The 72,089-nt window shown below is 36.6% G+C and overlaps 2 protein-coding genes, 1 long non-coding RNA gene and 1 other non-coding gene across 5 annotated transcripts; 2 read left to right on the forward strand and 2 right to left on the reverse strand.

Moving 5' to 3' along the window:
* Window positions 1-1,949: 1,949 nt before the first annotated feature.
* On the reverse strand, window positions 1,950-2,417 carry LOC140174381 (uncharacterized). The gene has a single exon (XM_072198827.1). The coding sequence runs from the start codon at window positions 2,415-2,417 to the stop codon at window positions 1,950-1,952; it is 468 nt and encodes a 155-aa protein (XP_072054928.1).
* A 6,306-nt stretch (window positions 2,418-8,723) lies between these two features.
* On the forward strand, window positions 8,724-10,759 carry LOC112703231 (uncharacterized). Its single transcript, XR_003154520.3, has 2 exons — window positions 8,724-9,179; window positions 10,525-10,759. It is a non-coding gene; the product is annotated as an uncharacterized lncRNA (long non-coding RNA).
* Window positions 10,760-21,537: 10,778 nt separating this feature from the next.
* Window positions 21,538-21,641, forward strand: LOC112704709 (small nucleolar RNA R71). Its single transcript, XR_003155320.1, has one exon. It is a non-coding gene; the product is annotated as a small nucleolar RNA R71 (small nucleolar RNA).
* Window positions 21,642-24,700: 3,059 nt separating this feature from the next.
* On the reverse strand, window positions 24,701-32,061 carry LOC112703232 (uncharacterized). Of its 2 annotated transcripts, XR_003154521.3 has the most exons (5): window positions 31,809-32,061; window positions 30,284-30,383; window positions 25,735-26,432; window positions 25,456-25,600; window positions 24,701-25,355 (listed from the first exon to the last, which is right to left on the reverse strand). XR_003154521.3 is itself a non-coding variant. In XM_072199513.1 (4 exons), the coding sequence occupies exons 2-4, from the start codon at window positions 30,310-30,312 to the stop codon at window positions 25,345-25,347; spliced, it is 738 nt and encodes a 245-aa protein (XP_072055614.1). In that variant the 5' UTR covers window positions 30,313-30,383; window positions 31,809-32,061; the 3' UTR covers window positions 24,701-25,344. The 2 variants fall into 2 exon arrangements, 1 of the variants encoding a protein (XP_072055614.1); XM_072199513.1 differs by lacking the exon at window positions 25,456-25,600.
* Between the last annotated feature and the right edge of the window lie 40,028 nt (window positions 32,062-72,089).

Consider the following 72,089-nt stretch of genomic DNA (forward strand, 5'->3'; position numbering starts at 1 on the left):
CATGTGATGTTGTTTCTTGTTTTACCGAAAAACCTTTTTGAAGGCTTTTTAGTGTATTGGGTTTTTTTTGTGGAAAACTCTTGTTGTTTCGAGTTTTATAAAGCTTTTTTGAAAAAACTTTTCATCAAATGAAAGAAAATTATCTGAGTTAGATAATTTTTCTACTGCCCATCGTAATTAGAAGAAAACTTTTCATCACGTAATCCTTTTGTTTTAGTAAGGTTTTTATGAAGAACCCTCACCCCTGGTCTTTTTAAGGGGTTTTCGTATCTCTTTGTTTTCCATTGGCTTAATCTCTTACGCTCAATTTTGTTTATTGAATCGGTACTGTAACTTAGGTTATTTTTGCGATGCATTTTGATCTGCTCGGGTTATCTAACTTATAAGTCATTAGCTATCTTATTTTCGAGCTATCATGATCGACTTTTATAACCTCTTTACCCTGACTTGTACCTCGTCACTTTATCTTGCCGACCATGTAGGTCGGTCAATGGATTTTCGCTCTTTTCTGAGCTTAAGTCAGTGCGTATCATAGTAATGATAAATAAAAATTTTAAAGAGAAAAGTAAAGAGATAGAGAAAAGAGATATTATTACTAACGAAATATGGTTTCATAAGGGTGCTTTAGCTACTGAGAGAACGACTTATGACTTTTCTGCCCCTAGCCCTCAGGAAAAAGAGTACATCAGGGAGCGAGGTTCACTTCTAGCTGTAATATCTCTTCATATTGCAGGTGTGCCATGACCTTGGAAGTTCGGATCCTCCTAGATAGGACACTTTATAGTATCCTTTTCCAAAGACCTCAACTATCTTGTAGGGTCCTTTCCAATTAGCAGCGAGTTTTTCTTCTCCCGACTTATTCGCTCTGATGTCATTTCTGTTGAGCACTAAGTCGTCTGAGGCGAAGCTTCTTCGAATTACCTTTTGGTTGTACCTATTCGTCATCTTTTGCTTCAACGCTACTTCTCTTATTTGGGCTTGTTCGCAGAATTCCGAGAGTAGCTCGAGTTCTTCTTTGTGAGCTTGAACATTACCGACCTCGTCGTAAAATCTCACCCTAGGACTTTGCTCGTTGACTTCAACAGGGATCATGGGTTTTATGCCATAAGCAAGTCGGAAGGGTGTCTCACCAGTAGTGGAATTAGGTGTAGTTTGGTAGGACCACAATACTTGAGGAAACTCTTCGACCCAAGATCCCTTTGCTTCTTGAAGTCTTTTCTTTAACCCTGCCAGTATGATTTTGTTGGCTGTGTCGACTTACCCATTTGCTTGGGGATGCTTTAGCGAAGTGAATTGGTGTTTTATTTTCATGCTGGCTACCAAATCCCTGAGTGTAGAGTCGGTAAACTGGGTACCATTATCCGTGGTGATGGAGTAAGGAACTCTAAACCTAGTATTAATATTCTTGTAAAGGAACTTCCGACTTCTCTGTGCTGTAATGGTGGCTAAAGGCTCTTTTTCCATCCATTTCGTGAAATAGTCTACTCCTACTATGAGATATTTAACTTGTCCAGGTGCTTGAGAAAAAGGTCTGTGTAAGTCCAATCTCCATTTTGCAAACGGCCATGGAGAAGTTATACTGATTAGTTCTTCAGGGGGAGCGACGTGTAAGTTTGCATGCATCTGGCATGGTTGACACTTCCTTACGAAATTGGTGCCATCTCTCTGCAAAGTCGGCTAGAAGAATCCTGCTCGGATAACTTTTCTAGCTAAAGATCTTGCCTCGAGATGGTTCCCGCATATGCCACTATGTACTTCATCTAGGACTTCTTCCGTCTTAGAGGTGGGGACATATTTCAATAATGGTGTAGATATTCTCCTTCTATAAAGGACATTTCTCACCAAATTATAATTATGTGCTTCCCTTCTAACTTTTTGAGCCTCCTTTTGTTCATTGGGAGGAATGTCGAATTTTAGATATTCGATTAGTGGTGTCATCCATCCGAGATCTAGGTCGGAGACTGGCAAGACTCCAGCCTGTGGTCCGTCTTTGTGATCGAGGGATCCTGGAGAGTTTCTTGTATCAGGCATCTATTATTTCCCCCAGGTTTGGTACTTGCTAACTTGGAGAGGGCGTCTGCTCTGCTGTTAAGTTTCCGAGTTATGTGTCCGACCTCGGTTTTGGGGAATCGCCTAAGATACTCCATAGTTTTCTCTAAGTACCTTTTCATGTTTGGGTCTTTAGCCTGATACTCTCCATTAATTTGAAAAGTCACGACTTGAGAGTCACTGAAGACTACTACTTTGGTTGCTCCGATTTCATTCGCTAGCTTTAGTCCGGCAATCATGGCTTCATATTCTGCCTGATTGTTGGAGGCTGGAAATCCAAACTTCAAGGAGACTTCTATTTGAGTTCCTTTCTCATTGACTAGTATTATGTCTACACTGCTTCCGATTTTGTTGGAGGAGCCATCCATGTATAATTCCTAGGTCGCGGAGGCCTCCTCTTGTTCTCCTGTGTATTCAACTACGAAGTCGGTAAGGCATTGGGCTTTGATAGCTGTCCGAGTTTTGTATTTCAAGTTGAACTCGGATAACTGTATAGACCATTGAACTATTCTGCCCGCAACATATGTTTTCTGAAGGATTTGCTTCATGGGCTGGTTCGTCCGAACTCTTATGGTGTGAGATTGAAAATAAGGCCGAAGCCTTCTAGATGCTACTATCAAGGCATATGCAAACTTTTCAAGTTTTTGATACTTTAGTTCAGGGCCTTGTAACGCCTTGCTTGTGAAATAGACAGGATGCTGTCTGACCTCATCTTCCCATATTAATGCTGACGCCACAACCTTCTCGGTGACAACTAAGTATAACACGAGTTCTTCCTCTGCTTTTGGCCGGGTAAGAATGGGAGGTTAGCTAGGTACCTTTTGAACTCTTGAAATGCCTATTCGCATTCAGGAGTCCATTCGAACTGACATCCTTTTTTCAGTAGAGAAAAAAGAGGTAGGGATCTTAACACTGATCCTGCCAAGAATTTGGATAGAGCTGCAAGTCGGCCATTCAGTTGATGGACTTCCTTTAAACAGGTCGGGCTATTCATTTTCAGGATCGCTCTACACTTATCGGGGTTAGCTTCAATTCCCATTTGTGTTAGCATGAATCCTAGAAATTTCCCAGCTTCCACTGCAAAGGTGCACTTATCAGGATTTAATCTCATCCCATGCAATCTTATGATGTTGAAGACTTACGAGAGATTGTTCAGGAGGTTGGAGTCATCTTTGGTTTTCACCAGCATGTTATCTACATATACCTCCATTAGTTCTCCCAAGTGAGGTGTGAACACCTTGTTCATCAGCCTTTGATATGTCGCCCCTGCATTTTTTAATCCAAATGGCATGACCACATAGCAATAGTTCGTTCTTGGCATGATAAATGATGTCTTTTCTTGGTCTGGCTTGTACATCGGGATTTGATTATATCCCGAGTAGGAATCCATGAATGACAAATATTGATATCCCGAGTTAGAATCTACTAGGGTATCAATATTGGGTAGAGGATATGGGTCTTTTAGACATGTCTTGTTGAGATCGGTGTAGTCAACACACATTCTCCATTTGCCATTCTGTTTTTCGACCAACACCACGTTTGCTAGCCAGGTCGGATACTTGACTTCTCTAATAAAGCCTGCCTATAGTAGGGCTTGCACTTGCTCTTTGACTACTTGAGCCCGTTCAGGTCCTAGCTTCCTTCTTCTTTGCTGGACAGGTCGGGATCCTGGATGAACAGCCAATCTATGTGACATGAGTTTGGGATCTATTCCAGGCATGTCGGAAGCATTCCAGGCAAAGAGATCGAAATTCTCTTGTAGGAGTTGTACCAGCTTTTGCTTTAGATCTTTTGCTAAATTGGCTCCTATATTGGTGTTCTTCCCAATCTCTTGTCCGATCTGTACCTCTTCGGCCTTTCCTCCAGGTTGTGGCCGTAGTTCTTCTTTAAGTTGGACTCCCCCGAGCTCAATGGTATTGACTTCTTTGCCTTTACCTCTCAGGTTCAAGCTTTCTGGTGGACGAAATTGTGATCCTCAAAATTAGTCTCTTTGTATTTGTGTGAAATCAAAAATACCCCAAAGAGATCGTGGTGTGATAAATTGGGATCTTAATAATCCCTGGTGTGATCATAACTCCGTTCAACTTAACCAGCAAGTGTACTGGGTCATCCAAGTAATATCTTACGTGAGTAAGGGTCGATCCCACAGAGATTGTTGGTATGAAGCAAGCTATGGTCACCTTGTAAATCTCAGTTAAATGGATTCATAGGGTCAAATGTAATTGGATTAGATAATTTAAAAGATAAAAAAGGGATAGAAATACTTATGTAAATCAATAGTGGGGACTTCAGATAGGCGAGTGGAGATGCTAGAATCCTTTCGAATCTCTACTTTCTTATTACATTCATCCAATCCTTCTTACTCATTCCCATGACAAGCTGTATGTAAGGCATCACCATCATCAATGGCTACTTTCAATCCTCTCGGGAAAATGGTCCTATGCGTTGTCACTGCACGGCTAATCGTCTGGAGGCATCACCCTTGACAATGGCTACATCCCATCCTCTCAGTGAAAATGGTCCAAATGCTCTGTCACAGCATGGCTAATCATCTGTCAGTTCTCAATCAGGTTGGAGTAGAATCCATTGATTCTTTTGCATTTGTCATCACGCCCAGCCTTCAGGAGTTTGAAGCTCGTCACAGTCATTCAATACCGGAATCCTACTCGGAATACCACAGACAAGGTTAGACTTTCCGGATTTCCGAGATCCTACTCGGAATACCACAGACAAGGTTAGACTTTCTGGATCCCCATGAATGCCGCCATCTATCTAGCTTATACCACGAAGATTCTGTTGGGGAATCTAAGAGATATGCGCCCGGCCTAGAGTAGAACGGAAGTAGTTGTCAATCACGCGCGTTCATAGGTGAGAATGATGATGAGTGTCACGGATCATCACATTCATCAAAGTGTTGTGCAACGTATATCTTGGAATAAGAATAAAAGAGAATTGAATAGAAAGTAATAGTAATTGTATTGAAATTTGAGGTACAGCAGAGCTCCACACCCTTAATCTATAGTGTGTAGAAACTCCACCGTTGAAAATACATAAGTGAAAGGTTCAGGCATGGCCGAATGGCCAGCCCCCTGAATGATCAAAAGACCGAATGGCCAAAAGATGACTAATACACTAGTAAAAAGTCTTATTTATACTAAACTAGCTACTAGGGTTTACATGAGTAAGTAATTGATGCATAAATCCACTTCCGGGGCCCACTTGGTGTATTTTTGGGCTGAGCTTGATCTATCCACGAGCTGAGGCTTTTCTTAGAGTTGAACGCCAAGTTATAACGTGTTTTGAGCGTTCAACTCCGGATCATGACGTGTTTCTGGCATTTAACTCCAGACAGCAGCATGTACTTGGCGTTCAACGCCAAGTTACGTCGTCAATTCCCGAATAAAGTATGGACTATTATATATTTCTGGAAAGCTCTGGATGTCTACTTTCCAACGCCGTTAAGAGCGCTCCATTTGAAGTTCTGTAGCTCCAGAAAATCCATTTCGAGTGCAGGGAGGTCAGATTCCAACAGCATCAGCAGTCCTTTTGTCAGCCTTTTTCAGAGTTTTGCTCAAGTCCCTCAATTTCAGCCAGAAATTACCTAAAATCACAGAAAAACACACAAACTCATAGTAAAGTCCAGAAATGTGAATTTAATATAAAAACTAATGAAAACATCCCTAAAAGTAGCTTGAACTTACTAAAAACTACCTAAAAACAATGCCAAAAAGCGTATAAATTATCCGCTCATCACTTTCATTGTAACATTTTATCGCCAGCTTCTGGTCTCCTCCAATGGTAGCAATCCCTTCTAGTGTTGGAAACTTCATGCAAAGATGGGGAGTAGAAGCCACTGTTCCAAGTCGATTTAGAGTTGTTCTGCTTATCAGGGTATTGTAGGCAGAAGCTACATCGACGAAAATAAAATATATGCTTAAGGTCTTGGATTTCATCCCCTTTCTCAAAAATTGTGTGTAGGAAAATGAAGCCTAGTGGCTTAATGGGAGTTTCCCCTAGTCCGAAGAGAGTGTCGAGGTAGTCCCTTAGCTCCTTCTCATCCAATCCCAACTTATCAAATGTTGGTTTGAACAAGATGTCAGCTGAGCTCCCTTGATCTACCAGAGTTCTATGCAGATGAGTGTTACTACCGGGTCGTTGTGCCTGGGCACAATACCTTGCCCGTCCTTCTTAGTGAAAGAAATAGTTGAGAGGTCAGACCATTCGTTTCTGACTTGGTAGACTTCCTTCAAATGCCTTTTTCGAGATGATTTGGTTAGCCCTCCTCCCTCAAATCCTCCTGATATCATGTGGATATGTCGTTCTGGAGTCTGTGGGGGCAGACTTCTTCATCCATGACCTTCATCATCTCTTTTTGTTTTTCCATGATTGTCTGACCTTTCCATGAGATATCTGTCTAGCCGACCTTCCCTGGCCAGCTTTTCTATCATATTTTTTAGGTCGTAGCAATCATTAGTAGAGTGTCCATACAATTTGTGATATTCACAGTATTCATTATGACTTCCCTTTTTTTTGTTCTTGATTGATCGTGGGGGAGGGAGCTTTTCAGTATGGCAAATTTTCCTGTAGATGTCGACTAGAGAAACTCGCAGGGGAGTGTAAGAGTGATATCTCCTAAGCCTTTCAGGCCTGTCTTCTTCCTTTTTCTTGGGTTCCCTTTCCTTTTCTTTTGATTAGTGGGGATACCCTAGCCACCAATTTGGTTCTCGTAACCTGGCATTTTTCTCCATATTGATATACTTCTCAGCTCGTTCTTGTACATCACTCAAAAAAGTCGGGTGTCTCTTTGAGATGGACTGGGAGAAGGGTCCTTCTCGGAGTCTATTAACTAGGTGCATTATCACTGCTTCTGTAGGCAAGTCCTAAATTTCCAAACACACTTTGTTGAACCTTTCCATGTAGTTTCTCAGGGTTCTCCGACCTCCTGTTTCACTCCTAGTAGGCTAGGTGCGTGCTTGACTTTGTCCTTTTGGATTGAAAATCGCGTGAGGAACTTACGCAAGAGGTCGTCGAAGCTAGTGACTGACCTGGGGGGTAGGCCATCAAGCCACTTCATGGCCGCCTTTGTTAAAGTCGTCGGAAAGGCCTTGCAGCGAGTAGCATCTGACGCGTCGGCTAAGTACATCCGACTTTTGAAATTGCTGAGGTGATGTTTCGGGTCAATCGTCTCGTCATAGAGATCCATGTCAGGGATTTTAAAGTTTCTGGGACGTTAACCCTCATGATATCTTCGATAAATGGGTCCTCTCACCCCAATGGGGTGTCTTCCCGATCTACGCGAGAATCCTTTTTTCAGAGATTGGATTCCAGCCTCGAGAGCTTTTCTTCATGTTTTCTTCGTCGCTCGATTTCTCTCCTTAGGTTTCTCTCCGCTTCGCGCTGTCGCTCAATTGCTCTCCTTAGGTTTCTCTTCACGATGAGGAAGACGCTATTGTGGTCTGCGGCGCTGCGAGGGCAGGGGTGTGGCGAGCTGGACATGGTCTCCCTTAGCGCCTCCATTCCTCTCTTGTCTTTCTCTCTCCTTCTGATCTCTCCTCTCTTGCCGTTAGTGTGAGGTGTGTGCTGAGGAAGAAAGGAGTAGCGGCGGCGGCGAGGAGCAGCGGCGGCAGCGAGGAGCAGCAGCGGCGAGGAGGAGCAGCGGCGGCGAGGAGTAGCGGCAGCAGCGTCGGCAGTGGCGAGGAGATTCCCCACCGTCCCTTTTCCCTTCCCCTTCTTCTTCCTTGGAAACACCCCCATAGCGCGACCCTCCCTTCCCCCTTTTCTCGTTTTCTTTTTTATATATTTTTTTAGTTAGTAGTAATTTGGTAATAAAAATAAAAAATTTAGTAAAAAGAGATGATTTTAAAATTAAGTTAAACTTTCGGGACTATTTTGTAGCGAAAAAAAAGTTGGAGACGAAATAAATTTTCGACTTCTACGTTAGAACCAAAAACATACTTAACCCTTTTTTAAACTTACTTTGTAATATATTCATTACATCCTTATGAGAAAGCCTCTTTGCCATTTTCTTTAAAATTTGAATAATTTGAGACTGACTACTCTTGGAAGATAAATTAGTTTTTTTTTTGCCTGAATAACTAAGTATTTTTATTTATGTTGGTTTTCATTAAATTTTTGCAGCAAAATCATAGAAACATTTTGCAAAACGAGTAGGGAGATCATTGGAGAGTTACTAAAAGGAATATCAATAAGCTTGGGCCAAGAGGAAAACTACATACACAAAGTGATCAATTATGAGTCTACTTCCACATTCAGATCATGGGCTTCTAACCTTATTGTTACAAAATGATCTTCAAGGGTTTCAAGTTCTTCATAGTTGCAGCGGAGGCCTAGACCAAGTGGCAATCATATTGCCTCTTACACAAGCTACACCAAGTTCGAATCCTAGCTGAGACTGGGATGAGGTTTGATAAAACTTTAAAGTGTGGGTGTGTGTGTTGTGATTAGGGGTATTCAAAACCGATATGGACCAAACTAAACCAACTAACTAAACCGAAAAAATCGAAAATCGAATAAACCGAAAATCGAAAAAACCGAAATAATATATTTTGCTATTTTTATTGCGGTTCGGTTCGGTTTTCGATTTTGACAATGAAAACCCTAACCGAACCGAACCGAATCGGTATTAAACCAAACCCTAAAAACCAAACCTCCTCACCCCCAATTAACGTAACCTAACCTAACCCCTCCCCCCCAAATGGAAACCTAGCCGCTTTCTACTCTCACTCTCTCAGTTTCGCTCTCTGCACTCACTCTCAGTCTCACCGAAGAAACCCAGGGTCGGCGGCGAACCCATCTTCTTGCAGCACCTCCTCAGCCGGCGAACCCCTTCCTCCCACCACCTCGTAGCACCGTCGAAGCCTTCCTCCCAGCGCCACCGGACCTTTCTTTCCAGCCCCAGCCAGCACCACGCTCGCAGTCGTAGACACTACACCACCCAGCAGGCCAGCACCATCCAGCGGCACCCCAGTGCCACCAACAGGACCAATCTGGCCACCCGCAGCACCGTTTGTGGCCACCCATAGCAGTACTACTACGTTTCTGGCCTGGCCACCCACAATACAGCAGCCACCGGTTGGCCCTCTTCCTCCTTCCTATCCACTTGACTTCAGGTTTGATTTTCTCTCCTTCTATGTATCTGAAGCAATTAGACATGTTGGGTTTATAATTATGAAATAGTTAGGGTTTGATTTTGTTAATTATAATTTCTATGATTTTGAGTTGCTGAATTTGTTTAGAATTTTGTTAATTTCTTGTTAATAACTCTCATTCTATGCTTCTGAGTTGCTGGGTTTAAATTTGCCTGTTTTGCTTAGTTCAAATTCTGTGATTCTCTGATTCTGTGATTCTGATTTTATGATTATGTGATTCTGAATTGATTTTTAGTTTTCTGCACTTATTTTGCTTGTTTTGAAATTTTGTTAATAATACTGATGAGTTACTGTGCTTGTTTACTGATTTTGTTAATTTGAGTTGTTTGTTTTGAGTTGATTTTGTGATTTAATTTATTAATAATTCTGATTCTGTGATTCTGAGCTGCTGGGTTTAATTTATTTTTGCTTGTTTTGAGTTAATTTTGTGATTTATTTGTATTCAATTTCTGTTCAATCTATTTGTTCATTGTTGTTGATTGTTGTTCATTGTTGTTCATTATTTGTTCATTGTTGCTGATTGTTGTTCATTGTTCACTGTTGCTGAATGCTAGTAATTTTATTTTGTTGTGTTTCTGCTTCTGTTTTTTTAATTATTTGTTCATTGTTGTTCATTGTTGTTCATTGTTCATTGTTGTTGATTCCTAGTATTTGTGAGAAGGTGCATTTCAATTGCAAGTTATGAATTTCTTTGTACTATGAAAGATGCCTTCAACATTCTAAATATACTGATATAATGGTATTAAAAATAGAAAGGAAGAATTTTATTGTTTGTAATATACCTTTAGATGTGTTATTTTCTTGCATAAATTCTGTTAGTCTTTTGTTATTTTGTGTCATTTAATAGAGTTAGTTCATTTGTTTTACTATAAGAAATAAGTGATGGATAGATTGTGTGGAGAATAGCATTCTACTCCAAGTTATATGTGTTGTTCAGTTAAATATATAAATCATATATCTTGTCGCTACAATAGATTGAAAATGCTGGACTTTATAAAAATTGGAACTCTTAACTCAACCCTTTTCATTTATTGTTAGAGTTTTTCTAATAATATATCTATTTTTTTAACCTGGTGATAAGCAAGCTTTCCATGAATCAGGTCATGTTGTAGGCTGGTTCTTAAAACATTTTACATAAGTGTGTGTTTTATACAGGATAAAAAGTCAATACAGATGTTAAGATTTACATTTATATATGAGAGATTTGATTCTTTATTTGTGTATGCCCTTAATGTGATCTTTGATTTACACCAGCAATGTCAACTTTGATTTATGTAGTTTATTATTAATTCTGACAATATTGCAGCTTCAGATGCTTGCGGATCTTAAGGAGGAAGGTCCCGACACAGTTCACAGAGTGAAGAAATAACTAATAAGCACCTTGATTTCATTGCCATGTCTTATGTATGTTAAGTAATTTTTTTTACAACAGCACTAGGTATTGAAGTTAAAGTAGAAGCCAAGTATATTTGTTCTACAATTGTCTGTGTACTAGCGTCGTTACTTTTAGAACAATCCCCTAATCCAGTCTTATTTTTTTATTTGGGGTCCTATCCTACTAATCGTTTTCCATTGAAGCAATGAAATTGGACCAACGCTGCAATGCATAGTTATATAATTTAAGGAAACTGGTAATTTTTTTTAATTGATTGAAAAACCGAACAAACTGAACCAAATCAAACCGAATTTAATTGGTTTGGTTTGGTTCAGATGGTCTCGGTAAAAAAATTAAATCAAACCGAACCGCAATTTAATTAAACGATTTGATCGAATGATTTTTTAAACGAATGATTTTTTTTTTAAAAATCGAACCAAACCGTATTGCAAACACCCCTAATTGTGATACCTAGAATTAGGAGTTGTTTAATCCACTTGACCCAAAAAAAAAAAAAGGTTCTTCATAGTTGCAAGTGGATCCCTATCCAACCTCCTTTCTCGTTAACACTGGGGATCACATGGAGGTAAAGCAATAGTCACTCAAGACCCAAATAAAAAGAGCTATATTCACTTTTTCATTCAATTTAATTAAAAAAAATATTATTTAAGTTAACCTTTATTCTTAATTTTTTCCCTGACATTTAAAGAAACATTCTAGTAGAATTATATTACGGTGGTTATAGTACTTTAAAAAATATTGCTAAAATTAAAATCACGCTATTTATTGTTTAACAACTCTTTAAAATAGTATTACTTCAAAAAAATATTATCAAAATATAAAAAAAGTATGACTTTAATTTTAATAATATTTACATAATCATTATAATTAGCATAACGTAGTCATATTAAAATCTACCATATTTAAAAATTAAAATATCTTATTTTTATTTTAAATTTTTTATTTCGTCTCATATTAGTTTTCTAATCAAAATTAATTTTTTTCTTCTTACTTTTATTATTAAGCTAGTTTTACTAGAATCACATTCCCGTAATCATTGTAATTATAATTTTTGCCGTTACTTAAAAGAAAATCATAATAAATAAATGCATATTTTAAAAAAAATTAAATTATAACTAAAAAAATTAAACTAAGATAAAATAAGATATTTGAATAAAAATAAAATATATAAAATATTAGAAATAAAATTAAAATTTAGTTTAAATGATAGAAGCTAAAATAGTATATATTTTATCCTTTAACTAATTTTTTTTATCTGTCTTATAACAGAATAATAAAAAGTTTTCACGTCATTAAACTTTTTCATGAACACTAAGACTTATTTTGATAAAACTTTTCGAAAAGGTGTTTGTGTTTTTTAAAAGCACAAGCTCCTCATTTTATATTTGGTAAATAAGAAATACCATGTACTTGTACTTGCAGCTTTTAAAAGATCGAATTACTTTTAAAAGTACCTAAGGTAGAGCTTTTTAAAGTTAGCTTGTACTTTTCAAAATTTAAAAGTCTAATATAACCTCATATATTAACTAATTTTTAAATTTAAGGCTTAAATTTATGTTTTTTGTAGTATTTTTTAATTTTAAAAATTATTTTATTAAACATAATTGTTTGTATTTATTAAAAGTCATTTTTAATTTAATTTATCAAATATAAATAGTGCACTTCTTAAAAAATCATCTTTTGAAAAATAACTTTTATAAACTATTTTTCAAAAATTAAAACTTTACCAACCTAAACCAAAGTACATCCATATACAGTGCTGTCTATATAGTTTGGTTGTTCAAAACTAACAAATATAAACTACTTTTCGCATCTAGTCCATGAAAATTATTTTAAAAGAGTAATGCTAGAGGGCTAGCAATTTTTGTGATTGTTAACCATCAACTAACCATCAATGATGATTTGATGGTGTGAGATTGGTGTGAAATTTCATCAAATGGCTCACCTTCCTCTGCTGGTTACATGCTGGCCAAAATTCAATAAAACTGCTGGCTCTCTAGACTTTTTCATTTTAAAATATATATAGTTGATTGTTTATGATGAATTATTTAATGCTCAGATACTAGATACTGACCAATGGAAAATACAAGAGCAACATACATCGTGCTATTGTGAATAATAAAGGTACAAGAATTACCATAGGTGCGGCACATGGGCCACCGCTTGACGACACTTTTGGCCCTGCAACTCAGCTTCTTGGGGAGCATGATCTCCCTTTATATCAACCCATTACATATAGAGATTATATGAATCTTCAGCAAAGTAATGAATTGGACAAGAAGAGTTGCTTAGATCATGTTCGCATTTAAATTGCATGTGTGTTTCGTGTCGTGCTGTTGTTTGTAATTTGTGATTGAATTGATTGTGGGAATGAAATTTAGACTTATTAGCTTGTCTAGTTGAAAAATAAATGGAGTTACTACCCCAGGAACGATAATTACTGTATTGTATTGAATTGAATAGAACAGTGAATCTTATATCTGTTTGTATCTATTTTGACTTGTATACAAGTAAATAAAGTTACTATGCATAACCAAAACAAAAAAAAAATGTTACTATGCAATTGCTTCAGTACTACGAAAACCATAGGATAATTACTATGAAAACTAGTGAATCTTATATCTGTTTTTATGGTCACCTTACCTAAAAACTGTGACCATAGCCTTATCTATAATCACAGTTTTGGTCGTGACCATAGCTCCTATGGTGACACCTCCTTAAACCGTGACCATAGCCTTATATATGGTCACGGTTTTCACCGTAGCCATAACTTATCTATGGTAATTAACCTGTTTTATTTTATGAATTTTTTTTAAAATATAATCACATTTCAAAATGATGATAATCACAAAATAAATCTAAGAATGAGAAATTTAATAAATGTAAATCATAAAAGTTTCATTAAAAAGTAGATATCCATTACAACGCTAATCAAAATAGGATGTAATTTATCCATTACATGTAATATCGAATAAAATCTCTTATCAAAATGTAAAGAACACATCAAAATAATACATTTAGATAACCAAAATCATTATAAGACCCATCCCATCTTATATTTGTATAGAACATATTTTCTTCACATCATGTCCTCATACTAGCAAAAGAAATAAAGAAGTTAGAACAGAACAAAAATGTTTTTGATGATGCATGCAGTGCAGTTGAGTAATGAATATGGAGCACAAGTTAAATAAGTCAATCAATATGAAAATTTCAACCACTAAATAACAAGGAGCATTTGCTAAGGTTTTAAGCCATTTGGTAATGTTTATATGTTTTTAATCTATCTTTGAGTGGAACTTTAACTCCCCTGTTGAAATCGCTTAAAACTAAAAAAAATTCAGCACAAAGAAACAACCACAACCAAAATAGAAGCTTAAAAAATAAGGTAATACCGAAATACTATTATTAGCTTCCAACCCATCAAACAAATTAAGTAATCAACACAAGTAAAACAGAAAAACAAGATCGAGTGTGAAATCAATAGACAAAGTCGAATTTAAAATAATAATAATGCTAATTGCTATATATTACTGAGTACTGAGTCAATGCTGATTACTACCCTTTCACTTTCATGTATTATTATTGCTTTATCTATTTTTCTATACATTTTGAAAGAAACAATGGTAGGTTATGCATCTTACTTCGTAATTAGTTTCTTACTCTTTTATTCAATACGTACTCATGGAGCCAATTAGCCAAATGTCTAATTTGATGACCATGTAATATCTTTTTAATTTGATAAATAGTGCAATTATTTTATATAGTGGTTGAAATTTTTAATTTGATAACGAACTAGATTCTATTGTAGATTTGCTTAAGGCCAATAAAATCAACAATAAAATTAACATCAACAGCAATCAGCCACTATTAAGCAATCAGCCACTATTAATTTAACTACTAATTTCGACAGTACTTACTTCCATATCTTTTGACACATGGTTCGATCCCAGTGAAGGAGGAATACTTCGCCTCGCATCATTTGGTGCACTACTTGCATCAGGCAGAGATTGTTGGACAGCTTCTATCATTACTTGCACTTGTTCCGTACTCATACTAGGATTAACTTATTGCAACAATATTTTGATCAAGCTCGTTAAACCATCCAACTTGGAAGTTAAGTTATTTTGATTTTTCTCCATAGTTAAAACCACTTCAGTATGTTGTTGTTGTTGTTGCATTTGTCGGATTTGCTTATCCTTTTTAAGAGAGGATTTTGTGACTGATCGACCATAGAAACGAACTATACCATGTCTCTTCTTTCCAAAAACCATTTGAAGCGCTTCATCATCACTGTATCCAACTTGCTTTAAATTTTGAAGATGATTCTATTACACAGAAGAAAAACTGAAATAAGTCCATGTACGCATATGCTGAAAATAAAAAATGATTTACACATTTCTTTTAGTGTACATTTCTACGAAACTAAACAACTCACAATCGTCTCTTGTGTTTTCGAATCAGTCTCTCCTTTCTTGTTAGAACGAGTTACAACAAACATCTCAAACTGTGATGGATCTTCATTGTCCTCTTTTTTTGCACGCTACAAAGAAACCACCAAGATTACTCGAAGTCAACACAGATGAAGTCAACACAGATGACATGAAAGATGTAAAGATACTTAAATACGAAGCACAAATATAATACCAATTCAGCATGTACTAATTCAAAACTAACTGGACCCATTCGATGATTCTATTTTTGTTTGGATCTATTTTCACGATTTTTGTCAGAAATAATTTACATACTGTTGCAATGTAAAAATACATAAAGTTAGTTAAATACACGATACCATTAATAAAGCCAAGAAAGTTGTGAAAATAACTTACTTTGATGATATTAAGACTCCAAAATTGAACTAATTTTCTAAAATGCAGTTTAGGTACAGTAATTGGACGATTTTTCATCATCTCTCTGAATGAGTTGTACGGTGTATAGTGGTATTTTTTTATACGTTTCTTAAATTGCTTCTATGACTCTCCAATGGTATCTATCACCCAAGGCTCAGCATCACTTGGAATGTTATATTTAAACTACGAATAAACAGTGAATTATGTTATTTTACCATACAATGCTAAGCCTAATTGTAAACAATTTAAAAAGGAGAATGGTCTAGTTACCTTTGCATAATCCAACATTGAAGTTTTAGTCTCACTTGACACAGCTTGCCAACTAGTATATAATAACGTGACCAAATTAGAGTTTCTTGCAAGTGTATCTAAGAATCGACTAAACAATTGAACCTGTGTCTTTGTTGGGCCGATAGGTGGTGGACGAAATTGTGATTTCTATCTTTTGAGCTTTAGCATATATTTACTCTTAGGGCACTGTTTATTCTCACAACTCCGTTCAACTAACCAGCAAGTGTACTGGGTCGTCCAAGTAATAAACCTTACGTGAGTAAGGGTCGAATCCACAGAGATTGTTGGTATGAATCAAGCTATGGTCACCTTGTAAATCTCAGTTAGGGAGATTAAAGGGGAATTGTAATTATTGGAATAAAGAAATAAAAAAAGAATAATAAAAGGGATAGAACACTTATGCAGATTCATTGGTAGGAATTTCAGATAAGCGGATGGAGATGCTGTAGAGCTCAGGGACGCCTGCTCTCCTACTGCTTCTATTCAATCCTTCTTACTCCTTTCCATGGCAAGCCTTGTATAGGGGTTCACCATCAACTGTGGCTACTTTCTTCCTCTCGGGGAAATATCCTGTGCGGCTGTCACTCGCACAGCTAACCAGTCTGGAGGCATCACCCATGGCTGATGGCTACATCCCATCCTCGCAGTGAAAACTAATGCTCACGCATTCTGTCACAGTACGGCTAATCACCGGTTGGTTCCCTCCCCTACTGGAATAGAATCCCTCTTTTGCGTCTGTCACTAACGCCCAGCAGGTTACAGGTTTGAAGCACGTCACAGTCATTCATTACCGGAATCCTACTCGGAATACCACAGACAAGGTGAGACTTTCCGGATTCCCAGGATCCTACTCGGAATACCACAGACAAGGTGAGACTTTCCGGATCCTCATAAATGCCTCCATCTATCTAGCTTATACCACGAAGATTCTGTTGGGGAATCTAAGAGATATACATTCAAGCTCTGTTGCATGTAGAACGGAAGTGGTTGTCAATCACTCACATTCATAAGTGAGAATAATAATGAGGGTAATCTGACCCATCACATTCATCATGTTCTTGGGTACGAATGAATATCTTGGAATAAGAATAAGAGAGATTTGAATAAAAGATAATAGAATTTCATTAATACTTGAGGTACAGCAGAGCTCCACACCCTTAATCTATGGTGTGCAGAAACTCCACCGTTGAAAATACATAAGCAAAGAGTTCAGGCATGGCCGAACGGCCAGCCCTCTCTAACGTGATCACCGGATTCAAAATACAATCCAGGATGTCTAATACAATAGATAAATATCCTATATATACTAGACTAGCTACTAGGGTTTACATGAGTAAGTAATTGATGCATAAATCCACTTCCGGGGCCCACTTGGTGTATGCTTGGGCTGAGCTTGATTAATCCACGTGTAGAGGCATTTATTGGCGTCAAACTTCAGGTTATGACGTGTTTTGGGCGTTCAACTCCGGATCATGACGTTTTTCTGGCGTTTAACTCCAGACAGCAGCGTGTACTTGGCGTTTAACGCCAAGTTACGTCGTCATTCTTCGAATAAAGTATGGACTATTATATATTGCTGGAAAGCCCTGGATGTCTACTTTCCAACGCCGTTGAGAGAGCGCCAATTGGAGTTCTATAGCTCCAGAAAATCCATTTCGAGTGCAGGGAGGTCAGATTCCAACAGCATCAGCAGTCCTTTTGTCAGCCTTCTTCAGAGTTTTGCTCAAATCCCTCAATTTCAGTCAGAATTTACCTGAAATCACAGAAAAACAGACAAACTCATAGTAAAGTCCAGAAATATGAATTTAACATAAAAACTAATGAAAACATCCCTAAAAGTAGCTCAAACTTATAAAAACTATATAAAAACAATGCCAAAAAGCGTATAAATTATCCGCTCATCACAACACCAAACTTAAATTGTTGCTTGTCCCCAAGCAACTGAAAATCAAATAGGATAAAAGAAGAGAATATACTACAAATTCCAGAATATCAATGAATATTAATTTAATTAGATGAGCGGGACTTGTAGCTTTTTGCTTCTGAACAGTTTTGGCATCTCACTTTTTCCTTTGTAGTTTAGAGAGATTGGCGTCTCTGGGAACTTAGAATTTCAGATAGTGTTATTGACTTTCCTAGTTAAGCATGTTGATTCTTGAACACAGCTACTTATGAGTCTTGGCCTTGGCCCTAAGCACTTTGTCTTCCAGTATTACCACCGGATACACAAATGCCACAGACACATAACTGGGTGAACCTTTTCAGATTGTGACTCAGCTTTGCTAAAGTCCCCAGTTAGTGGTGTCCAGAGCTCTTAAGCACACTCTTTTGCTTTGGATCACGACTTTAACCACTTAGTCTCAAGCTTTTCACTTGGACCTTCATGACACAAGCACATGGTTAGGGACAGCTTGATTTAGCCGCTTAGGCCTGGATTTTACTTCCTTGGGCCCTCCTATCCATTGATGCTCAAAGCCTTGGATCCTTGCTACCCTTGCCTTTTGGTTTTAAGGGCTATTGGCTTTTTCTGCTTGCTTTTTCTTTCTATTTTTTTTTCCGCCACTTTTTTTTTTCACTGCTTTTTCTTGCTTCAAGAATCAATTCATGAATTTTTCAGTTCATCAATAACATTTCTCTTTGTTCATCATTCTTTCAAGAGCCAACAATTTTAACACTCATAAACAACAAGATCAAAAATATGCACTGTTCAAGCATTCATTCAGAAAACAAAAATTATTGCCACCACATCAATATAATTAAATTAAATTCACTAATAATTTCGAAAATTATGTACTTCTTGTTCTTTTGAATTAAAACATTTTTCTTTTAAGAGAGGTGAATGATTCATGGAATTATTCATAATCTTTAAGGCATGGTTACATACTAATGATCATGAAGTAAAGACACAAAACATAAATAAACATAGTATTAAAAACCAAAAACAGAAAGAAAATAGAGAACAAGGAATGAATCCACCTGAGTGAGGGTGGCGCCTTTTTGAAGGTCCAATGGTGCTTTTTGAGCTCCTCTATGTCTCTTCCTTGTTTCTGTTGAATGATTCATAATAATTTTGGTTTTTCTACCCTTAGTTGCTTCCAATATTTGTGTGGAGGACAACTTATCCCCTGAGGTATCTCAGGGATCTCTTGATTTGCAGCCACATGTTATGCCACTGAGCTATGACGGCTTATATTTTTCCATCTCCCAAGACTCAGAGGTGGAAGCTTTTGTCTTCCCTTTGAGGTTTCTCTGGCCTTAGGTGCCATTAATGGTAATGGAAAAGCAAAAAAAGCTATGCTTTTATCACACCAAACTTAAAATATTGCTCGCCCTCGAGCAAGAAAAGAAAGAAGAGAAGAAGAAGAAGAAGATGGAGGTGAGTGAGGGGAGATGGATTCGGCTATATGGGTGGGATTGGGTGGGAAAGAGAAGTTGAATTGTAAAGGTAGGCGGGGTGTATGGGGAAGAGTGAATAGATGTAGGTGGTGAATGAAAAATAGAAGGGATGATCATGAATGGAAAGAGAGAGGGCGAGGTAGGTGGGGATCCTGTGAGGTCCACAGATCCTGAGGTGAAAAGAAATACCATTCCTTCACCATATAGGCATGTAAATTGCCTTGGCACACCATTCTGGCGTTCAAACGCCCATTGGTGCATGTTCTGGGCGTTCAACGCCCATGTGATGCATGTTTCTGGCGTTGAACGCCAGTTTCATGCTTGTTCCTGGCGTTCAGCGCCAGTTTTTCCTCTCTGTGCACCATCCTGGCGTTTAACGCCAGGATGTTGCTTGTTTTGGGCATTCAGCGCCAGAATGGTGCTCTGTTCTGGCGTTGAACGCCGGCCAGATGCACCTTCTGGGCGTTGAACGCCAGCCCGTGCGTCCTCCAGGGTGAAAAATTTTTTTCTTCTGTTTTTGACTCTGTTTTTAATTTTTTTGATTTTTTCGTGACTCCTCATGATCATGTACCTAATTAAACACAAAAATAACACTAAAACAAAATAAAATAAGATTAGATCAATAAAATTGGGTTGCCTCCCAACAAGCGCTTCTTTAATGTCAATAGCTTGACAGTGGCTCTCATGGAGCCACAAGATGATCAGGTCAATTTAGTGTGTTGTCTCCACACCAAACTTAGAGTTTGGATATGGAATTTGAACACCAAACTTAGAGTTTGGTTGTGACCTCACAACACCAAACTTAGAGTTTGACTGTGTGGGCTCTTCTTGACCTTGAACTGAGAGAAACTCTTCATGCTTACTCTCTTTTGTCACAGAGGGATAACCATGTGCTTGAAACACAAGGTATTCCCCATTCAATTGAAGGACTAACTCACCTCTGTTGACATCTATCACAGCTTCTGCTGTGGCAAGGAAAGGTCTTCCTAGGATGATGGATTCATCATCTTCCTTCCTAGTGTCTAGGATTATGAAATCAGCAGGGATGCAAAGGCCTTCAACCTTTACTAGCACGTCCTCTACTATTCCATAAGCTTGTCTCATTGACTTATCTGCCAATTGTAATGAGAACAAGGCAGGTTATACCTCAATGATTCTCAGCTTCTCCATTACAGAGAGTGGCATCAGATTTATCCCTGACCCAAGATCACATAGAGCTTTCTCAAAGCTCATGGTGCCAATGGTGCAAGGTATTAAGAACTTGCCAGGATCTTGTTTCTTTTGAGGCAGAGTTTTCTGAATCCAAGTATCCAGTTCACTAATGAGCAAGGGAGGTTCACTTTCCCAAGTCTCATTACCAAACAGCTTGGCATTCAGCTTCATGATAGCTCCTAAGTATTGAGCAACTTGCTCTCCAGTCACATCTTCATCCTCTTCAGAGGATGAATATTCTTCAGAGCTCATGAATGGCAGAAGGAGATTTAATGGAATCTCTATGGTCTCTGTATGAGCCTCAGATTCCTCAGGATCCTTAATTGGAAACTCCTTCTTGTTTGAGGGACATCCCAGGGGGTCTTCCTCACTAGGATTTTCGTCCTCCTCCTCCCCTATGCATTCGGCCACTTTGATTAAATCAATGGCCTTGCACTCTCCTTTTGGATTTTCTTCTGTATTGCTTGGGAGAGTACTGGGAGGAGTTTCAATGACTTTCTTACTCAGCTGGCCCACTTGTGCCTCCAAATTTCTAATGGAGGATCTTGTTTCATTCATGAAACTAAAAGTGGCCTTTGACAGATCAGAGACTATATTAGCTAAATTAGAATTATTTTGTTCAAAGTTCTCTGTCTGTTGCTGAGGAGATGATGGATATGGCTTACTATTGTTCAGCCTATTGCGTCCACCATTGTTAAAGCCTTGTTGAGGCTTTTGTTGATCCTTCCAGGAGAAATTTGGATGATTTCTCCATGATGAGTTATAGGTGTTTCCATAAGGTTCACCTAAGTAATTAACCTCTGCCATGGCAGGGTTCTTAGGATCATAAGCTTCTTCAGAAGCTACCTCTCTAGTACTGTTGGATGCATGTTGCAATCCATTCAGATTTTGAGAGATTATGTTGACCTGTTGAGTCAACATTTTGTTCTGAGCCAATATGGCATTCAGAGCATCAATTTCAAGAACTCCTTTCTTCTGAGGTACCCCATTATTCACGGAATTCCTCTCAGAGGTATACATGAACTGGTTGTTTGCAACCATGTCAATGAGTTCTTGAGCCTCTTCAGGCGTTTTCTTCAGGTGAATAGATCCACCTGCAGAATGATCCAATGACATTTTTGAAAATTCAGAGAGACCATAATAGAATATATCTAACATGGTCCATTATGAAAACATGTCAGATGGACATCTTTTGGTCAATTGCTTATATCTTTCCCAAGCTTCATAGAGGGATTCACCATCTTTTTGTTTGAAGGTTTGAACATCCACTCTCAGCTTGCTCAGCTTTTGAGGAGGAAAGAATTTATCCAAGAAGGCAGTGACCAGCTTATCCCAGGAGTCCAGGCTATCCTTAGGTTGTGAATCCAACCATATTCTAGCTCTGTCCCTTACAGCAAAAGGAAAAAGCATGAGTCTGTAGACTTCAGGATCAACTCCATTCGTCTTTACAGTCTCACAAATCTGCAAGAACTCAGTTAAAAACTGATAGGGATCTTCAGATGGAAGCCCATAAAACTTGCAGTTTTGTTGCATCAAAGCAACTAATTGAGGCTTAAGCTCAAAGTTATTGGCTCCAATGGCAGGAATGGAGATGCTTCTTCCATCAAACTTGGATGTTGGCTTTGTGAAGTCACCAAGCATTCTCCTTGCATTATTATTATTATTATTATTTTCGGCTGCCATATCCTTCTCTTGTTCGAAAATTTCTGAAAGGTTGTTTCTGGATTGTTGTAATTTAGCTTCTCTTAATTTTCTCTTCAGAGTCCTTTCAGGTTCGTGGATCTAATTCAACAAGAGTGCCTTTTTCCCTGTTCCTGCTCATATGAAAGAGAAGAAACAAGAAAAGAAAGAGGGATCCTCTATGTCACAGTATAGAGATTCCTTTCTGTTAGTAGAAGAAGATAGAGGTAGAAGAATGAAGAAGGAGGTTCGGATTTGTGGATGAAGAGAGGTGAAGAGAAGTGTTAGTAATTAATTAATTAAATAGAAGAAGAAAAGAGAGGAGAAATTTCGAAAATAATTTTTGAAAAAGAGGTTAGTAATTTTCGAAAATCAAAGACAAAATATAATTAAAATTAAAATTTAAAACAAAAAGAATTTTTGAAAAAGAGAGGGAGAATTTTCGAAAATTAGAGAGGGAAAAGTAGTTAGGTGGTTTTGAAAAAGATAAGAAACAAACAAAAAGTTAGTTAGTTGATTGAAAAAGATTTGAAATCAAAATTTGAAAAAGATAAGAAGATAAGAAGTTTAGATAAGATATTTTTGAAATCAAATTTTGAAAAAGATAAAATTTTTGAAAAAGATAAGATAAAAGATAAAAAGATATATTTGAAAAAAGATATTTTGAAAAAGATTTAATTTTTTAAATTGACTTAACTAACAAGAAATTACAAGATAAGATTCTAGAACTTAAAGATTGAACCTTTCTTAACAAGAAAGTAACAAACTTCAAATTTTTGAACCAATCACATTAATTGTTAGCTAATTTTCGAAAATTTGATATAAAGATAAGAAAAAGATTTTTGAAAATATTTTGAAAAATAATTTTGAAATTTTCAAAAATTATGTCAAAAATGAAAAAGATATGATTTTTGAAAAAGATTTTGAAAAGATAAGATTTTTAAAATTGAAATTTTGACTTGACTTGTAAGCAATAACTAATTTTAAAAATTTTTGACCAAGTCAACCCAAAATTTCGAAAATTTGGAGGAAAATAAGGAAAAGATATTTTTTTGATTTTTTGAATTTTTAATTATGAAAGAGAAAAACAACAAAAATATTCAATGCATGAAATTTTTAGATCAAAACAATGAATGCATGCAAGAATGCTATGAATGTCAAGATGAACACCAAGAACACTTTGAAGATCATGATGAACATCAAGAACATAATTTTGAAAGATTTTTGATGCAAAGAAAACATGCAAGACACCAAACTTAGAAATCTTTAATGCATGGAAAATATGAATGCAAAAATGCACATGAAAAACAAGAAAAGACACAAAACAAGAAATCATCAAGATCAAACAAGAAGACTTGTCAAGAACAACTTGAAGATCATGAAGAACACTATGAATGCATGAGATTTTCGAAACAAATGCAAGAAAAATTTTAAAAGCATGCAATTGACACCAAACTTAAAAATTAACACAAGACTCAAACAAGAACAAAATATTTTTGATTTTTATAATTTTCTAATTTTTTTGTATTTTTATTAATTTTTTTCGAAAAACATTTTTGGAAAAACGAAAAAGGAAAGAAAAATTTTTGAAAAAGTTTTTGAAAAGAAAATTACCTAATCTGAGCAACAAGATGAACCGTCAGTTGTCCATACTCGAACAATCCCCGGCAACGGCGCCAAAAACTTGGTGGACGAAATTGTGATTTCTATCTTTTGAGCTTTAGCATATATTTACTCTTAGGGCACTGTTTATTCTCACAACTCCGTTCAACTAACCAGCAAGTGTACTGGGTCGTCCAAGTAATAAACCTTACGTGAGTAAGGGTCGAATCCACAGAGATTGTTGGTATGAATCAAGCTATGGTCACCTTGTAAATCTCAGTTAGGGAGATTAAAGGGGAATTGTAATTATTGGAATAAAGAAATAAAAAAAGAATAATAAAAGGGATAGAACACTTATGCAGATTCATTGGTAGGAATTTCAGATAAGCGGATGGAGATGTTGTAGAGCTCAGGGACGCCTGCTCTCCTACTGCTTCTATTCAATCCTTCTTACTCCTTTCCATGGCAAGCCTTGTATAGGGGTTCACCATCAACTGTGGCTACTTTCTTCCTCTCGGGGAAATATCCTGTGCGGTTGTCACTCGCACAGCTAACCAGTCTGGAGGCATCACCCATGGCTGATGGCTACATCCCATCCTCGCAGTGAAAACTAATGCTCACGCACTCTGTCACAGTACGGCTAATCACCGGTTGGTTCCCTCCCCTACTGGAATAGAATCCCTCTTTTGCGTCTGTCACTAACGCCCAGCAGGTTACAGGTTTGAAGCACGTCACAGTCATTCATTACCGGAATCCTACTCGGAATACCACAGACAAGGTGAGACTTTCCGGATTCCCAGGATCCTACTCGGAATACCACAGACAAGGTGAGACTTTCCGGATCCTCATAAATGCCGCCATCTATCTAGCTTATACCACGAAGATTCTGTTGGGGAATCTAAGAGATATACATTCAAGCTCTGTTGCATGTAGAACGGAAGTGGTTGTCAATCACTCACATTCATAAGTGAGAATAATAATGAGGGTAATCTGACTCATCACATTCATCATGTTCTTGGGTACGAATGAATATCTTGGAATAAGAATAAGAGAGATTTGAATAAAAGATAATAGAATTTCATTAATACTTGAGGTACAGCAGAGCTCCACACCCTTAATCTATGGTGTGCAGAAACTCCACCGTTGAAAATACATAAGCAAAGAGTTCAGGCATGGCCGAACGGCCAGCCCTCTCTAACGTGATCACCGGATTCAAAATACAATCCAGGATGTCTAATACAATAGATAAATGTCCTATATATACTAGACTAGCTACTAGGGTTTACATGAGTAAGTAATTGATGCATAAATCCACTTCCGGGGCCCACTTGGTGTATGCTTGGGCTGAGCTTGATTAATCCACGTGTAGAGGCATTTCTTGGCGTCAAACTTCAGGTTATGACGTGTTTTGGGCGTTCAACTCCGGATCATGACGTTTTTCTGGCGTTTAACTCCAGACAGCAGCGTGTACTTGGCGTTTAACGCCAAGTTACGTCGTCATTCTTCGAATAAAGTATGGACTATTATATATTGCTGGAAAGCCCTGGATATCTACTTTCCAACGCCGTTGAGAGAGCGCCAATTGGAGTTCTGTAGCTCCAGAAAATCCATTTCGAGTGTAGGGAGGTCAGATTCCAACAGCATCAGCAGTCCTTTTGTCAGCCTTCTTCAGAGTTTTGCTCAAATCCCTCAATTTCAGTCAGAATTTACCTGAAATCACAGAAAAACACACAAACTCATAGTAAAGTCCAGAAATGTGAATTTAACATAAAAACTAATGAAAACATCCCTAAAAGTAGCTCAAACTTACTAAAAACTATATAAAAACAATGCCAAAAAGCGTATAAATTATCCGCTCATCAATAGGTCTGTCATTGCACCATGTTAACTCTATCTGTATCTCCATAGCATGAATATGCTTGAGTTGGGTGGAACCATGAACCTTTTTTTTGTACCTATTTCAATGTCATTACTAGAGAATATTAACAAGAATACTAATAAAGTAAATAAAAGAGTAATCAACTAAATACAAGCGTTAGGTTGATGTCTTTCACTATTTGCTATTGAAGAAAAAGGATAAAGGCATTACCGAGTTGACTGTCACTACTATCACCAACACTTGGATTGTGATCATCATAATCATATTCATATTTTTCATCATTTTCATTCAACGATATCCCATATTTTTCGAAGAATTCATCCAAAGTCATAGCTGGGATAAGAGACTCAATCTTATATTCTTCTTCGTTGGCATCTTCTTCATTCGATTTCTTCATCAACATCTTCTTATTGGTCGGCTTCTTGCTTTGACCATCAGCGTCATTGGTATTCATCTTAGTTTTATCATCTTCCACCTTTGATTTCTTCATTGGCACCTTCTTCCTAGACGGCTTCTTCCCACTTTGACCCTCATGTTCATTGGCTTTCATCTTGACTAGATTTTCTTCGTTGCAGTTCTTTGTTGGCATCTTGATTTGATCCTTACGGTCTTTCATGTTTGTTATCTTCTTGGTTGCCATTTTGTTTTGACCTTCATTGTCAACTCTTGTTATCTTCTTTTTCGACATCTTTCCCTTTTTCATTGTCTCATGTTTACTACTATCCCCAAATGAAGCTAAAACATGTTCCTTTTTTATTTGAAATTGTTTTAGCAATGCATAAGTACTCGTGAATTGAATTTTTCTTGAATTTTTTACTGGACTCCTCATCTTCAAGGGACTTCTTTGTGACTCTATTTGTGATAGGGTCCTTAACCTTTTTCTTTTGGGATTTCCTTCATTGTTCATCCTGTATAAAAGAAAAAGTCAAATAAAGCATCAACATAATTCAATTGCATGAAGAGAGAAAAATAAAACATCAAAACTAATAAAGAAATGGGCATATGCATAATCATACGGCAGCCACATAATAAAGTAAACAAACATTAAGATTTCATGAACAAATAAAGCTTGATGGACAAATAAATCATATAGCAGCCACATATTTTAAGAGGCTTATGGCAAACTACTGTCATATCAATTTTTGTACAAATAAATCATATGGCAGCCACATATAAAGCATGACGAACAAATAAAGCATCATAGACAATTTTTGTACTACCTCAATTTCAGCTTCACTGTCAAAATCATTAAACTCTATTTCTTTGTGGTTAGGTTTGATCTTGTTCGGTGTTACATCAACAATAATGGGTCGCACACCCTGTCTAACTAAGTCTACCTCGCCAATATCACTCAAGGGTATCGGACTATTCGCCGATTCATGTGGCTCTCTTATGTTAGGGTCAAAGTGTAATTGGACACCAATGTTAAACAAGTCCCTTGGAACCGTTTTCATCACATAATGCTTCTAGGGAATATATGGATCTTTCACATAAAAGCACTGGTGTGCTTGGCTTGCCAATACAAATGGTTCGTCTTGGTAACATCTTTTGTTGAAATGAACGTATGTCAGACCATAATCATCTTCCTCAGCCATAAACCACTCACACTTAAATAACACAACTTTAAATTGGCTATAATAGTCTAATCGATAATATCCATGATTCTACCATAATATCTTATATTGGCCTTGATTGTTTTTTCCTTAACACTCACAAAGCTTGTAGTTTCAGCTACCACAATGACACCACTGTTTTGCGTTTTTCGCATCACTTCTCGCCGCTTAGTATGAAATCTGTACCCATTGATGACATAAGCAGAAAATGATTTTGCAACTTTATTTGGACCTTTTGACAATTGTCATATACAACTGGGAACATCATCCTTCATGGCACGTCCTATAAACCAGTTTATAAAGTCTTCATTCTGATCTTTAACAATGTTCCACTTTCACTTCCGCTTGTCTTGCTTTTGTTTCTCACCATGTTCTCTACAAGGGATGTATATTATTATGTAATACTACCAAAATTAGTCTAAGGAATAGAACTAATGAGAAGTGCAAATTTACCTCATGTAAGGCTCCACGTTAACGCAATTGTTCAATACATATGCATTAGCTTGAAGGAGTGACTTCTCGTCCAAAATAATTAGTTGCCCTTTTTTTCCACCCAATGGACTTCCTTTGTTTGTGAACAAGTTTGAATCAGGCTCTTTGGTTGAAGTGCCTTCATCATTATTCTGAGATACTCTATTGAATCTTGTTTTCACTCCCTCATGCAAATATCTTGAACAAAAAGTTAAAAACTCTTCAGCCAAATAACCATCCGCTATTGATCTGTTTGGACGACTTCTATTACGTACATACCCTTTTAATGTGCACATGTATCTCTCAATCGAATACATCCATCGAAACTGGACGGGACCAACTAACCTTAATTCATTAGCTAAATGAAAAGGCAAATGAACCATTATATCAAAAAAGGTAGGGAAAAATCCTCTCCAACTGGCACAAAGTCTCTATAATCTCTGACTCCAAACCATTAATCTCTTCTAAAGAGATTTCCTTTTGACATAGCCAACGAAAAAAGGAACACAAGCGAACTAGAGGAATAGCAACATGATTTGGAAGAATGCTCTTGATTGGTATTTGCAACAGGTAATGCAACATGAAGTGAGCATCATGAGTCTTGTAGCCATAAAGCTTTCTCTCTTCTTGTTGTACACAACGAGAAATATTTGAAGCACTTCCATCAAGCAATTTTGTTTTCTTCAAAACACCGCAAAAAATGGATTTCTCGCCTTTGGTCATGGAAAAGCATGCTCTAGCAAGTTTAATTCTTTTGCCATCCTTTGTATTTATTGGGTGAAGATTCTTTCGAATGTCCATCTCTTTAAGATCATAACGAGCCTTTGCATGATCTTTTGTCTTTCCAGAAATATCCAATAAGGTACCAATTATACTGTCGACTATGTTTTTTCGATATGCATTACATCAAGGTTGTGCCTAAGCATACAATACTGCCAATATGGTAACTCAAAAAATATTGATCTTTTTTTATATTGGCCATTACTTTTGCTTTGCGTCTTCCCAAGGGCATTATCTATTGACTTTAGCATATCTAGAACCTCTTCACCTGTTAACATTCGTGGTGGATCCCTAAATTCTATTTTTCCATTAAAAGATCTCTTGTTAGACCTCCATGCATGATCAACTGGCAAAAATCTCCTATGGTCCATGTAAACTGTTTTTGGCTATGTTTCAAGTAACAAAAAGAAGTATCATGGTTACAACAAGGGTAAGCTAGCTTTCCTTTCGTACTCCAACCGGACAACATCGCATACGCAGGAAAATCATTGATTGTCCAAAGAAGCGCATCATGCATTGAAAGATTTCTCCCTTAAAAGAATCATATGTATCTATCCCTGACACCCATAGCTCCTTCAGCTCTTCCATCAATGGTTGTAAAAAAATATCAATATTTTTTCCTGGTGAACAAGGTCCAGGTATGAGTAAAGAGAGCATGCAGTATTCTGACTTCATGGACATCCAAGAGGGGAAATTGTACACCATTAAGACAACTGGCCATGTGCTATGTGACACGTTCATAGTTCGAAAAGGATTAAAACCATCACTTGCCAAACCAAGGCTCAAGTTGCGAAGTTCTTTTGAAAAGTTTAGGTACCAAGTGTCCAAGTTCTTCCATGCTTGGCCATCAGCAGGGTGCCTTATGCAACCATCTTTCAAACGCTACTTATCATGCCACCTCAATACCTCTGCTGTGTTTGGGCACATAAAAAGCCTTTTAAGCCTTGGTATTAAAGGAAAATATCTTAAGGTCTTCGCAGCAACCTTATGAACTTTATTCGGAAGCGCAAAGTCATCTTCGTTGCCTTCCATAGTAGGAGTCTGATTATATCAAGACTCTCCACAGATATGAAAAACTGAGTCATTTATGTACTCATTCCGATACAGCATGTAGTCATTAAGACATGCATCAATCTTTTCATAGTCAAGACCCAAGTCTTTAACCATATTCTTAGCTTTATTAGAAGAAGTGGGAATGTTCAAATCAGGTATAGCTTCTTTCAATAACTCCAAGAGGGAGGTAAAAGATGTGTTACTCCAACCATGCAGACACTTCAAGTGGTAAAGACGAATGATAAATGATAATCTCGAAAATCCAGTAGTACAATTCGGATATAATTCTAGACCTGCTTCATCTACCAGCTTATAAAATCTCTTTGCATCTTCATTCAACCCGTTGTTCCCCTCTTCAAGATTTGTCATATTTCTGAATGCATCACGTAACAACCCATCAATATCATCAACGCCCCCTCGATCATCCATGTCACTATCTACAACTGTTGGGATTACTGATTCCCCATGATTAATCCATCGTTTATAACCTTCGACAAACCCATAACAAATAAGATGCTCATATACGTCTTCTCGTTCACACCACTAAGTGTTTTCACACTTTGCACACGGACATTGGATTTCTTTTCCAACCGGTTTTTCAATTACGAAGGCAAACTCTAAAAAATTATTTACACCAACTATGTACTCGTTCTCAAATCTTGGTAAATCCATCCAATCTTTTGACAAAACATGATTAAACCTAAGAATGCAAATATCTGAACTTACTAAACATGATCTAATAGGTCAATTATAGTGACAATCTAGCTACCACATATCCGCTTACTACGCTAGTTAAATGTGCTATCAAATTATTATATATGGCAATTACGAGATAAACTTACTGCTTAGTTCCTTCATTTTGAGATGCCATATGAAGTTGTTATAAATGGTGTCGAGCAATTACTCAATTTTTGTTGTCTTTACTAGTACGAAAAAATTATCCTGTACACAAAACAAAGTCAACATAATCAAGTTCAGAAAGGGAATACCAAATAATGCCCAGTTTTAAGTTCCTATATTAATGTACATTTTTTTTGCACTTATTAAGTTAACTTTTTTTATTAACATGGATTTGCATCTAAAATAGGCAGAATAATTCCCATTAGTGTTCCATGATCTTAATATATACATAATATAGAGTAACAGTGCTAAGTGCTAACTAATAATGCAGTGTAATAATGGGGAATAAGGTTGAGCTTTAAATTACCGAGTCAATGTTACAAAACTGACGAGCTCAAAAGGACAGATTAGACTTCAGAAACCAAAAACATCGTCACTTTGTGGAGGTATAGTTGTATAGACTCATGAAATAGACATGTGAACAAGAATTTTCTATACATGATTTAAAAAATTTTCTATACAGTAGCATAACAAATCATCACCCCTAAATTAATTCAAACCAGCAGCATAACAAAATCGCTAATCACAAATCACAAATCACTTATCACAAATTCAAAATTCAAAACACTCAATGCCATAAGTCCATAACAAAACAACAACTTAATAAGTCACCAATCAACATTTTATTATTACTTTATTTATTTTGTGTAAACTAGCTATTAGAGTGTACTTTTGTACTATGGCTAAAACTCAATAAAACAAATAAAAATTTCACATAAATATAAACAACAGATAGAAGGAGTCGAACCATAATACTATGACATGAACAATTGAAAGCAGAAATTTATGTCCCTTTCTGTACATAAGAAAGAAAATTAAAGACCATAATCCTTATAAATCATTAGTTTGTTAAGTGTTAGGCTTAGTAGTTGAAGAAACATAATAACAACATACTAGTTATGGTCACATCAAGGCAAGTAAGCAACAATCCCACAAAACTGTTAAGTTAAAATCAGTATAATACCATGACCATAGTTCTACTTATTCTTCACTTCTATGATCTGACTATTTAAATAAGAAAACTCCATTCAAACAAGGTTTTGCAATTCACTTTTACCTACAGCCAAATCCATATCTCAAAATTAATCAACCTTTGGCACACTAATACACATTCAATTGAAGAATAACCTTATTCAAATACACAAAAATCACCTTATTGATTTAACACTTCATTAAGCACTCTGGTTGGCAGAATATTATAATACACAATTTGATAGAAGACTCAATATGGTTTACTAAAAATTAAATAAATGTTAAAAAAATCTAACCATCAACAGAAATTATCAACAATATCAGTGACTATAATACCAAAATTTTATTGAGCATGAATTCAAAGTTTTTGCAATGCAAAACCCCATAAACCTTAAAATTGAAGACGGAAAAGGAATAAAACCTAGAAAGAAACATACCATATGGTTATGGAAAATAAATTAAGAAAATCTAAAACGGAAAAGGGAAACGACGTACCAAGCAGCACCGAGAAATGAGACACCGATGGAGACGCCAAAGATGAAGATGATGTGCTGAGCTTTCTGGATTTTGCAAAACAGGGAAGAGGAAGAAGAGACCGCGCTGAGGAGCTTGGGACGGCAGCGGCAATAGAGGGCTAGGTTATGAATTGGGGAAAGAAAGAAGGCCGGGGGGAATTTCAATTTCCTTCAGTTCTTGTTCACCGTGTTACGAGTAGGTTAAGAAAATGAGTGTTTAATTTTTTTAAATTAAGATAATAAAATTGATATATTATATAAATTACAAATTTTGTAATAATGAGCCTTTTACTTTTATTTTTTACAGAATTATTTTATCCAACATACCAAGAATTAATTTATCCTACGCATTTAAATAAATGAACAAAATTAACCACTCAAATAATTTAAATTAATTACGATATGATGAATCTTTCATTTTAATATTCTACAATTATTTTAATAAGTTTTAAATCATTTTTAATTTAAAATTATCAATAGTATTCAACCTAGTTTTATATTTATAAAATTAGATTTAAAATTTTAATATTTAAAGTAAATTATATAAAATTATTGTTAGTTTTTAATTATTAAAATTTTTTAATTTTAAAAAGAAAAAATATTTAAAATAATAAAAAATACATAAAAATCTTAATTAATTAAAACTTAAATGATTAAAACTGTGACCATAGACCACTTTAGGTCACCCCCAAAATCGTAACCATAAACCATTTTAAGCCACCCTTCCGAAAAACCGTGACCATAGATCCTTTTTTGTCATTGTAAAAAACCGTGACCATAGACCCTTTTAGGCCATCCTTCCGAAAAAATCATGACCATAGACCCTTTTTTGTCACTGTAAAAAACTATGACCATAGACACCTTTAGGTCACCCTAAAAACCGTGACCATAGACGCTTTTAGGCCACCCCCAAAACCGTGACCATAGGCCCTTTTAGGTCACCCCCCAAAACTGTGACCATAGACACTTTTAGGTCACCCTTTTTAAAAAACCGTGACCATAACCCCTTTTTGGTTACTGTAAAAAACCGTGACCATAGACACCTTTAGGTCACCCCTAAAACCGTGACCATAGACCCTTTTAGACCATCCTTCCAAAAAATCGTGACCATAGACCCTTTTTGGTCACTGTAAAAAACTATGACCATAGACACCTTTAGGTCACCCCCAAAACCGTGACCATAGACGCTTTTAGGCCACCCCCAAAACCGTGACCATAGGCCCCTTTAGGTCACCCCCCAAAACTGTGACCATAGAACTTTAGGTCACCCTTTTTGAAAAACCGTGACCATAACCCCTTTTTGGTTACTGTAAAAAACCGTGACCATAGACACCTTTAGGCCATCCCCTAAAACCGTGACCATAGACCCAAGGCCACCCCTAAAATTGTGACCATAGACCCCTGATGAGCGGATAATTTGTACGCTTTTTGGCATTGTTTTAGTATGTTTTTAGTATGATCTAGTTAGTTTTTAGTATATTTTTATTAGATTTTAGTTAAAATTCACTTTTCTGGACTTTACTATGAGTTTGTGTGTTTTTCTGTGATTTCAGGTATTTTCTGGCTGAAATTGAGGGACCTGAGCAAAAATCTGATTCAGAGACTAAAAAGGACTGCAGATGCTGTTGGATTCTGACCTCCCAGCACTCGAAGTGGATTTTCTGGAGCTACAGAAACCCAATTGGCGCGCTCTCAACGGCATTGGAAAGTAGACATCCTGGGCTTTCCAGCAATATATGATAGTTTATACTTTGCCCAAGATTTGATGGCCCAAACCGGCGTTCAAAGTCACCCTCAGAGTTCCCAGCGTTAAACGCCGGAACTGGCACCAAAGTGGGAGTTAAACGCCCAAACTGGCACAAAAGCTGGCGTTTAACTCCAAGAAGAGTCTCTACACGAAAATGATTCAATCCTCAGCCCAAGCACACACCAAGTGGGCCCGGAAGTGGATTTTTATGTCATTTACGCATCTCTGTACACCCTAGGATACTAGTTCTCTATATATAGGACCTTTTACTATTGTATTTTGATCTTCTGATCTTTGGAATCTTTTGATCTTTAGATCTTTTGATCATTGGGAGGCTGGCCATTCGGCCATGCCTAGACCTTGTTCTTATGTATTTTCAACGGTGGAGTTTCTACACACCATAGATTAAGGTGTGGAGCTCTGCTATACCTCGAGTATTAATGCAATTACTATTGTTCTTCTATTCAATTCCGCTTGTTCTTGTTCCAAGATATCACTTGTTCTTCAACTTGATGAATGTGATGATCCGTGACACTCATCATCATTCTCACTTATGAACGCGTGCCTGACAACCACCTCCGTTCTACCTTAGATTGGGTAGATATCTCTTGGATTCTTTAACCGGAATCTTCGTGGTATAAGCTAGAATTGATGGCGGAATTCAAGAGAATCCGGAAGGTCTAAACCTTGTTTGTGGTATTCTGAGTAGGATTCAATGATTGAATGACTGTGACGAGCTTCAAACTCCTGAGGGCGGGGCGTTAGTGACAGACGCAAAAGAATCACTAGATTCTATTCCGGCCTGATTGAGAACCGACAGATGGATAGCCGTGCCGTGACAGGGTGCGTTGAACATTTCCACTGAGAGGATGGGAGGTAGCCACTGACAACGATGAAACCCTTGCATACAGCTTGCCATGGAAAGGAGTAAGAAGGATTGGATGAAGACAGTAGGAAAGCAGAGAGACGGAAGGGACCAAGCATCTTCATACGCTTATCTGAAATTCCTACCAATGAATTACATAAGTATCTCTATCTTTATCTTTATGTTTTATTCATCATTCATAACCATTTGATTTTGCCTGACTAAGATTTACAAGGTGACCATAGCTTGCTTCATACCAACAATCTCTGTGGGATCGACCCTTACTCGCGTAAGGTTTATTACTTGGACGACCCAGTACACTTGCTGGTTAGTTGTGCGAAATTGTGTTTAGGCCATGGTATTGAACACCAAGTTCTTGGATTCATAACCGGGGATTATTTAAGTTGTGAAAGGTATTGATCACAACTGACGGGGATTGTTTGAGTTTGGACAACTGACGGTTCATCTTGTTGCTTAGATTAGGTATTTTTCAGAATTTTTAAGAATGAATTCTAGTGTTTCAAGGTGATGTTCTTATCATCACCAAAGCTGATTGATCTTCATCAATTTAGCTCTTGAATGCAATGTCCTGCTGAAGCTTGGCTAGCTATGTCTAATTCCTTTAGACTGAAGCTTTAGACTAACATTGCATGATTCCTGGAATTCTCATTAAGAATTTTGATACCTTTATTTTCTTTTCCACTTAATTTTCGAAAAATCAAAAAAAATTTTTTTTTACAAAATCATAAAAACCAAAAATATTGCATGTTTCTTGATAAGTCTAGTGTCTCATTGTAAGTTTGGTGTCAATTGCATGTTTTTGTTCTTCTTGCACTCATGCATGTGTCTTCATTAATCTTCAAGTTGTTCTTGATGATTTCTTACTCTGATCTTTGAATTCTCTTGACTTGAGTGTTTATGTGTCTCATATGCATTCTCATTTTGTTAGTGTCAGTAGTATACAAACTGCTAGGTTTGGTGTTTTGCATGCATTGTTATTTGATTTTAGATGCGTTTTGATTATTCCTCATTATTAAAAATCCAAAAATATTTTCAATTTGCGTCTTTTCAAGTCAATAATACAGAGAATTGAAGATTCAGAACATACAGCAGAGGAATTGCACAGAAAAAGCTGGGCGTTCAAAACGCCCAGTGAAGAAGGCAAACTGGCGTTTAAACGCCAGCCAGGGTACCTGGCTGGGCGTTTAACGCCCAAAAGGGTAGTAGTTTAGGCGTTAAATGCCAGAATGTGCACCATTCTGGGCGTTTAACGCCAGGATGGCACAAGAGGGAAGATTCTGTTTTTAATGCAGATTTTTTTTTAAGTTTTCAAAATCTTTTCAAAATCAAATCTTTTTCAAATCAAATCTTTTCAATCAAATCTTTTTCAAAATCAATTTCTTTCCATTTTTAAAAATACTTGCTATCAATTAATGATTTGATTCAACATTTCAAGTATGTTGCCTTTTCTGTTGAGAAAGGTTTAATGTTTGAATCATATCTTTTCTTGATAGTCAAGTCATTATTTCTTAAAATCAAATCTTTTTAAAATGTTTTTCAAATCATATCTTCTCAATCACAACTTTTTAAAATCAATCATATCTTCTTAACCACATCTTTTTCAAAAATAGTTTTCAATCAAATCTTTTTGATTTCTAATTTCAAAATCTTTTTCAAAAATCACTTGATTTCTTTTCCACTCTTGGTTTTCGAAAATCAATTAGAGTTTTTCAAAATGTTTTCAAAATCTTTTACTTAATTTTCGAAAATTACTTCCCCTCTTCTCACATTCTTCTATTTATGGACTAACACTATTCCTTAATGCACAATTCGAACTCCATCTTCTTTGATAAGTTCGAATTTTCTACTTCTACCTTCTATTTTTCTTTTCCTCTGACACCTCAAGGAATCTCTATACTGTGACATAGAGGATTCCACATTTTCTTGTTCTCTTCTCTTTCATATGAGCAGGAGCAAAGACAAAAGCATTCTTGTTGAGGCTGATCCTGAACCTGAAAGGACCTTGAAGCGAAAGCTAAGAGAAGCTAAGGTACAATTCTCTGTAGAGAACCTAACAGAGATCTTCAAAGAAGAAGAACACATGGCAGCCGAAAACAACAACAATGCCAACAATGCAAGGAAGGTGCTGGGTGACCTTACTGCACCTACTCCCGACTTCTATGGGAGAAGCATCTCTATCCCTGCCATTGGAGCAAACAACTTTGAGCTTAAGCCTCAATTAGTTTCTCTAATGCAACAGAATTGCAAGTTCCATGGACTTCCATTGGAAGATCCTCATCAGTTCTTAGCTGAGTTCTTGCAAATCTGTGACACTGTCAAGACTAATGGGGTTGACCCTGAGGTCTACAGACTTATGCTATTCCCTTTTACTGTAAGAGACAGAGCTAGGACATGGTTGGACTCACAACCTAAAGAAAGCCTGAACTCTTGAGAAAAGCTAGTCAATGCCTTCTTGGCAAAGTTCTTTCCACCTCAAAAATTGAGTAAGCTTAGAGTGAAAGTCCAAACCTTCAGACAGAAGGAAGGAGAATCCCTGTATGAAGCTTGGGAAAGATACAAACAATTAATCAGAAAGTGTCCCTCTGACATGCTTTCTGAATGGAGCATCATAGGTATTTTCTATGATGGTCTGTCTGAACTGTCCAAGATGTCTTTGGATAGCTCTGCTGGAGGATCTCTTCATCTGAAGAAGACGCCTACAGAAGCTCAAGAGCTGATTGAAATGGTTGCAAATAACCAATTCATGTACACTTCTGAAAGGAATCCTGTAAATAATGGGACTAATCAGAAGAAAGGAGTTCTTGAGATTGATACTCTGAATGCCATATTGGCTCAGAATAAGATATTAACTCAGCAAGTCAATTTGATTTCTCAAAGTCTGTCTGGAATGTAAAATGCACCAGGTAGTACTAAGGAGGCTTCATCTGAAGAAGAAGCTTATGATCCTGAGAACCCTTCAATGGAAGAGGTGAATTACATGGGAGAACCCTATGGAAACACCTATAATCCTTCATGGAGAAATCATCCAAATCTCTCATGGAAGGATCAACAGAGACCTCAACAAGGTTTCAACAACAATAATGGTGGAAGAAACAGGTTTAGCAATATCAAGCCTTTTCCATCATCTTCTCAGCAACAGACAGAGAGTTCTAAGCAGAACACCTCTGACTTAGCAACCATGGTCTCTGATCTAATCAAAACCACTCAAAGTTTCATGACTGAAACAAGGTCCTCCATTAGAAACTTGGAGGGACAAGTGGGTCAGCTGAGTAAGAAAATTACTGAACTCCCTCCTAGTACTCTTCCAAGCAATACAGAAGAAAATCCAAAAGGAGAATGCAAAGCCATCAACATGGCCGAATTTAGAGAGGAGGAAGAGGCAGTGAACGCCACTGAGGAAGACCTCCATGGACGTCCACTGGCCTCCAATGAGTTCCCCAATGAGGAACCATGGGAATCTGAGGTTCAAAATGAGACCATAGAGATTCCATTGGACTTACTTCTGCCATTCATGAGTTCTGATGAGTATTCTTCCTCTGAAGAGGATGAGTATGTCACTGAAGAGAAAGTTGCTAAATACATTGGAGCAATCATGAAGCTAAATGACAAGTTATTTGGAAATGAGACTTGGGAGGATGAACCCCCTTTGCTCACCAAAGAACTGGATGACTTGTCTAGGCAGAAACTGCCTCAAAAGAGACAGGATCCTGGGAAGTTTTCAATACCTTGTACCATAGGCACCATGACCTTCAAGAAGGCCTTGTGTGACTTAGGGTCAAGTGTAAACCTCATGCCTCTCTCTGTAATGGAGAAGCTAGGGATCTTTGAGGTGCAAGCTGCAAAAATCTCACTAGAGATGGCAGACAATTCAAGAAAACAAGCTCATGGACTTGTAGAGGATGTTCTGGTAAAAGTTGAAGACCATTACATCCCTGCTGATTTCATAGTCCTAGAGACTGGGAAGTGCATGGATGAATCCATCATCCTTGGCAGACCCTTCCTAGCCACAGCAAAGGCTGTGATTGATGTTGACAGAGGAGAATTGATCATTCAAGTGAATGAAGAATCCCTTGTGTTTGAGGCTCAAGGATATCCCTCTGTCATCATAGAGAGGAAGCATGAAGAGCTTCTCTCAAAACAGAGCCAAACAGAGCCCCCACAGTCAAACTCTAAGTTTGGTGTTGGGAGGCCACAACCAACTTCTAAGTTTGGTGTTGGGAGGTTCCAACATTGCTCTGAGCATCTCTGAGGCTCCATGAGAGCCCACTGTCAAGCTACTGACATTAAAGAAGCGCTTGTTGGGAGGCAACCCAATGTTATATTTTATCTATTTTCCTTTGTTATTTTATGTTTTCTGTAGGTTGATGATCATGAGAAGTCACAAAATCAATTGAAAAAGGAAAAACAGAATGAAAAACAGAAAGAAAAACAGCACACCCTGGAGGAAGAACCTGCTGGCGTTTAAACGCCAGTAAGGCTAGCAGATGCGCGTTTAACGCCCAGTCTGGCACCATTCTGGGCGTTTAACGCCAGAAAGGGGCACCAGACTGGCGTTAAACGCCAGTAAAGGGCAAGAAGTTGGCGTTAGACGCCAGAAAGGGGCACCAGCCCGGCGTTTAACACCAGAAATGGCACAAAGAGCAATTTTGCTCGCCACTTGGTGCAGGGATGACTTTTCCTTGACACCTCAGGATCTGTGGACCCCACAGGATCCCCACCTACCCCACCACTCTCTCTCTTCTTCACCCATTCACCAATCACCTCAACACCTCTTCCCCAAAAACCCTTCCCCTATCAAATCCCATCTTTCTCTTCACCACTCACATCCATCCTTCATTACACCCCACCTACCTCACCATTCAAATTCAAAACACTTTCCCTCCCAAACCCACCCTCCCATAGCCGAACCGTAACCCTCCCCCCACCCCTATGTAAACCCATCTTCACTCCTTCATTTTCACACAACATAAACACTACTTCTCCCCTTTGGCCGAACCACAAAAGCCTCCTCCATCTCCTCTATTTCTTCTTTTTCTACTCTCTTCTTTCTTCTTTTGCTCGAGGACGAGCAAACCTTTTAAGTTTGGTGTGGTAAAAGCATTGCTTTTTGTTTTTCCATAACCATTTATGGCATCCAAGGCCGGAGAAACCTCTAGAAAGAGGAAAGGGAAGGCAAAAGCCTCCACCTCCGAGTCATGGGAGATGGAAAGATTCATCTCAAGGGTGCATCAAGACCACTTCTATCAAGTTGTGGCCTTGAAGAAGGTGATCCCCGAGGTCCCTTTCAAACTCAAAAAGAGTGAATATCCGGAGATCCGACATGAGATCCGAAGAAGAGGTTGGGAAGTTCTTACCAACCCCATTCAACAAGTCGGAATCTTAATGGTTCAAGAGTTCTATGCCAATGCATGGATCACCAAGAACCATGACCAAAGTGTGAACCCGGATCCAAAGAATTGGCTTACTATGGTTCGGGGGAAATACTTAGATTTTAGTCCAGAAAATGTAAGGTTGGCATTCAACTTGCCCATGATGCAAGGAGATGAACATCCCTACACTAGAAGGGTCAACTTTGATCAAAGGTTGGACCAAGTCCTCACAGTCATTTGTGAAGAGGGCGCCCAATGGAAGAGAGATTCAAGAGGAAAGCCGGTTCAATTGAGAAGGCATGACCTCAAACCCGTGGCTAGAGGATGGTTGGAGTTTATCCAACGCTCAATCATTCCCACTAGCAACCGGTCCGAAGTTACTATAGACCGGGCTATCATGATTCATAGCATCATGATTGGAGAAGAAATAGAAGTTCATGAGGTGATATCCCAAGAACTTTATAAGGTGGCGGACAAGTCCTCTACCTTGGCAAGGTTAGCCTTTCCTCATCTCATTTGTCACCTCTGTTATTCAGTTGGAATTGACATAGAGGGAGACATCCCCATTGATGAGGACAAGCCCATCACTAAGAAGAGGATGGAGCAAACAAGAGACCTCTCTCATCATCAAATCCCTGAGATACCTCAAGGGATGCACTTTCCTCCACAAAACTATTGGGAGCAACTAAACACCTCCCTAGGAGAATTGAGTTCCAACATGGGACAACTAAGGGTGGAGCACCAAGAACATTCCATCCTCCTCCATGAAATTAGAGAAGATCAAAGAATCATGAGAGAGGAGCAACAAAGACAAGGAAGAGACATTGAGGAGCTCAAGCACTCCATAGAATCTTCAAGAGGAAGAACAAGCGCCATCACTAAGGTGGACCCGTTCTTTAATTTCCTTGTTCTTTATTTTTCTGTTTTTTCGAATTTTAGTGCTTATGTTTATCTATGTTTGTGTCTTGTGATCATTAGTGTCTTAGTGTCTATGCCTTAAAGTTATGAATGTCCTATGAATCCATCACCTCTCTTGAATGAAAAATGTTCTTAATTGAAAAAGAGAAGAATTGCATGAATTTTGAATTTTATAACAGTTTAATTATTTTGATGTGGTGGCACTACTTTTGTTTTCTGAATGTATGCTTAAACAGTGCATATGTCTTTTGAATTTGTGGTTCATGAATGTTGGCTCTTGAAAGAATGATGAAAAAGGAGACATGTTACTGAGGATCTGAAAAATCATAAAAATGATTCTTGAAGCAAGAAAAAGTAGTGAATACAAAAAAAAAACGAAAAAAAAGAGAGAAAGAGAAAAAAAAGAGAAAAAGAAAATGAAAGAAAAAGAAAGAAATAAAGTTGTGATCCAAGGCAAAAAGAGTGTGCTTAAGAACCCTGGACACCTCTAATTGGGGACTCTAGCAAAGCTGAGTCACAATCTGAAAAGGTTCACCCAATTATGTGTCTGTGGCATGTATGTATCCGGTGGTAATACTGGAAGACAGAGTGCTTTGGGCCATGGCCAAGACTCAATAAGTAGCTGTGTTCAAGAATCATCATACTTAACTAGGAGAATCAATGACACTATCTGGATTCTGAGTTCCTAAAGAAGCCAATCATTCTGAATTTCAAAGGATAGAGTGAGATGCCAAAACTGTTCAGAGGCAAAAAGCTAAAAGTCCCGCTCATCTAATTAATACTGATCTTCATAGATGTTTTTGGAATTCATTGCATATTCTCTTCTTTTTATCTTTTTTGATTTTCAGTTGCTTGAGGACAAGCAACAATTTAAGTTTGGTGTTGTGATGAGCGGATAATTTGTACGCTTTTTGGCATTGTTTTTAGTATGTTTTTAGTATGATCTAGTTAGTTTTTAGTATATTTTTATTAGTTTTTAGTTAAAATTCACTTTTCTGGACTTTACTATGAGTTTGTGTGTTTTTCTGTGATTTCAGGTATTTTCTGGCTGAAATTGAGGGACCTGAGCAAAAATCTGATTCAGAGACTAAAAAGGACTGCAGATGCTGTTGGATTCTGACCTCCCTGCACTCAAAGTGGATTTTCTGGAGCTACAGAAGCCCAATTGGCGCGCTCTCAACGGCTTTGGAAAGTAGACATCCTGGGCTTTCCAGCAATATATAATAGTCCATACTTTGCCCAAGATTTGATGGCCCAAACCGGCGTTCAAAGTCACCCTCAGAGTTCCCAGCGTTAAACGCCGGAACTGGCACCAAAGTGGGAGTTAAACGCCCAAACTGGCACAAAAGCTGGCGTTTAACTCCAAGAAGAGTCTCTACACGAAAATGCTTCAATGCTCAGCCCAAGCACACACCAAGTGGGCCCGAAAGTGGATTTTTATGTCATTTACTCATCTCTGTACACCCTAGGCTACTAGTTCTCTATATATAGGACCTTTTACTATTGTATTTTGATCTTCTGATCTTTGGAATCTTTTGATCTTTAGATCTTTTGATCATTGGGAGGCTGGCCATTCGGCCATGCCTAGACCTTGTTCTTATGTATTTTCAACGGTGGAGTTTCTACACACCATAGATTAAGGTGTGGAGCTCTGCTGTACCTCGAGTATTAATGCAATTACTATTGTTCTTCTATTCAATTCCGCTTGTTCTTGTTCCAAGATATCACTTGTTCTTCAACTTGATGAATGTGATGATCCGTGACACTCATCATCATTCTTACTTATGAACGCGTGCCTGACAACCACCTCCGTTCTACCTTAGATTGGGTGGATATCTCTTGGATTCTTTAACCGGAATCTTCGCGGTATAAGCTAGAATTGATGGCGGAATTCAAGAGAATCCGGAAGGTCTAAACCTTGTCTGTGGTATTCTGAGTAGGATTCAATGATTGAATGACTGTGACGAGCTTCAAACTCCTGAGGGCGGGGCGTTAGTGACAGACGCAAAAGAATCACTGGATTCTATTCCGGCCTGATTGAGAACCGACAGATGGATAGCCGTGCCGTGACAGGGTGCGTTGAACATTTCCACTGAGAGGATGGGAGGTAGCCACTGACAACGGTGAAACCCTTGCATACAGCTTGCCATGGAAAGGAGTAAGAAGGATTGGATGAAGATAGTAGGAAAGCAGAGAGACGGAAGGGACCAAGCATCTTCATACGCTTATCTGAAATTCCTACCAATGAATTACATAAGTATCTCTATCTTTATCTTTATGTTTTATTCATCATTCATAACCATTTGATTTTGCCTGACTAAGATTTACAAGGTGACCATAGCTTGCTTCATACCAACAATCTCTGTGGGATCGACCCTTACTCGCGTAAGGTTTATTACTTGGACGACCCAGTACACTTGCTGGTTAGTTGTGCGAAATTGTGTTTAGGCCATGGTATTGAACACCAAGTTCTTGGATTCATCACCGGGGATTATTTAAGTTGTGAAAAGTATTGATCACAATTTCGTGCACCAACCCCTTTAGGTCACTCCCTAAAATCGTGACCATAGACCCTTTTATGTCACTCTTTTTTGAAAAACCGTGACCATAGCCTCTTTTTGGTCACTATAAAAAACTGTGACCATAGACCCTTTTAGGCCACCCCTAAAACCGTGACCATAGACCCCTTTAGGCCACCCCCCAAAACCGTGACCATAGACCCTTTTAGGTCATTCTTTTTTGAAAAGTCGTGACCATAGACCCCTTTAGGTCACCCCTCAAAACCGTGACCATAGATTCTTTTAGGCCACCCTTTTTTAAAAAACCGTGACCATAGGTACTCTATGGTTACCCTTTTCAAAAAAACCGTGACCAAAAAAACCGTGACCATAGACCCAAAATGTTGTAGTGTGAAATGTCTTGTGTATACAAATGAAAATGGAGAACTTGTCAAGAAATTCTGCTCAAATTTCCTGTGTAAGGATCAATAGTTTGAGTTTTTAATGTTTCTATATGTGTTCTTAATGAAATTCAGGTTTAAATTTTAGCCTTTCTTTTTGGAACTTATGTTGTTATTTATTCAGGTGACTTGAAACCAGGAGCTAAAGTAAAGATTACTGGACCTCTGGGAAAATAAATGTATAAGCCAAAAGATCCCAATGCTACTATCATCATGGTACATCATTATTTTAATTCAAAAATGCAGTGCTTGATGATCCCTTTATTTACACATCCTTGCTGTTGTTTTGAGTTTCATAATTGATTATGCAAATTTTTTCTATGCAGTTGGCAATTAGGACTGAAATTGCTCCATTTTGTTCGTTTTTATGAAAAATGTTCTTCGAGAAGCACGATGATTATAAGGTAAGTGAGCCACAAAAACAAATTAAAATTAAATCCGATGCCTAAACAGTGAAAATGACGATGTAAATATATTGTATGTATATGCTCAAAGTCTATGAAGCTGTCCAATTTTATTTCAACTAAATGGAAATGCTTAATTCTATCTTTGTGGATATTTTAAGAATTATCAACTATACTCAACTAGTAAGCATAGGAAAAATAAAGCATTTGTTGCTTTAGAAACACGAAAAATTTAATATGCTAAATATGTTTATATCTGCTGGTTTTATTTGATAGTACAATGTAGTCCCTTATTTACTAGTTTTATCTGCTGAAGACCATGTGCTAAGTTTCACCAGATGCATCATCCCCAATGATATGTGATTTTATGTGACAAGCACACTTGCACATGAAGTTTAAATTCTTTTAGTCATATAATAGTGGAAGAGCAGTGTTTTTCATTCTTTTTGCCTTCTAAACTTTCAGGATGATTTACTCAAGGGTTAGGAGTCGGACAAAGTAGATGTCACCTTACTCCCGGAAGAGCTGGAATCGCTGAGTAATGTCTTATCTACAAATTTTTTTTCTAATTTATTTTTTGGCTATGTTAACTTTGTTTTTCCAAAGTGGTAAAGTATGATTTATTACTTATGTTGGAACTATACAGGTATGAAGAAGCAAAGGAAGAAGAGAGGACATGTAATCAGCGTGAAGATTACAGTGACATGGTTGCAGAGGTATGTAACTTTCAGCCTTCAAAATTATTCTTATAGTGTTTCTCATTGAAATTTGACAATTTTTGTCTTTTTTTATTTATGATTCTTTCTCCATTTCTTTGGTACATACAAAACAATCCGATTATCTTCTCTTACTCAAGACTACCTCTTTCTCTGAACAATTCAATCCGCTAATAGAGTGTCATCTTTGGGGACCTCTTGCTACCTCAAATTTTATCCAATTCTTCTCAATAATACTATCTGGATATTCCACTTGTGACAAATTATCACTAGTTATAAATCACTTTTTTAGCTTTTTCACTAAATTAAACCTAATTTCGCTACTACCACAGTTTAGGTACCTATTACTTTGATCAGAAAAGGAATTAGCACAATTTTCACTACTACTATTCGCAACAGGTTAGGGGCTAGCTGGCTTATCAAAATCCATTGGTGAATATGTGTTCTTCAATTCATTTCTTAAACATGAATTCACCCACCTCAGGTATGCAAGCTCCTCAACCTCATTTAATATTCTCTATCTTTAGTTGTAAATTAGAATTGAATTAAATCATAGATGATAAATGATGAATTATTATTAAATTTATCCAAAATACTAAAAAATGAATTGTCCACTATGAAACACAAATACTTCATTTTTACTTTTGTGTGTGTGTTGTCTCTATGTATGCATTTCATATTTGTGCAACATAAATCATCCAAAATAGAGGATGGTTACCTTTGAAGATTTGGCAAGACAAGACAACTGATATTCAAGAGAAGAGAACCTACAATGAGACTTCTCTTCTGCATCTGCAGCTCCATATTGACCCTCCTCAACTCAACAACCTGGCCTTAAGCTCAAGATCCTGCATTGAACTATCATTTTTCTTTTTAACCACCAGTTCATCACTCTCAGAAGAGACACAGGTCAATGTAGCAAGTTGCTCAGAAAGGTCATGTTTCTCTTGTTCCAATAATGCTACCTTCTTCACAAGCTCATCAACCTTAGCATGATATTCATTTGAGTAATTAAGTTGCTATACCGGTTACAGTAAAACATGTTGTTTCTTCTCAACATAGACTTGTAGTATTTGTGTTGTTTAAATTTGTATTATACGTTATTACTTTTCAAGAAAATGTGTATAAATATTTTATTTTATAGTAATTAATTTTAGTATATTTATATTATGTACAATAATAATTATTATTGGTAAAAATAATTTAAAATTTAAAAAAAGAATAGATTGTTATTTCTAAAAGAATGAGTATAATTAAAAAAGTCTTAAGATTTTAACAGTAATAGTAATGACAACTAAAAGTGAATAACATTACAATTTTAGAATTATTTTTAGTGACTATATAAATTGCTGATAAAATAGGTTTTAGCGGTAATAGTAATAGCCACTAAAAGTGAATAACATTGCAATCTTAGAATTATTTTTTGGTGTTCATATAAATTGCTAAGAAAATGGCCGCTAAAAGTTATATATTTTTTGCGGCCATTAAAAAAGTATTTACCGGCAAATGTTATAATTGTCGCTAAAACCTTTTAGTGACAAAGCATAAGATGGCTAATGCCTAATTGCCGGTAAATGTATTGACGACTACTTTTATTGCTTCTAAAAGCAAAATAAATGGCCACTAATTTTTTTCCTAGTGAATTGGTACGATGAGAAGGTAGAACTTGTTTTGGAGGATACTCAGATGAGGAAAGCTTCCTTTGTTGGGCTATGTAGTGAGATAGGAAAGGTTGTTCTGTGAAATAGGAATAGGTATACAATTGAGTTGTTTGAGATTTTGGAGCTTGAATGTGGTGGTAGATATGCTGGTTCTAGTACTTATGATGCTTTGACGAATGTTTGTGTTGGTTTGAGATACATCAGAGGGGTTAAGAAGGTGTTTAATTTTATGATTAGTAGTGGGTTTGAGTTTGATTTGTATATGATGAATATGGTGTTGTATACGCATGTTAGATGTGGTTTGAAATGGGAATCGTCGAAGATGTTCAATAATATGCCAAAGAGAGATAAGGTCTCATGGAAAATGATGATTGGTGGGAGGAGTTTAATGATCGCAGTCCTCACACTTTGTTTACCACGGTCAAGGCAGTTGTCAAGTTAGCTCTTATTTATGTAGGAAGACAAATTTAAATTCATTCATGCGCTTTGAAGATGATAGTTTTGTGTCTTGTTTAATTAAGAGATTCATTTCATCTTATGTGGTATTGTAGTGCTAGCTATTGTTGTTATGTTTTGACTTTTGAGATCAATTCAACTAAGTATCCTTTAAATATGATATAATATTCAGCCTTTTATTACAATAATTTAAAAAAATAAAACAAACACATCTAAAAATTATGAATAGATTTAGTGTCTTTTTAAAATTAAATACATATTTAAAATACAAACTAAATGAAACAGAAATTTAAAGTTTAAATTTAAATTTCTATTTCAGATTTAATATATTTAATTATTAATATATTACAATTTAAATACACATACAAAAATAAAATTAATTAAAATTCAAAATTTCAGATTTTAAAATTCTAAAATAAACCTTAAATCATTTAATTATTAACTAAGCCTATACAAAATTCTGAAGGAATAAGAGAAGTCACATTCTAAAACCCAGATGCGCACATCGAAAACCCAGAGAAGTCATCCTCCGCCGTCGTTCATCCACGCCACCCTCCTCCTTGGCGCTCATCCTCGAGGTTGGCTTCCTCCTTGGTGCTCATCCACAATACCGCATTCCTTTTCGTCAATGCTTCAAACACACCCAACTATCATGCACTACACCACTGTCTATGCCCGCCACTCTATTTTGAAGCAAAGTATGGAGTATTATACATTGCTCGAAAGCTCTAGAAGTCAGCTTTCCATAGGTGTTAAGAACGCTCTATTTGGACTTCTGTAGCTCCAAAAAAGCTCTTTCGAGTGCAAGGAGGTCAGATGCAGACAGCATCTGTAGTGCTTTCTCTGTCTTTAAATCAGACTTTTGCTCCAGCTCCTCAATTTCAGCCAGAAAATACCTGAAATTGTACAAAAACTCATAGTAGAATCCAAAAATATGAATTTAACACTAAAACCTATGAAAACTTAATAAAATTTAAATAAAACTAGCTAAAAACTATATGAAAATGATACCAAAAAGCGTATAAAATATCCACTCATCATGAGCCAAATACTGCTGAGCTAACAAAAAGAGCAGAAGAGGTAGTATACAGGAGGGCCAATAGGAAAAACAAAAAAATATAACACTGTTCAAATATAATTAGCTATCAAAATGGACATAATTTTTGCTCTTTAATCTAGGATGTCATCTCTTTATTTTTCATGTTGTACTCAATTAGCCATATTTATTTTGCTATATTTATCTTTTTATTAATTGTTCATTCCTTGTGCATAAATTACACTTGGTTATAGTAGGTAAAATTTTTTGCAAATGCCAACTAGATTGACTTTCAACACATCCAAAATAATTTTTATTCTTCATCTCTTGCATAATATAAGAAATTGTGTACAGAATTTGAGTAGTATGTATGTACTTCAACACCATAAAAAGTTGCGTTCATAATATACTGGATGTTTGAAAACTAAAATGGGTAGAATTCAATTTACGAGATTTGAGATGAGTATAAAACTGAACTGGATTCAATTTAATACTGGTACAATTCAATTTACTTATTTTATTTTTTTTACTCATATTTGATTCTTAAAAATTATATATAAGAAAAAACCTTGAGACCTGCTATCATCTAAAGGACTTTTTACGTGACTTTTTTAGTTCTACAATTATTAGTCATTTAATTGAGGGAGAAAGAATTTTTGCAGTTTCATTCAAATATAATTAATTATCAAAATGGACATATTTTGCTCTTTAATCTAGGATGTCATCTCTTTATTTTTTATGTTGTTAGGATACTCAATTAATCTTAAATATTTTGCTATGTTTATCTTTTTGTTAATTGTTCATTCATTGTGCATAAATTACACTTGGTTATAGCAAGTAAAATTTTTTCCAAACGCTAACTAGATTGACTTGCAACACATCCAAAATAATATCCCATCTTTAAAAATGGTTCTTGCATACATCTAAAACTCATTCATTTGAACCAATGAACCTAGCCTTTACAACTATTAAGTAATATAACACAAGTAAGGTTCTCTATGTTAATTAAACAAATTGCTATTTAAAAAATGAGTAACATACTCTAGCTTTTTACGACACATCAAAAAGAATATTTTAGCTCTACAAAAAAGAAATAGAACACATCCAAAATTCATATGTACAAATGAAATTGTCAACAAATAGAAAATAAAAATCAGGATGCACCCAATATGAAATTGGAATTTGGAATATGTAAATGCCGGAGCTGCTATTGCATGTGTTATCCTATAGTCATTATTCCTATAAGAATGCGCCTACAAACAAATACAACAAACTAATATTAACAAAGAATGAATGAATACAACTTAATATACAAATAAAAAGTTCTCCGAGGAAAAAATCTTACATGAATAAAAGGGTTCTGGAATGAATTCAACAATGTTGTAAATCCAACTGAGCTTAGGGAATCCATTTGCGTATTTGTGGCATGATGAAAATGATCAGGGATACAAGAAAAGGTGTTGTCGGTAAAACAATCTTCTTCAATAGGAACAAAATCCTGCATCCATACGTGAACGATATTTAAATTACAGAATACAAAACTTATAACACACTCTCCAGAAATAAACACTAAAATAAACCTTAGGGTGTTTACTAGCAGTAATGCATCTCTTGGTGGCCTGATTTAAATATTTGTCTCCTTCAATAGCTGCAACTTCCTGTACATATGAAAATATCTTAAATTCAACAGGCTAAACACTTGAAAAATATAAACAGAGAAAGATAATTGTGTAAACCAAGGCCGTCATAACTAACCTTTGAATGTTTATTACTAGCTCGACATTTCTTAGTAGCATTCTTAATTTTCCAGTCCATATCCGCCTCGAGTCTCTTGAAGCTTGGATGCCCCCTAGATGCCACATGAGGAGGACTCCACAGAGTATTTAATCGATCAGGACACTCACTTGTGCGTACGCTTTCTGAATGTTTTGCCCAATGTTCGCTAAGTCCCACTTTAGCACTCGCAAAAGCGGAACGCAATATATCAGCCTCCTCCTTGTCATGCACAAAGTCCTGAGCCACATTGTAGAAGTCAACACACAGTCCCCTAAATATATTCATGCTTTCATCAGAGCACCGTGAGTCATGACTACTTCTAATATGGGTGTGTTTGCGATAAACATTCTTGCTCCACCAAGATAGTATATAGGACGAGTTCACCTTGTCAACCCTACAATGGGATAAAACCGATAGGACATGGAAATAGAGGATATCATATGATTCAAACATAAAGCAGTTGCACCTAACCTGGTGCAAAATAGGACAAAACACAACTTCATACTCGCTATAAACAGACATCCCCTTTACTATCTTCTATTGAATCACTTTATAGAAGTATTAGTTGTTCTTCACTACCCTTGGAGACAGGTTGCAGTCGCACTTTTTGATAAATTCGGCTAGAACATCGCGAAATATGAAGTTGGTGTACTCATATTGGAACTGCTTCTCAATAGGAGAGTTCGATACACATGGGATCAGGCCCCTATTGTCTGCTGCATCGCATTCCAACTCCTGTTGTTCCTTATCTTCAAGACTATTGCCATACTGGTACACAAATTGAATTAAGCTGCTCCTACACGTTAGGTAATTATCAAAGAAAGCATGCATACTTTCACTCTGTTATGTACTCCTCATGTTAGTCCAAAATTTGTGCTCTAGAAAAACAAGGACCCATATATTGCGAATATGATAAATATCTGCATTTTGAAACACATATTTGCTATTAAAATACTCACCTATGTTGTGACACTAAACATGTATGAAAGGATATTTATCATAAGTTCACTTCTTTCACAAAATCTGGTCAACAATTAAAACGACGAATAAACAGACCAATCAAGTTTTGAATGTGTATTCATACCATTGAGCCAGTTGTTGTCATGAAGGGTGTACTCTTCAATGAAGTCATACCATGAACTTTCAAATGATTCTCGCGAACGAGACTCCCAAATAATCCCGTTTATTGTAGCTCTAATTTCTTCATATGGGCTCAATCGTCAAAGTTTATGTGGTATCTTTTTCATGTTGTGCCAAATGCGCAATCTATGCCTGGTGTTTGGCATGAAATTTTGAATGGCTGTTGCCATGTCCCCGCACTGGTCAGTTAAGATGCCATCTGGTATTTTTTCCATAGATTTTACAAATATTTGCATGAGCCATTCAAAGGATTCAATATCTTCATTGCCCAATAGAGCACACTCGAAAAGACATGACCTTCTGTGGTGATTGACGCCCATAAACGCTGCAACTAGTATCTCAAACCTATAAAAAAACCAACACATGGGACAATCAGTGAGCTTGTAAGTTAATGAATCCTTAAAAAAATAAACCAAGAAAAATAAGTTACTTGTTGAGCTTGTATGTGGTGTCAAATGACACAACGTCACCAAAGTACTCGTAAGCAGCTCTTAATCGAGCATCCACCCAAAATACATGCTTGAGACTATTGTCACTATAGACATAAATATCATAAAAGAAATTTGAGTTCTACTCTTTCATCCTCGTAAAATAGTCCAGCATCTCTTGCGCATCAGTATCATCTCCATGGATTCGGAGTTTACCAGATATATAATTTCTAACATCATTCTCCAGAAATTTCAAATTAGAATGAACACCAGCTTCATCAGCAAGCACCTGAAAAGTCTTCGAAGGTTATATACCAGCCTGGTCGTTGCACTCAATGACATCCTTAACGTGCATAGAGAGTTTCCTATTTTTCTTAAACATCCATGACAAATTGGGATCACACCGGTACATGTGAGCTAATTCTACCTTCGACAGTCTCCATTGTCCAAGCTTTTTGTCAAGTTTCACATAGATGCGAGCTTTATAGTATACAAATGAGACTATGTTTGACCTTTGGATTGCCGGATTCTTCTTTGTTCGGTATCCATCTCTATTGCACTGTACGGATTGGTTAATAGGTGTCCTTCCATTCTTGTCGAAGTTAATGTTTCTTATATGAGGCTCGAATTCCACTTTATTGTCATAGTTGTAGTAAAATTGGCGTGCTTCTTCGAGGGCTCCAAATAGCATTCTCACTTTTGAAATCTTCTCGTTAGAAATAATGGGATAAATTATGACCTAAAAAAACAAAACATAATGACAAAGATTGTGGCACAAGAATAACAAAATAATACACGTATACATATATATTTATAGTGCCATTGCTCGGATATTTAGATGTGTTCATAGGAATATATTTAAAATATAATATATAATTATCATGCAAGTCAAAAAGTCAGCCATAAATATCAGAGAATAAATTATTACATTATCAAAAATTTCAAAAGAAAAAATGTCAACTATCTCAGTCGTGCACTCAGTCTCTGTAGAAGAACTGTTTGAACTATTACAAATATTTGTATCGTCCATATCAATATGGTTATCAAATGAGTCAATTTCTTCTGACGACAGCTGTGTGTTCAAGTCTATCACAAATGCCAGGTTGATGACTAATATTATAAATAAAATTATGGGCATCATAATATTAGAAAAAGAAAAAATTGTAATTGATTAAAATATATACAAATTAATAACTAGATGTTCATATTGGTTAAACATTTTGGATTAGTAAGACCAAAGAAAAAAAAACACATCTTGGATTAGTTCAGGACCGAAACCGATAGCAATAGTTAAAGGTTTTGTTTTTGTATGGAATGTAATAATTTAACTAATTTATCAATCCATTGGCATTAACAAGTAACAGTGTGGTATGGATAATAATAAATATTTGTCATAAAAACTAACCAAATAATTTAAAAAATTTGTATATCCTAAAATTCAAAACTTAAACAACCAAAATATATCTATCTATCTACATATTAATTATGATCTATTTAACAATCTATCTATTTACTTATACTTAATACAGTAAAACTATATTTATCTTTAAATTATTTTCTTGTGCTTATAGCATTTGAATAAGAAAGCATATAGGTGTGTTTTCACCGCACCGAACATATGCATGTTGCTACGTATTATGTCAACTAATAATAAAATGAGATACGACATTTTATTGTAGAATTTTATATTTATTTGATAAATTTTTGGATGTGTTCTAAAAATATTTTGAGTACGATTGTATTATTTTGTATGTGTAATAAACTTACGGAATAAACTAATTTTAACCATTACCTAAAATACCAAACAATAACATCAATAAAAAAAATTAAAATGAATAAATATTAATGCTCAAACAAGTAATAAATCTAACTAATACTATGATAATATATATTAGATATATTTTTATTCATAAAATCTAAAAAACTTAAATTAATTGTTGATTTTAATAATTTTGAAAATATTAATGTTCAAATAAGTAACGAAAAACATCTAACTAATAATTAAATAATAAATATTAGATGCATTTAATCGAATAAAAATTAAAAGATTAATTGTATTATTAACATTTATATTTAAATTCTAGAATTTTATGATTTAGATGTATTTTAAAAATATTTTGATTTTCTGTGCTTCTTTACTCAAACTAATTAAGTACAAATTACTTTATTTGTAACAACTCTATTATTAAAATCAAATAATATCAACCTTATTGTAATTAAATAAAGATAGATTATTATGTTTATTTTTAAATATAATTAAAGACGTTGAACATAATATTTCTTAACAAACTAGAATAAAATAAATAAAAATACAAAATAGATTATCACATAAACAATGGGACAAATAATAATAATAATAATAATAATAATAATAATAATAATAATAATAATAATAATAATAATAATAATAAGATGAAGAAGGTACTACCTGGCTTTACCGATGAAGACGTTCTGGTTGAGCTCCAAGACGAGAAGGTGCTTCCATGTTATCGCTGTTAAGAGTGTAACCTAAAAAAAACGAAGAAGGAACTGTGTTTCTTATATGAAGTAACGTAAAAGAAGGAAGAAAATAATAACTAACTATGAAGTGGATAGGGATATTTTCTTAGAGGTATAGTGCTCTGTTAGAGTTAAAAGTATTCTGTTAGAGTTTTCTCAAACGGAGCCTCTATGCCATCAAGGCTTATAGTGATCAAGGTGATTAGCTTTCCACTCTTTCCTTGTGAGCATCTGGTTAACCAAGTCTTTTCCACGAAACTCTGTATGCCAGAAACAAGAAAAACTAAAGACCAATATGGGGAATCAAGTGAAGAGGAATTAGAGGAGATTGTCTTTTTGGAGGAAGAAGATATATCAAAAGGTGTGAATGCTTGCACTAACAGTCTCTATAATAGAATTTTTGCTGCCAGAACATTCTTGATTGGAACCATGGAGAATGCACTAAAGGCAATATAGGGTAAACCAGAAGGATTCAAAGTCTACGATATGGGCGATAACAAATTCCAATTTTTGTTCTTTAATGAAGTGGATGTAATCCATATTAAACGTGGAGCACCGTAGCTATTCAAAGATTATGTGCTTCATGTCAAATGGTGGAATAAAGAGTATAGCCCTAATATGGAGAGTATAGCCCTAATGTGGAGATCATAACTAGTTTCTCAGTTTGAACACAATTTTGGGAATTTCCAGAGCTGTATAAAATGCTAGAAGTTGCCAGGAAGTTGGGGGAACGGATTGGCTCAGTGGTAGAGGTCGGACTCTTCCAAATGAGGGGTAAAGAGACAAGAATTCTCAAAGCGAAAGTCAGTATGGAGGCAAACCGAAAAGTTAAAGATAGCTTAAAAATTACTGGGCTGAATAGGAAGGAGATGGTGATTGGCATTTGATATGAGAGACTTGGGATATGATGTCCTTATTGTGCTCGCATGGGGCATGATGCAAAACACTGTCACAACCTGATAAGAGAGATGGAGGCTGAGAAAGTTACATAAGACAGAATAGGAGAATGAGTGAAAGCCAGTTAAATTGGTGTGCGTATATTGATAGAAGGGGAAAATAACCATAACCATTCCAATCTAACGCAGAACAGCAGCACACAAAAGAAGAAAAAGCCCGTTCTAAGTTGTCTTTTAGAGGAGTTTGCTGGGATGAACATGAAGGATATAGTGGAAGAAGAGAAAGCAAAGACACATTCTGCATTACCAGCATTTCCCTTACCCCAAAACCGTGAAGATGAGACTGAGAAGATGGAGGTTGTTGTAATTGCAGAACCATCTCCTATGGCTGCCCGGGACAAGTACCTGCAGAGTGACCCTAAACAGAGCCCAGAGATTGGAAACGGTAAGAAGTGGAAGAGCCTTGACAGACAAGGACCATACTCAACAGAAGCCCAGTTAGGAATAAAAAGACAACTGAAGAATGGGGGGACGGATGAGTCTCCAAAAAGGGCCAGATTCGAAGAAGAACAGCTAACATGTTTAATGGTGGAGGGTACTAGCCTTCAAATAGTACCCAAGGCACCATGAAAGTTTTAGTGTAGAATTGTCGGGGTTTGGAGAGACCCCTGACTATCAACAATCTTAAAGGAATAAGTAAGTCTCATTCTCCCGAGATTGGTTTCCTTAGTGAGACAAAGAATCAATCTTGACAAGTGGAAGCAAAACTTCGTTCATGTGGCTATAGTAATTGGAACATTGTGGACCCGATTGGGGTGGCTGGTGACTTAGTTTTGGGATGGAGGGACACTATCAATCTTCATATCTGAAATAGTGGTGATTACATTATAGCAGCAAAGGTTCATGACACAAGCAAGAACCAGATTTGGGGACTCATTGGAGTTCACCTAAATAGCTCGGACACTATTCGAGACTCTCAGTATAATGAGCTCTTCTCTATTATTCAGCAATTCCAAGGCAGAGTGGTTATTATAGGTTACTTTAATGCTATAGCCGAACAAAAAGAAAAATAGGATAGTAGTGAAAAATCAACAACCTCAATTCTAGCATTCAATAACTTCATTAATGTTAATGAGTTATTGAATATCGGAATGGTGGGTCATCCCTTCACATGGACAAATAGAAGGCAAGGTTCAGAATTAGTACAAGAGCGACTGGATCGCGGGTTAGTTGGATTGAGTTGGAAAACACAATACCCGCGTGCTATACTAAACAGGCTTTCAGAATCAGGCTCAGATCATGCCCCCTTCTCTTGGAAACTGATCCCCAAATCTGGCGCAGTAAATAAAGGTTTAAATTCCAAGAGCAGTGGTGTTATGAAAGAGAAGTCAGACAGATTGTGGCCGAGGCCTGGGGGTTGGAAGTAGAAGGCTCAGCAATGTATTCTTTGGCCCAAAAACTAAAGCATTGTAGACATAGGATAGTCCAATGGCAGATCCACCACAAAACTAACTCAAAATGAGAGATTGAAGAGTTATAATCAGCCATAGAGGAACTTCGGGCAGGGGGAGTTCATGGTGTTCACGAGCTGAATGGATTGGAAAAAAAGTTAGAACTGGCGTTCAATAAGGAAGAAAGCTATTGGAGAGAGAAATCTCGTGTCAAATGGCTCAAAGGGGACCAGAATACAAAATTCTTTCATCAGAAATTTCAGTCTCGGATGCGGAAGAATAGAATTTGGAGATTGATGGTCGAAATGGTGAAGTCGCATCCCAACCAGAACAAATAGCAAGAGTGGCAGAGGAGTACTTTCGAGATATATTCACATCCAACGATACGGCTGATCCAAACCGGTTCCTTAAGGATTTGGCACCCAGGGTTACAGCTTCCATGAACCAGAGGCTCCAAAGACCAGTTTCTATGGAGGAGATCAAACGTGCAACTTTCAGTGTCTATCCTAAAAGTGCTCGGGGTGATGACGGTTTCACTGCGAAATTCTTCCATTCCTTTTGGGATATTGTAGGGGGCAATGTGTTTAAAGCTGTCAGGAGTTTCTTCCATAATGGTCGGATCCTAAGAAGTTTTAACCATACTCATATCTGTTTTATCCCTAAAATTCCTGATGCCAGCACTATGAACCAGGTGAGACCTATTAGCTTATCTTCTGTTATATACAAAATTATTTCTAAGGTTATGGTGCATAGAATGCAGAGCATTATGAATAAAGTCATTAGTCCTAATCAGAGTGATTTTTTAAAGGGGAGACTTATTTCAGACAATATCCTTATTGCACATGAATGCATGCATTATTTGAAAAATAAAAGAAGTGGTCTGGACTCTAAATGGCTATTAAGCTTGATATGAGTAAGGCATATGATAGGATGGCAATTTCTGTGGTTTATTATGGAAAAGCTAGGCTTTGATTCAAAATGGATTAACTGGACAAGAGAACTAGTAACGACTGTTTCTTACTTTGTAGTTGTGGAAGGACAACCTTTTGGTTTTTTCAGACCAAATAGGAGTCTTCGCCAAGGCGATCCTCTATCTCCATATCTTTTTCTTTTCTGTGTAGAAGGGCTATCCTTCTTGCTACACAAGGCAGAGCAAAACAGGAAAATTCAAGGTGTTCAGATTAATCGGAGATGTCCATCAATTAATCACCTGCGTTTTGCGAATGACTTTATTTTATTTTGTAAGAGTTCAACTGAGACAACCCAGAAGATTTTGGACCTCTTAGACAATTATGAGAGTTTCAGTGGTCAAAAGGTGAACTTAGATAAGTCTGCGGTCTTCTTTAGTCATAACACCCCCTAAGGAACTAGACTTAACATTGCTCACAACCTCAATATTACTCATATCGGAGCCCAAGATAAACATTTGGGACTCCCCTATGTTGTTCAAAAATCGAAAGAAGCCACGTTCGGAGACATTAAAGATAAAATTTAAAAGAAGATACAGGGCTGGAAAAGAAGTTTGTTATCATCTGGTGGGAGGCATACTCTATTAAGGGTGGTTGGTGAAGCAATTCCCATCTACTCGTTGTCTTGTTTTAGACTCCCGAATACTTTACTCGATGAAATTCATAGAATGTTGTCTCAATTTTGGTGGGGCCAACGAGGCTCAAAAAGGAGGATCGTATGGATTAAGTGGGATACTATGACAAGACCCAAAAAGAAAAGTGGGCTCGGAATAAAAGATTTACGGGCACAGAGCCTAGTTCTACTTGAAAAACAGTACTGGCAAATTGCTAAATACCCTAATTCAAATATTTCCAGATTACTAAAGGGCAAATACTTTAGATATAGTGATATACTGAGAGCTGAGTTAGGTAATGTACCTTCTTGGAGCTGGCGCAGCATCTTAGAGGGCCAAAAAGTGGTTGAAAAGGGCTTGTCATGGAGAATAGGCTCTGAAACATCAGTTAGAATTACCCAAGATCCTTGGTTGCCTCCCCTGGTGCCATTCATTATTCCCTTATCAAGCTTCCAGCAGCAACCTAACCATTCTTTATTCTATGTCAGCGATCTAATGACTCCTGATCGAAGATGGAACCAAATGCTAATAGAGTCCACCTTCACTGCGGCTATTAGCTCGAGAATCCTACCAATAACACCAGCAAAAGGGAAAGATAAAATTAGTTGGATCTGGTCCAAATCAGGAACAAGCAAGGTAAATTCAGGTTATAAAATTGCTTATTCTTTCTACCATCCACCACTTTTTCAATTCCCCAATCTTTTTAGAATCACAAAGTATGGAATAGTCTATGGAAAATGAAGTTGCCGCACAAGATAAAGATTTTTCTGTGGAAATGCTTACATGAAAACTCCCGGTGATGAGCTTATTGCATAATAAATTCCCAGGCACTCCTGGTACTTGTCCTCGCTGCCTAGTCCAAAGAAGAAACCATCTGCCACTTTCTCTTTCAATGCACCCTTTCTGTAGCAATTTGGAGATCATCGTTGATTAATGATATATGTGGAGCGATTGCTTAGAGTCCTTCTTCCATTAGTGGCAAAAGGTTTGCATGCATGGGACTGGGAATTCGGATGGACGCCGACTAAACACACTTCTGGTAGTGCTCTGTTGGAATTGCTGGAAGGCAAAAAACCGGTACGTCTTTGACAAGAAAACGTGCTCGATCTGCAGATAAATTGGCTCAAGATTCTCACAAACTAACCAACGAGATTTTGGAAGCAAGTCTAACTTGATTTTTTTGGTTCCCGTACTTGAGTGCTTCACCATATACCTTTACTCTTTCGTTTCTTCTTATCTTTAATTTCTTTTGCTCTGACACCTATACTAATGTCATTTGGGAGGCCCTCATTTCTTGTATTATTTCCAATTTTGGATTTCTTGTTATTTTTTTTAAGTTTTAATAAATAATATATATTTTTGGAAAAAAAATTATGAAGTAGATAGAAAGTTAGAGAAATTTTAGTTTTTAAAATTTAAATTAAATTTAATTATAAATATGTATTAAAAAATAGAAATATATTTCAATAAAAAATAATTAAATAATATTAAATTGATCAAAGCCTGAATTTTGTTATACAAATAGTATTTTTCTTTTGAGATATCTGTTGCCGTGTATTGTGTTATTTGGTGAGTGAGTGTATGTTAGCTAATTCTGCTTGGTGGAGTTTTGTTTTTCATTTTTTTATACTTGTAATTAATGTGCTTATTCCGTATAGTGCGACTACAATTAGTGCTTTTGAACTATAAAAAAATGATATATATATATATATATATATATATATATATATATATAATAAAATAAAAATTTATAAATTTAATGGCTAAGAGCAACATTTTTTCCATACAAATTAAATAAAGAAAAAGAAAGAGGAAGAAAAATTAACACAGAATTTTTGTGTTATTATTTTTAAAATTATGTATTTTTTAAAAAAAATGTGTTTATTATCAAAAAAAATAAAATTAATACAAAAGTTTGCATTATTATATACAAAAGTAAATACTAAATAATTACACACACAAAATAAAAAAGTTCATAAATATTTAGTTATTGAACACAATAATTTTGTTACGTAATAAACATAAAAGGAGGAGGAGGTGGAGGTAGAGATGGAGGGGAGAAAAAAAATAATGCATAATTTTTGTGTTATTATTTATAATAAAGCTATCTTTTTTTTCTCAAAAATTTATGTGTTTTTTGCCAAGAAAAAATTAATAAAAAATACATAAAGTTTTGAATAAAACACGTAATTTTATAAATAATAACAAAAAAATTATGTATTATTAATATTTTGTTTTTTGTTTTTTTTAAATAAATACATAAATTTTTAAAAAATAATATATAACTATATAAGTAATAATACAAAAATTTTGTGTTATTTTTTTTCCTCTTCTTTTTCATTCTATTTTTTTCTTCTTCTTTTTTTTCTTTCTCTTCTTTGTTTATATAACGAAAAAAAAATGTTTGGCAATTAAAAATTATCAACTTTTTTATTTTGTATTATTTTTTTACATAATTATGCAGCTTTTTGTATCACTTGTTTTACAATAGACCCAAATTTTTAAAAAGAAACACATAACTTTATAAATAATAATAATACAAAAATATTGTGTTCCTCCTTCATCATATTTGACAATTTAAAATTTATAACCTTTTTTTTTTGGCTAAGATAGGTTGTTTTATTAAAATAATGAAAGGTCCAAATTTGGATAACAGACAAAAAGGAATTGGAATAGTTCCACCAGTGTCTACATAAAAATAGAGGCTATTACAATTTGGGGAAAAGGCAATTGGGGAATTAGGTCGTCCTCTTTCTCTCAGTTATCATTGTCTGTGCAAGCTCCATACTGAGAGATGGTGATCTTCGAACTCCTTCAAATACTAATTCATTTCTTGCTTTCCAAAACTGTCAGAGTAGATTGGCCACCAGTTCGAGCTTCTCGTTTGGCTCTGCATTGCTGTTCACCTTCTCCATGGTGCTGACCCACCATCGCCAGCTCTCATTCAAACTCTTCTGGAACTTGAACTTGAGCTTTCTGTCAGGCTTCCAGAGAATCGGGACAAGTCAGTAGACAGTGGTTAACTGATTCCTCTTCTTCCTCACACCTTGGGCATTTTGGATTTATGTTCGGAATCCTGGAGTGAAGCTTGCTCCGAACAGGTAGCCCTTCATGCATGAATTTCTATATGAAGTTTTTAACCTTTGGCTGATTTTTAAGCTTCCATATACTTAACCAAACATATTTATTTTTGTAAATTTCAAGAAGAAAGTCAATTGAAGGATGAAAAAATTGGAAGGCCAACCGGTATCCAGAAGCCACTGAATATCCACCATTTTTCTCCTTCATCCAAGTAACTGAATCATCTCCTTCATGGATTGTAGTGTTGAGAATTGATTCTGCGATGTCTGTGCTGAAAAATTGTCTAATTTTTGTTTGGTTTCACTGTCTAGTTGGTAGGATTAACTCTGAGACTCGAACTGGTGTATAATTTGAATCTGTATTAGTAATTGGAGAAATTGCTAGGAAGTCCTTAACCCATGAATCTTCTTTTATCTGGATCAGATGACCCCTTCCTACTCTCCAGAGAATACCTTTCTCCAGTACTTTTCTGCCATCCAACACACTTCTCCAACCCCAAGATGGGTTATTGCCTGCCTGCGCTTCTAGGAATGTTGAGAATCTGTAATATTTAGCCTTATAAACTTTGGCAATCAGAGAGTTTGGACGCGTTAAGAGTCGACAACCTTATTTGGCTAGCATTGCAAGGTTGAAGGCTTTGAGGTCCTTGAAATTTAGCCCTCCCTGACTCATTGGCCTACATGAAATCTGCCAACCAACCCAGTGCATCCGCTTTTCAGAGACTTTTTGACCCCACCAAAACTGTAGCATAGTCTTTTGTATTTCTTCCAAGAGTGATTCTGGGAGTTTAAAACAGCTTAGAGTGTAGATAGGAACCGCCAATGCCACTACTTTAATAAGGGTCTCTCTACCACTAGTGGATAGTAAACCCATTTTTCAATGTTGAAACTTTTTGTTAACCTTATCTTTTATGTAGTTGAAAGTCGTCCTTTTAGATCTCTGAATCACCGGTGGCAGGCCTAAGTACTTATTCTAATTACCCATATGAGGAACTTGAAGGATGTTGGCTAAGTGATCTCGTAGTGGAATAGGTGTGTTCTTGCTGAAAAACACTGACGATTTGTTTAGATTAACTATTTGGCCACTAACTTTTTCATATGTGTGTAAAATATGGATTAAACTCTGGCAATCTTCTTCTGAAGCTTTGCTGAAGAGAATCAAATCATCTGTAAAAAATAGGTGACTCACTCTAGGACATATGTGATTGAGTCTCAGCCTAGTAATTTTCTGCCTCTGTTCTCCTCTGTGGAACAGATGGGATAAACCCTCTACGCAAAATAAGAAAAGGTAGGGGAAAAGAGGGTCGCCTTGACGTAGCCCTCTACATGGTTTAAAAAATTCATGAGGTTGTCCATCCACAGTAACAGAATAAGAGACCGTCATCACACATTCTTTGATCCAAGTCAATCATTTGTCGCAAAACCCCAATTTATGCATCACAACCCACACAAAAGACCACTCCACTCTGTCGTAGGCCTTACTCATATCTAGTTTCAGGACAAAATCTCATTCTCCGTACGTTTTATTTTTCAGAAAATGCATAAATTCATGCGATGTTAAGACATTATCACTGATTAGTCTGCCTTTAACAAAAACACTCTGAGAATCGCTTATCACTCTATTCATGACCAGTTGCAATCTATGCACTAGTATCTTATATATGATTTTGTAGAAAACGCTACTAAGACTTATAGGACAAATTTGATTCATAGACCTAGCATTATCAATCTTTGGAATAAGACGAATATGAGTATGATTGAATACCTTTAGGATTTTACCTCCCGAGAAGAAGCTTCTTACTGCTAGCATCACATCCTTTTGTATAATCTCCCAGAAAAATTGAAAAAATTTTGTTGTGAATCCATCATCTCCCGGGACAGAGAACGGGTTGATAGAGAATGTAGCATTCTTGATTTCATCATCTGAGATAGGCCTGACAAGTGTTCTATTAGTGGCAGCAGTAATTTTTCCTGGGATACCCGCAATTTTTCCTGCTGGATCTCGTGGATTACTTGAGGTAAAGAGTTTAGTAAAATAGTGTTGAGCCATATTTGCAATTCCTTCTGCATCTTCTGCTATGTTGCCCTCTTCATCTTCCAAGTGGTGAATCTTATTTCTTTTATTCCTTGCTTTATATTTGGAATGAAAGAATTTTGTATTTTTATCTCCCACTTTAGCCACTGTACCCTCGATTTTTCTCTCCAAAACCGTTTTTCTCTTACTAACTCATCCTCCAGCTCTGCTTCTAATACTCGAACATCAATCGGGTCAGCCAGAATTTCTTTACTAGATTTTGCAGCAAGTCTAGTTTTATTCTTTGGATTCTGATTAGTGAATTCGACGAGGAATTTTTCTACCATTCTACTAACTTGTGACTGCAGTGCTTCAATTTTACAGCAAGCCTGAACATAGGGGAACCCTCCAATTCATGCTTCCAAGCTTGCTTGATTAGATTAACTACGTCTTTGTTCTCGCACCACCTTTCTTGAAATCTGAACCTCCTCTTATTTTTCCTCATTTGTCGTTCCTCACACAATAATAAAGGCCTGTGGTCTGAACCAAAATCTTCCAAATGAGTAACATATGCATTTGGAAATTCTTCTCTCCAGCTCCTACTAACCAACACCCGGTCCAACCTCTCCCTAATTAGGTTCCCTCCGAACTGCCTATTGCACCATGTAAATTTTTCTCCTTCATATCCCAAATCTATTAGATTTCCAGAACTAATGAAATCATTAAAGTCTTGGATAGATGTATTTGATTTGAATCTGTCGCCTTCCTTTTCATGGTGAGTTGTGATTGCATTGAAGTCCCCCATGATTGTCATTTTGTTGCTGCTTATACCAATTAATTGATTTATTTGATTGAACTGATCTCTTCTTTTTGCTTCATTCGTGTCCAAATACACACCAAAAACCTCCCTTATCGATTCTTGTTGCTGGCCTATGCACCTAAAATGGATATAGAAGTTATCCCAGTTTAGGATTTGCACCTCCACTTCTTCCTTCCATGCCACCACTAATCCACCTGACAATCCTATTGGTTCCACTATATAGAAAGAGGAAAATCCAATCTTCCTCAGAACTCCTTCAACTTTCGACATACTATTTTTTGTTTTACATAAAACTAGTACATTGGAGGAATGAGACCTAACGATCCCTTGTATGTTGTGAACTGTCAGGGGTTTTCCCAAACCCCGACAGTTCCACATCATCAGTTTCATACCTCCTGGGGTGCCATATGTTGGGTGGCACCCTCTCCCATTTCAGCTGGTGTACTGACTTCTTGGTACAACTTTTTACTACCTGCATTATTTTCCTCCTCCTCTAATCTTCTTTTAGACCCCAACACTGAACTGCCTATACCCTTTCTTGCCAGGTGTTTCAAGTTCTGTCTTCTTATTGTCTTCTTACCATTTGTATTATTATTTTTACTGCTCAAAACCCTGCATTCCTCTGTATTGAGCTGGATTGAGTTTTCTGCATCAATTGTACCTTCTTTACCTCTTTTTTCGAATCTTTCCATATTGTCCGCTCCATCCTCCTTTTCTCCTATTTCCCCCTCCTGAGTTTCTCCCCTTCTTGGAACACTCTTCCTCAAATTTGAGAGTTGCCGTCTGGAACCGATAGGCTAGCAAACCCTCTTATTAGGCTAATAGGAGTTGATTTTTTGGTCTTGTGCTTTTTCTCCTCTGGATTTGTAGCAGCGTTTGGGTTTTGGTTCTCCTTTTTCTTATCCACTCTCCACCCAGTCTGCTCAGCCCAAAGCCATGCCCCCCACATCTCCTCTCTATTTTCACCAGCTACTGAGGCTTCCAGGTAATCGCTGCATGTTCTAACTTCATGACCGATATATCCACAGTAATGACAAAAATTTTCGATCCTCTCGTACCGGAGCTTTAATTCAGTCACTTTATTATTGTTGCCCGCAATTTTGATACATCTTTTTAAGGGTTTTGTGATATCCAGCAAAACCTGAATCTTGAGAATTCTCTCGTCTTTCCCTCGTATCGTGAACAGATCTACATCTAAAACCCTTTCCAACGCCTCCCCCACCTTCTTTTCCAGATTTTTTGTTTTGCAATGCTCTGGGACTCTCCACAATTGTACCCAGATAGGTACGTGAATGAACTCTTCTTCCTTTATCTGCAGGTCTTCCTCCCATCTTTTCAGGTTCAAAATATAATTCTTAAAGAGCCAAGGTGCTCCCTTTTTGACTCTAATCAGATCTATCTCTTTATCAAAGAAGAATTGAAAAATATTGCATCCATGATTCAGAACTTTAAACCCATCTGGTTGTCTCCAAATGGCTGTAAGAGCTGCTTCTAGAGTTCCAGAAGTAAACCCTCTGTCTGCCAACAATCTGCCAACCAGACTTCTCAAACATTTCTCTACTCCTTCTTGTATGTCTTCGTTAACAAATCTCACTACCGTTTTCTCCTCACTCCCTGCCGAAACAGGATTAGACAGACCTGAAGGAAACGAGGCAGCAGGCGCTGCCATTGTTGTCCAAATGGACCTAGTGAATAACTCACAAAAGTAGAATTTCTCCTAAACCCTAGCAGAACACTCAACAAACCCTAGACTCAAGGCAAAAGTTAATGAACTAGTCTTTAATGTATATTCTGAGAATAAGTATTATGCAACTTTTTTTATATTATTTATAACATTTTTTTGAAGAAAACACATAACTTTATAAATAATAATACACAAATTTTGTGTTATCTCCCCTTTTTTTCTCTCCCTGCTCTTTCTTCATTATTTATTTGTGTAACAAAAATACTATGTTTGAAAATTAAAATTTTATGAAATTTTTTATTTTATATATATATATATATATATATATATATATATATATATATGTAATTATTTCATATTCATTCTTTTACATAATTATACAACTTTTGTATCAGCTTTTTTTTTTACAATAAACACATAAAAATTTAAAAGAAAACACATAATTTTATAAATAATAACATAAATATTCTTCACCCTCTTTTTTTCGAAATTGGCATGAACCTCTGTCACCAGGTTTGGCCAATGAGATAACATTATTCATTTTTGTGGTATCTAATGTGTCCAGACTTCATTTAATTTTGTTCTCTATTTTTTTATATATTTTGTTTTTTTTTTTACTTTTTCAGATTTCCCAGACGAGCATATTACTGCAAATCAACCGATAATGTTGCACTAGCTAGTAAATACTAAGTAGTATAACCACTACTTTAACAACTTAAATTATTCAATTAAAATAATAGAAACAAAAGTATCAAAGAAAGCAATAAGGCTAAAAATTAAAATGATGAGAAACTACACAAAAGGCAATGTATTTGGTGACAAAGGTATTTGGTAACTAACCGTAACATGCTGTTTCTTTTTGCCTTGTCTTTATTTTGCCCTTGTATATGAGAAACAGAAACTAAAAAAAAATTGTAATCCCAAATTGGATGAGGAGAGAATATATTTATAATTTTAAATTTTTAAAAGAGCAATCATCAAAACATGACACATTGGATAGGGTAACACTTGGATAGGGTAAGTTATCCCTCATTTATTAGCTTAGCATTCATCTAAAACTAATTTTTTTTCCAAAAGACAACTTTTATTGGCGTAATAAAATAAAAGGCCCATTTTAGGCTTACAGCAACAGAAAAATGGGAATTTCCCAACTAAGTAAAAGTATTAGATGTTATCTCCTGATTAAGACATGAAACGTTACTAAAAGGCGTGAAAAAGGGTAAAGTGAAAAAGGAAGGGTTTTTGGAGAAGGAACGTCGTTCTTGGAGCTTCATCAATGGAGGTGAGTTACTGCTTCCAAAGTTCCGGATCTTGCAATAGCTACTACTTCTTGAGGAGAAATGACTTTGGCTTCAAAAATTTTCAAGTTCCTCATCTTCCAAATCTGCCAGGTTAGTATTGCTGCCAAATGAGTTTCTTTTTGCATCTGCCTACGCTCTTTGAGTTGTTCTTGGAGCCATAACCACCATCTCCATGTTTCTGTTTCTTGGTTTGTCCAGGGGAGGCTTGCTATTTTCCAAGCATTCTCTGATTCCGGACACTGGGTGAGACAGTGGAGAATTGATTCTACTGTAGCATCACAACGATTACAGATTGGGTTCACCATTTGGATTCTAGAGTACAATCTTTCTTTAACTGGTAAGCCTTCATGCATTACTTTCCATAGAAAAATTTTAATTTTGGGCTGGCATTTTAACTTTCAAATTGAACTCCAGACTTCTCTTCTTCTGCATTGTTCCGGCAAAAATTCAACTGGTGCATGGTAGAACTGAAAGGCCAACGTATATCCAAAGGCAACCGAGTAGCATTCATTCTTCTCTTTACTCCAGGTAACGATATCTTCTGTTGTTCTGATGCTTGTGTTCATGATTGCCTGCGCTACTTTTTGTGTGAATGTTGAGGTGATTAGCTCTTGATTCCAATTTTGATCTGGTAGGAGTAGTTCAGAAACCCAAATCGGGTGATTGTGTGAATGGTTGAGAATTTGAATTTCATTTGGTTGAATTTGCTTTATCCAGTTGTCCTCTAAGATTTTAACTGAATGTCCCCATCCAATCTTCCAAAAAATGCCTTTCTCCAAAACTTTTCTCCCTTCCAGAACACTTTTCCAGCCCCAAGATGGATTATTACCTGTTTCTGCGCGTAGAAAGGTTGAAAATTTAAAATATCTGCTTTGATAGACCTTGTAAATTAGAGAGTGAGGTCGAGAGATCAGCCTCCAGCTCTGTTTTCCTAACATTGCCAAGTCAAAAGCCCTGAGATCCTTAAAATTCACACCACCTTGGTTCTTTGGTCTACAAGCAATCCGCCAATTAATCCACTGCATCTTCCTCTCTGCGTTCTTTTGGCCCTAGAAAAACTGCATTATTGACTTTTGGATGTCCTCTAATAGTGTCTCGGGGAGTTTAAAGCAGTTGCCACTGCTTTTATTAAAACCTCTCTGCCACTAGTTGACAGCACAGCTCGCTTCCAATGCTGTAGTTTTTGCAAAACCTTGTCTTTGACAAAGTTAAATGTCTCTTTTTTTGATCTATTTACCACTGCTGGAAGGCCTAAATACTTGTTCTGGCAGCCAACATGTGGTATAGACAACAGGGCAGCTAGCTGATCACGGACTGATAGAGGAGGGTTCTTGCTAAAGAAAACAGAAGACTTATCTAAATTTATCACCTGACCACTCACTTCTTCATAGTCTCTAAACAACTTTAGTAAACTTTCGCAATCTTTCATTGTCGCCTTACTGAACAAAATAGAATCATCTGCAAAGAATAAATGACTGACCTTAGGGCATCTGGGGTTCAGTCTCAAACCAGAAAACTCTAGCCTCCGTTCTCCTCTGTGGAGCAGACGGGAAAAACCCTCTGCACAGAACAAAAATAGATAAGGGGAGAGAGGATCACCCTGACGTAATCCTCTACATGGTTTAAAAAAACCATGAGGTTGACCTTCCACAGTAACAGAGTAAGAAACCGTTGTCACACACTCTTTGATCCAGTCCATCCACTTTTTACAAAATCCCATCTTGCTCATAATCTCCCACACAAAAGTCCACTCAACCCTGTCATAAGCCTTGCTCATATCAAGTTTTAGAGCCAATTCATAGTCTCCATAACTCTTATTCTTCAGAAAATGCATAAACTCATGCGCAATTAAAATATTATCGCTAATCAATCTTCCTCTAATAAAAGCACTCTGAGTATCACTTATCACTTGATTCATTACATGTTGTAGTCTGTGTACCAAAATCTTAGAAATGATTTTATAGAAAACACTACTAAGGCTGATTGGTCTAATGTGCTTCATAGTGTTAGCATTTCTAATTTCGGAATAAGGCAGATATTTATATGCTTGAAAGCTTTCAACAATTTAGCTCCTGAAAAGAAACTCTTGATTGCACTAATTACATCCTTCTGAATTAGCTCCCAATAAAATTGAAAAAACTTTCCTGTAAACCCATCATCTCCCGGAGCTGAAAATGGATTAATAGAAAACACTGCTGCTTTAATCTCACTGTACTGTTCTAGTGAGCATTCGGTTTGTGCGAGCATCTACCTTCGTAGGAATTTCTTCTAAAACTTCCGTAGGTTCCCTTGGATTGTCAGAAGTAAATAGATTAACAAAATATTCCTGAGCTACAGCCGCAATACCTTGTTGATCAGAGGCCAGATTACCACTGTCATCTACGAGTTCTTGGATTTTATTCCTCCGACACCTTGACTGAAATTTAGAGTGAAAGAACTTTGTATTTTTGTCACCCCAATTTAGCCATTGCACCCGAGATTTTTCCTTCCAAAATTGTTCTTCCTGCTCCAAGTTCTCTGCTAACTCAGCCTCCAATATCCTTATTACTGTGCCATCTGCAGCTGCTCCTTTTTCTTTTTCTTCTTCCAATTTCCCCTGCACTCTTCGGATCTACTGTTTTGAATTTGAATCTGCTGAATTTTGCCATTCAAACAGTTTATGCCTGCAATGTTTTAGTTTAGTAGCCAATTTGAACATGGGTGAGCCCACTACTTCCAAGTCCCAAGCATGTTTAACAATATTTGATACCTCTTCTTTATCGCACCAACGCTCTTGGAACCTGAATCTTCTTCTTGACCTTCTTTCTTCCTTTTTTGAATTAATGAGCAAGGGGCAGTGATCAGATCCTGTACCATCCAAATGAGACACGAAACCGTTTGGATATTTTGCTCTCCATTCCGTCGACACAAGTGCTCTGTGTAGTCTTTCTTGAATAAAATTGCCTCCGAACTGCCTATTACTCCATGTGAACTTCTTGCCTTCATATCCCATATCCACCAATTCAGCTTTATTAATAAAATCATTGAATTTCTAAATGGATGATGCTGATTTCATCCTCCCTCCCTCCTTCTCATGGTGGGCCTTTATAGCATTGAAGTCTCCTACCACCAATCGATGCTCTCCCGAAGTATCCATAATCTGAAGTAGCTGTCCGAACTGCGCTTCTCTAATTGTTTCATCTGTGTGGAGATGCACAGCAAAAACTTCCCATGTCTTTGCATTTTGACTATCCTCCCATTCAAAGTGCACTAGAAAAGATTCAAAAGCTTTGATTTGCACCTTCGTTTCCTCCTTCCAAGCAACCATTAACCCTCCTGCATGTCCAATCGGGTCCAAGCAAAACAAATTTGAGAAGCCAACATCCTTAATCACCCTCTCCACATGCGAGGTATTGTTTTTGGTTTCACAGAGAAACAATACCTCGGGGGAATGGGATTTAACAATCCCTTTAATGTTGTGAACTGTAAGGGGTTTCCCCAAACCCCGACAGTTCCACATTGTCATCTTCATGGATCCTTGGGTGCCAATTGTTGGGCGGCACCCTCCCCCTTCTCAGTTTGACTTGTTTCTATCGAACAATGCTTCTTACTTGCTGCCATATCCTCCTTTTCCCCTGTTCTCCTTTTAACCCCTGTTACCTTGTTGCCCATTTTACCTCTCCTTGCCATCTGTTTCCAACTCAACTTGTGTTTTTCTTTGATCTCAGGTGAATTGGCCGAAGCACTAAAAGAGATGATGCCATCTGAGGTATAATTCTGTTCTGAATTTTCTTCTCTATTCTCCATCTGTGCTACTTTTTCACTATTATATTGCTTTTCCTGAACTGGCTGATCAGCAAGGCCCAAAATCCTCCTCTTCTCTTTCTGTGTTCTACTTTCCACCTCATCATCCTCAACTCCTTTTCGCGTGTTAGCCTCATTAATTGAAAGACTTGCAAAGCTTTTAATCAGGTTTAACGGAGTTGGCTTTCTATCTCTTTGGTTTTTCTTCTCTGACTGTTGGTCAGAATGTGGGTTCTGGTTCTCTTTTTGGGAGCTAACCCTCCTTCCAAATTGTTTAGCTCTGACCCAAGGCCCCCATTTCTCTTCCTTAACCTTCCCTGCCGCTGAATCCTCAAGGAATTTGCTGCATCCGTGAGCCTCGTGTCCCAAGAATCCACAATAGTAACAAAATTTTCCTATTCTTTCATATTTGACTTGCAGTTCAATCACCTTCTTATCTCCCCCTGCAATCTTCATCGATCTTCGCAATGATTTTGTGACATCCAACCCAATCTGCACTTTAACTATTTGCTCCTCTTTTCCTCTTAAAATAAATAAGTCAACATCCATCACTTCCCCCATCACTCTCCCTAGCTTCCTACCTAATTCTTTCGTTTTACAATGTTCCGGTAAACCCCACAACTGAATCCATATAGGTACTTTTAGGAATTCAGTTTCCACAATTGAATCTTCTCCTTTCCATCTCTTTAGGTTGAGAATATAATTTTTAAATAGCCAAGGGGCTCCATTCTCAATCCTAATCATCTCAATCTCCTTTTCAAAGAAAAGTTGAAACACGTTGCCACCATGATCCAAAATTTTGAAGCCCACTGGCTGTCTCCAGATTGCAAGTAGAGCAGCCTCTAACGTACCAGCACTAAACTTACGATCAGCCATTAATCTCCCAACTAGACTTCTTGTACATTTCTCCAAACCTTCCTTTATATCCTCCTCCCCAAATTGAATAATTTGGTCTTCCTCCAGTACCTCCAATGCACCTTCTAACCCCTGAAATGCAACAGATGCTGCCATGATCAAATCGTATGAGACTTACTCACAGAAATTTAATAAAGATTAACCTCAAAACCTTAGCAGAGCACTTTTTTGAAAAACCCTACCAGGGCACTTTTTTGTGTAGTTTAGGAATTTACGGTTCGATTAGAACTCTAATTATAATGAAAAAATTAAGAATAAAGTGACAAAAGATTTACACTTTATCTAAAACTAATTATTGTACTTATTATTAATATTATTATTGTTATTATTATTATTCTTAAGGTTAACACAAATAATTTTCTTATAAAATTTTATCTAAAAATACAATAAATATATATATATATATATATATATATATATATATATATATATATATTAAATCAAGTTAACAAAAATAGAAAATTGTGATACTATTTCGATTAAAAAATTTATTTAGTTGAAATTATATTCTTGAATTTTTTTCTATTCAATTTTTATATTTATTAGTAAATTAAAAAATTTTGTATTACATCTATATTTTGATATTTAATTTTCAAATATAAATTAAATTAGAAGTCATTTAAAAATTAATTGAGAAAAATGTGATAAATATATTACATAAATAAAAAATGATTAGTTAAACATAAAAGAAAATTATATTTTTCATGATTAAATTACTTAAACATGAAAAGGTTGTGCAT

This window comes from Arachis hypogaea, chromosome 7, assembly GCF_003086295.3.
Source record: "Arachis hypogaea cultivar Tifrunner chromosome 7, arahy.Tifrunner.gnm2.J5K5, whole genome shotgun sequence".
Classification (NCBI taxonomy): Eukaryota; Viridiplantae; Streptophyta; class Magnoliopsida; order Fabales; family Fabaceae; genus Arachis; species Arachis hypogaea.

Bases quoted from the DNA above. Each gene is read 5' to 3' on its own strand.
- LOC140174381 (XM_072198827.1), bottom strand. From the start codon at position 2,417: ATGGATGGCTCCTCCAACAAAATCGGAAGCAGTGTAGACATAATACTA.
- LOC112703232 (XM_072199513.1), bottom strand. From the start codon at position 30,312: ATGGCATCTCAAAATGAAGGAACTAAGCA. The intron at 26,433-30,283 runs GTAAGTTTATCT...TCTTTTATACAG, and splicing joins CAAAATGAAGGAACTAAGCA to GATGAACAATGAAGGAAATC.